The sequence below is a fragment of the Bombina bombina genome, chromosome 6 (genome assembly GCF_027579735.1).
Source record: "Bombina bombina isolate aBomBom1 chromosome 6, aBomBom1.pri, whole genome shotgun sequence".
Classification (NCBI taxonomy): Eukaryota; Metazoa; Chordata; class Amphibia; order Anura; family Bombinatoridae; genus Bombina; species Bombina bombina.
Window position 1 is genome coordinate 287,936,977 of NC_069504.1, and position 72,089 is coordinate 288,009,065.

General features: G+C 38.2%; 1 protein-coding gene across 1 annotated transcript; it reads left to right on the forward strand.

Annotated features, from left to right (window-relative positions):
* Positions 1-26,156: 26,156 nt before the first annotated feature.
* Positions 26,157-58,175, forward strand: MRPL42 (mitochondrial ribosomal protein L42). Its single transcript, XM_053716899.1, has 5 exons — positions 26,157-26,312; positions 39,359-39,422; positions 40,724-40,808; positions 42,370-42,527; positions 57,995-58,175. Exons 1-5 carry the CDS (start codon positions 26,201-26,203, stop codon positions 58,038-58,040), a joined length of 465 nt encoding a protein of 154 aa, XP_053572874.1. The 5' UTR covers positions 26,157-26,200; the 3' UTR covers positions 58,041-58,175.
* The last annotated feature ends 13,914 nt before the right edge of the window (positions 58,176-72,089 follow it).

The window sequence follows — 72,089 nt, forward strand, 5'->3', positions numbered from 1 at the left end:
ATATAAATATTCTCAGTAGCTGCTGATTGGTGGCTGCACATAGATGCCGCATGTGATTGGCTCACCCATGTGCATTGCTATTTCTTCAACAAAGGATATCTAAATAATGAAGCAAATAAGATAACAGAAGTAAATTGGAATGTTATTTAAAATTGTATTCTCTATCTGAATCATGAAAGAAAACATTTGGGTGCCATGACCCTTTGAGGGGCTCAACTGAAATTCTAAGCTTCTCAGTTCTGAGAATATCCTATCAGTCTTGTCAGTACTGCAACGTCTCTCAAATAATTTAAGAAACACAAATTTTAGTTTGAGAACTGCTTATCTTGCTATGAAGGTTTTTCTGTAAGAGCAAGACAAATACATTATAATGCTCAAACAAGTCCCTAAAGATTCTGCATGATTTCTCTCCATGACCCATGTCAGCAAGTTTTTGATTACTGGGTCTTGGGGCCAGATCATCATAATTTTGTATAAAAAAAGTGGAAAAAAAACAACCTTGCAAGAACGTTTAGTAAAGAAAATGGGCTGTCCCGAAGAGTGGTGATAAGTCTTCCACAGAAATAATGAGAGCTCTATAATATGTAAAAGTTTGCATTAGAGGACGAAGCACACAGGAAGAAACGGGCGTATGTTTAAAATGTAATATTGCAGAGGGTGTGGAGAAGAAGGCAATTATAAACATATGTGGTGGGACTGTTCCCACTCACACAGAGTCTGGACTCTGGAACCAACTTTCCCAATTTTTAAGCTCTATTCTAGACAGTCCAATACAACTATCTATGGAACAGGCACTACTCCATGTGAGATTTAAGGAGTTCAATAAACATATTAATCAGTTTATTAAGATAACATGCACAGCTACAAGGGTATGTATAGCACGTCATTGGAGGGAGGGGGCCCCTTCCTGGGAGGAAATTGTACTAAAGATCAAGCATTATTACAATATGTCGGCTCAGGCAGCTTTTATATTAAATGATCAAGAAACCTTCCAGAAGGTTTGGTATTACTGGTACATGACTCAATATAATATACAGTTTCTTGGGAGAGGGGTGCTGTCTACCACTTTGCTCCTCGCCTTTATACGCTTAAAGCCCCTCTGTGATAGGTTTGAAATTAAATAAAATACTACAGGTCCAACAGTGTGATCAGGATAGTCCCCCCCTCTCTAATCTTTTTTCCCTCTCCCAACTTCACTTATTCTTTCTTTTCTTTCTCTTCTTCTCTTTATCTCTCATTATCTCCTCCTATACTTGGTGAGGTATTGCTTTGTAATGTACATAGGTAATTGACTGAATTAAGAAATATTGCATTTATTGGACTATGTATGGTTTGCGCCTCAATAATTTCGCCTCTACTGAATTTAATGTATTCTTTATGAATAAGAGATCAGTAGTCATTGGTTTACATGGACTTTAAACAATGTAACCTTTTCTTTTTTATGCCTTTGCATTTCAATGTTCTTTTTTTTTACTTATTTATTTTTATTTAACATATATTTCTTATTGTTGTCAAAACTTACATGGTAACGGATGGTCTTTTTCTTTTTTTTTTCTGTTTATATGCTTTAAAACCAATCAAAATTACTTTATCATAAAATGAAATATTGCTCCCAATAAAAAAAAAAAAAATTATTGTGCTACACTTTTCATGACAAGTTATATAGCCATAGATATCTATTAAATGTTCTCATCATTTTGATTTAAAATTACCTTTATCTTCCAAAACATAGCCCATGCCCTCCAGATTTGAGCGTTATTCATCCAATCTATGCGGTCGTACGCACATATGCCGTATGCCTGTAACTTCTCATTCTCAAATTGCATTTTAAACCACACTGACATGTTGCTGATTTATTAAGGTACAAATAGATATGTGATTTAGGTCTGCTGTGTTCTATACCTTTAAATTTGCTGTTATTTTCCTTTCATAGTATTTGAGTATTTTGATTAGCTGTGAGAGAGAAAGCAGTGAGATTATAAAGCGGAAATGTTTATATAATAACACTGGGATTTTAACGATAATTTCATACACGCCCATGGAACGCCCATGTTCAGCCTGGTTTACGAAAAAACAACAATTACGCTTTTTATTTTTTTTACTTATAAGTTCGAATTTCTATGTGTTTTTTGCAAAACCAGTGTACTTACATTAAGATTTATGCTGTGCACATTTAATACAATTTATAACTTTGTAATTTAAATACAATTTTTATGTTTTAGATAAAATATACGAATTTTGGTGAACAATTTTGTTAAGGTAGCGTGCACATGTCTGGAGCACTATGTGGTAGGAAAAAGTGCTGCTGCCATAAAGTGCTGCTGATTCGTGCATGACCTTAAGCTTACCACCCTGTTTTTCAAATAAAGGATATCAAAAGAACAATGATAACATGATAATAGAAGTCAATTGCAAAGTTAAGAACAGGGTATTCTAATACTGAATACAAATAAAACATGTAAAATGTCAGTATTAATCATTAATCACCCACAATATTTATAGGCTTCTGTTATCTAATTTATTTTCTTCTCTTGGGATTCTTTCTTTGAAAAACATACCTAGGTAGGCACAGGAGTTGCTGATTGGTGGTTGCATATTTATCATGTTATTGGCTCAACCATGTGCATTGATAGTTTTTTAACTGTTTAACGCCGTTCTATTCTATCATAATTACACTGGGCTTTAGAGCCGTTATGACGGAATAGAACGTCAAAGCCAATGGCTGTCCTGAAGCCTTCTGTGCTTCCTGGATTTGATCGTGGTCTGGAGGGCGTTCCTAGGGTTATAGGGATGCCCCCCAGACCCGATCCAATAATTGAAATCTCGCAATCATGTGCACGATCGTGTGATTTCAATTTGTCTACATCGGAACAGTTGTTCCGATGTAGACACTTTAACCCCGGCAGGAATGGGTTAACAAATAATACAAAGAGAAAGATGCTAATTAAATAAAAAGTAAATTGGAAAGATGTTTAAAATTGTATTCTCTAATCATGAAAGATTGTTCCTGTAAAGAATATTATAACACATGTAAACCTCAATCCCAAAAATCAAGAACATCTCACATTTTTCTAACACCCTTTTATGTCATTTATTTAGGTTGCTTAAAAAGAGCATGTTAAAAATGTAGATTTTTAAGGTAACCGGAAAATTATTTGATTCTAAAGGCCTGAATGCTCACTGGTTTGTCAACAGGTTTAGTTGTGGGCAGTAACAAGCCTCACAAGAATTAAAAAATATTTTATATATATACACACACACAGTATATATATATATGTATATATATATATACACACATACACACAGTATAAATATATATATATATATATATATATATATGTTACAGGTAAAGTAAGATATTGGGTAATCCTAGGACTACCTGGGTAAAACGGACATTACCCAAGCAGCTGTGGACAAAGCCCGACATACTGTAATTTCCCCATCTACACTATTTATTTTGCCTCCACCTGGGGGGGTTCAAGGAAGGTGCCCGTCGATCCTCTAGCATCCACCCCAAGTGAACCTTAGGGAATGAGGTTTAACCACCCCAGACGGCATGCATTGGGATAGATTTAACATAGATTTAACAAGTGCCGGACGGACATGATTCGATGTAGCGAATCATTTCCCCTGACATCGCTAAATGCCGACAGCATACACTGTCGGTATTTAACATTGCATAATTATTTGTTGTGAAATGCTTGTGCAATGCCTCCCCCTGCACATTCATGGCCAATCGGCCGCTAGCAGGGGGTGTCATCATCCCAATCGGATCAGATCAGAATGATTGCAATCCAGAAGTTAAGGAGCATCATTCTTATGACAGTTTATATTGGCCCATCTCCTTTCCTCTCCTTACCTTAGCTCTCATGAACTACTTTCTATTTTAAAATCTATGTCACTAAACTGCACCACCTCACAGAAATGCCCCCACTGCTATAAATCTCATTCTCACCTACTCTTACTTTCCATCTTGCTGCTATTAGCAACAGGTGACATCTCTCCAAATCCTGTGCCCACACTCATTCCCACCATTACCCAATCACGCACTCCTTATAGTAACTTTAATAAAAGCAACACACATAACCTCATCTCCATCAAATGCATCCCATATGCACACACTCCTTTCACTTGCGCACTATGGAACTCTCGCTCTGATTGCAATAAACTTACAACCATTCATGACCTGTTTATTTCAAATTCTTTCACCCTATTAGCAATTACCGAAACCTTGCTATCTCCTTCCGACACAGTTTCCACTGCTGCTCTCACACATGGTGGTCTTCACTTTAGCCATACCCCTAGGCTGGGTGAGAAACATGGCGGTGGTGTTGGGATCCTGCTCTCCCCCTCTTGCACTTATTAGTACCTACATCCAATCCCATCTCTCTCCTTCTCTTCCTTTGAAGTCCACTGTATTCGCCTGTTCTCCCCCCTCTCCCTCAAAGTGGCAGTCATCTATCGCCCTCCCGGACCTACCTCCCATTTCCTTGACAACTTTGCCGCCTGGCTTCCTCACTTTCTCTCTACAAATATACCAACCCTAATTCTTGGGGACTTCAACATTCCCATTGGCAACCCATCTGCCCCTGCTGTCTCTAAACTTCTTTCACTTATATCCTCCTTCTGTCTCTCACAATCCACCCTATTCCCTACCCACCGTGATGGACACTCCATCGACCTGGTATTTTCCTACCTCTGTTCTATATCTGACCTCACCTGTCGCCCCTTTCCTATTTCAGACCATCACCTGGTCACCTACAATATTAATGCAACATTTAAACCAACTCCTCCATCCCACCCCCGCAGCTGTAGAAATCTGCATGCAGTGGATCCGCTCCAATTTTCAAAAACTATTCAAGATCTCCTCCCTCTCACTTACACTATAAACTGCCCTGACCTTGCAACATCCCACTATAACAAAACTCTCTCCTCTGCACTAGACACACTTGCCCCTCCCCAGCTGCGCAAAACATCACGCCATCTGTTGCAGCCCTGGCACTCTCAGCAAACACGCTATTTGCAAAAATGCTCCCGTACTGCTGAGCGTGTCTGGAGGAAAACTCACTCTGAACCTGACTTCAAACACTATAAGTTTATGCTTCATTCATACACTTGTGCCCTTCACTTAGTTTTCTCGCTATCTTCCTCACGCCTCACTACCTGCCCACTCGACCCTATACCTTCCCATCTAATACCCTCACTATCTTCTACCCTCACTCCTGCTCTTACACACATCTTCAACCTATCTCTTTCTACCGGCTCATTCCCATCTTCTTTCAAACATGCAATAGTCACTCCCATACTCAAAAAACCCTCCCTTGACCCTAATTCTCCTGAAAGCTACCGCCCGATATCACTGCTCCCACTAACATCAAAACTCCTTGAAAAACTAGTTTACAATCGCCTAACCCACTTCCTGTCTGCCAACTCCTTGCTTGACCCCCTGCAATCCGGATTTCGCCCCAAACACTCAACTGAAACTTCCCTTACCAAGGTTACTAACGATCTTCTTTCTGCTAAAAATATTGGCCACTACTCTATACTCATCTTATTTGACCTCTCAGCTGCCTTCGACACAGTTGAGCACCCCCTCCTCCTACAGACCCTAAGCTCTTTTTGCCTCTGTAGCACTGCTCTTTCCTGGTTTCACTCTTATCTTTCTAACAGGTCATTTTCTGTGTCATTTGCCAATGACTCCTCCTCTCTAATGCCTCTGTCTGTTGGAGTACCTCAAGGATCTGTTCTGGGTCCTCTACTCTTCTCCATTTATACTTATACTCTGGGTAAACTTATCAACAGTTATGGCTTCAAATATCACCTCTATGCTGATGACACCCAGATCTACCTCTCCACCCCTGCTCTTTCTCCCTCTGTCCTTTCTCATGTCAGCAACTGCTTATCTGGTATTTCTTCCTAGATGGCCTCTCACCACCTAAAGATTAACATGTCCAAGACTGAGCTCCTTCTTATCCCCCCTCAAGCTCTACGCCGACCTGTGACTTCTCTATCCCTGTTGACGGCATCACCATTTCCCCATCTCGCCAAGTCCGCTGCCTTGGAGTTACACTTGACTCAAATCTATCCTTCACCCCCCATATCCAATTGCTTTCTACATCCTGCCGCAACCATCTACGCAACATTTCCAAGATTCAACCTTTTCTGTGCGCTAACACTACAAAGCAAATAATCTACTCACTTGTTATTTCCCGACTTGACTACTGCAATAACCTACTTACTGGCCTTCCTCTTTCCCGCCTCTCCCTTCTTCAATCCATCCTAAATGCCTCTGCCAGGCTGATCCACCTTTCCCGCCGCACTGTATCTGCTGCACCTCTCTGTGAATCCCTTCATTGGATCCCCATACACAGCAGAATTAAATTCAAAATTCTCACCCTTGCATACAAAGCGCTCACCAACTCCGCTCCCCTCTACCTATCCTCTCTAATCAACAAGTATACTCCAGCCCGCCCACTAAGATCCAACAATGACCTGCTCCTTGCTTCTGCGACTATCACCTCCTCTCATGCTAGACTGCAGGACTTCTGTCGTGCAGCACCTACCCTCTGGAACACTCTCCCTCGTGCTGTCAGGCTTTGCCCAAATCTTTCTTCCTTTAAATGCTCTCTGAAGACTTTTCTGTTTAGAGAAGCCTACCACCCAACTCAATCATATTCCTTTTACCTAACAGCATTTCCCTCCTCTAACTCTGCATTAACATCTTTCTCAATCTTGCAGTCCTCACCTACTGTTTCTCAACCTCCTACCCTTCTAGATTGTAAGTTCCCACGGTAATAGGGTCCTCGATTCCTCCTGTATGTGTTTGTAAATTCTGTCCTGTCTCTTAGTCTTAGAAGTTTTATACTATTGTTTTATTTAAATGATCTGTATCCATGGAAAGCGTTGCGGAATATGATGGCGCTTCATAAATAAAGTATAATAATAATAATGACAGCTACTTCTTAACTTACGTTTCAGGTGAGCCTGAAACTTTGGGCATAGAAAGCAGTGAATATATGTTTGATGCGTTGACTCTGCACTCTGAGGGGATTTATGATCATACATCGGGCTTTACCCACAGCTGCTTGGGTAATGTCTGTTTTACCCTGGTAAACCTAGGGTTACCCAATATCTGACTTTACCCATAATATATATATATATATATATATATATATATATTCAATAAATGGTAACAAGAACAAAACCCTAGTGAGTGCATCCATTTTTAGCAAGAAAGGGTGAGTTTTTTTTTAATAATTGATGACTGAAACTACAGTTTATTTTTAGTGATGGTAAATCCTAGCATTTTTAAACGCTCGGATTTACCATCACTTTAATGTGTCTTTTTCACAAGGCAGAAAGCATTGTAAAGATAATTAATACTATAGTGACATCTTATGGACAGAATAGTAATCACATCCACAAACTAATTGTTAATGAAAAGAACAAAAAAAAAAACACTAAGAAAAAACAATAGCTTCCAGATACATCCACTAGGCTGTCCCTAGAATAATTTGAAACCTAGTGTTATAAGTGGAAAAAGGAATCAGGACAAGATAGATTATTAGGAGGGGACATCATAAAAAATCAGTTATTATGAGAGGGTCATCAAAAATTATCACAAAGGCTACTGCAGGGAGAAAATATAGAAAATATCACTTAAAAGGAGAGACTCCATCAGAGAGAGTCACCATCAGCAGACAGGGGGCACCACCCAGTTTGAAATCAGACACTAGGAGCAGAATGCAGCTAAGCTCAGGCTTTACCTACTGATTGCCTGCAGCATGACTCTTGACACATTCAGAGAAGTCTATCTTTAAAGGGGCAAATTAAACTTTCATGATTCAGATCATGTAATTTTAAACAAATTTCCAATTTACTTCTGTGATCTAATTTGCTTCATTCTTTTGTTATCCTTTGTTGCAGAGAATACCTATTTAAGCACAGGAGTAAACAAGTTTGGTACAGTACGACCGCGACATTAGAAGTAAAGCTGTTCAGTACAGTGTGAACTTACTTTAAAGTTGCATGCTTGCAGCCAGTGGCAGTTCTGTGGGGTGCTGGGAGGTGTTATGCATCGCCAAACACACATATAGAACCCTATTGAGCTGTGAAGGGCTCCATATGTTATGTGTGCTGTGTCTTTCAACTTTTTCACCGCTAGGCCACCAATTAGCCCCCAAATATTAAAGGGACAGTAAACTTCAAAAATAATGTTATATAATTCTGCACATAGTGCAGAATTAAATAACATTATATTAGCCTTATCTTTATAAAACCTAATATTCCCTTTGATTTTTTTTAAAAAATGACTGTTTTTCAGCCCCGCTCTCTGTGCTCTTCTGAGCGGGTCTGTTTTTATAACACCGCACATCGGCCAGCTGTCTAGTCACAGCCCGCCCCGACCGCGCCATTATACTCAGTGCAGCTCGCTCCTGCTGTCAGACAGAGCACAGAGAGTGGGTCTGAAAAACAGTCATTTTTAAAAAAAAATCAAAGGGAATATTGGGTTTTATAAAGATAAGGCTAATAAAATGTTATATAATTCTGCACTATGTGCAGAATTATATAACATTATTTTTGAGGTTTACTGACACTTTAAGTTATAGAACTGCCACTGATTGCAGATGCTGGATAAATATGATGTTAAAAAGGCTTTTAAAAACGTGATTTACATAGTGCAATGTTATAAAAATGGACCAAACCAAAAATGTTGTGGCTACTGTCTTCATTGGGATATAAAAGGGATATGAAATCCATTTTTTTTCTTTCATGATTCAGCATACAATTTTGAACAACTTTTGAATTGAATTATATTATCTAATTTGCTTCATCCTTCATTGCAGGAGCAGTGATGCACTACTGGGAGCTAGCTGAACACAGGTGAGCCAATAACATGAGGCGTATATGTGCAGCCACCAATCACCTGCTCCTGAGCCTACCTATGTATCCTTTTCAACAAATGATATATAGAGCACATAAAATATTAGATAATAAAGTAAATTGGGAAGTTGTTAAAAATCACTTGCTTTATCTCATTTATGAAAGACAAAATTTGAGTTTCATGTCCCTTTAATATTCCTTCCACAAAAATCTAAAAATAATGAACACAACACAAATTAAAAACATGTTTATTTAAATAGCAAACTTAGTTAAAATACTATTTTACAGTATAATACACAAACATATATTTTTATATATACTAAGTATATGTTGTATTATTTTGAGTATAAAACATTAATAATCAGTTTTGAAACATCACATATGAAATATGTGGGTCAATGAGTTCTTATCTTGTTATTTTAATTGCTTATGCTTCAAAGATTCTGCTGATGACTACTTAAAGGGACAGTTTACTCAAAACATTTCTTCCCTTTAATGTGTTCCTTATGATCCACTTTACCTGCTGGAGTGTATTAAATTGTTTACAAGTATTTCCATTACCCTTATATTGGCTTTTGGAATAGTTCATTTAGCCTGTGGTATCCCCACCTATTCTAAAACACAGCCAGTAAAAGAAATTACACTCCCAGTGGGGTATACTAGAGATAAGGTAATAAAATGTTAATTTTCCATTGTTCTCTCTAAGTATTGGTGATTGGTTTATGGACAGATATAAGATAAAGAAGCAGGTATATGTACACAATGTGCTAAAGTAATTAGATCTGATTATACCTACAAGCTCCACCCATTTTATTAGGTTGTGGCTTCAAAACACAAAATCGGCTAATTCATATAAACAAATAAACCATAGAAAAGCAAATCTCATACATTTTATACTCTGCATCTGATAAAAAAATAATTGGAAATACATTAAGGGAAAAACTATTTTATAGTATACTGTCCCTTTAAAGGGACATTCAACTTGAAACCTTTTTATTGTTTAAAAAGATAGATAATCACTTTATTACTCATTCCCTAGTTTTGCATAGCCAACACTAATACATTAAAGGGATAGGTGTTCAGCTTGCTGCTACTAGTGCATTGCTGCTCCTTCAGCAAAGGATAAAAAGATAATGAAGCAAATTTAAAAATAAAAGTAAATTGGAAAGTTGTTTAAAATTGTATGTTCTATCCAAATCGTGAAAGAAAATGTTTGTGTTTCCTGTCTTTTTAATACACTTTTTACCTCTGTGATTACCTTGCATCTAAGCCTATGCAGACTGCTCCCTTATCTCATTTTAGTCAATCAGTGCTGACTCATATATAACTCCACATGCGTGAGCATTATGTTATCTATAATATTTTCTGTATGGCACACTTGAACTAGAACTGTCTAACTGAAAAAACTGAGATAAGAGGCGGTCTTCAAGAACTTAAAAATTAGCATATGAGCCTACCTACGTTTAGCCTTCAACAAAGAATATCAAGAGAACAAAGCAAATTTGATGATAAAAGTAAATTGGAAAGTTGTTTAAAATGACATGCCCTATCTGAATCATTAACATTTAATTTTGACTTGACTGTCACTTTAAAGAGACATTATAGTGTATTTTGTTTCAATTTAATGAGTATCCATTAATTTAATTTACCTGCTAGAATGTATTATCTAGTTTAAAAATGACTAATTTACCTTAATTTTGATACTTGAAATAGATTTGTTTTGCCTATTGAAACCGCCACCTATACTGGAAATATAAATACTGTAGTATTCTTTATAGAACGCATATATAAACCAATTAACATATAATAGGTTATTAACTAAATAAGAGACGGCAGCATAAATTAAAATCTCAGTGAGAGTTTGTTCCCAGTGCTTGGTGTAGGATGAACTGGTATCAGCTACTTGTCTAAGCACATTGTCCCTTTAAAGTTTTCCCAATTACTTGTTACCAACTACATAGCAATAAAAGTATTGGAAATGACATATTTAGGTTTATTCTAGCAACTGAAAATGTAAGTTTTAGTACCAAAGTTTTGACCTTTGTGTATTACAAGGTAGAGGGATAAGAAGCTTTGTGTATATAGGGAGAAAGGGATCTGCTCTTCTTGCAGGCTTGGTCCATTAGAATAGGCATATAATACAAAAATAAACCTAAAGGTGCAATTTTACATACATTTACTATTCTGCAGCTGGTAGAACAAATAATTGGAATCACATTAATTAAGTCCTTTAATGATGACCCGCACTACAGGCTAGTGTTTATTGAAAGTCTAGTATGCAACACTTCTAAGACTTAAGGGGAGTGTCAGTGATCTTGCCAGAAATTGGTGCTGATGTCTCATAAAAGATATACAGAATGTTAGTCAGAAAAGAGCGCCAATAAAGGCGAGGTCCGATAAGGTTGAGTGTGGATAATGTAACTAACGTTATAGTACTGAGATTCAGCTACAATTATGGTAATTGTGCTGTATCAATATATATACATAGATTGAAACATATGTGTGGCACAAGATTCTAAGGGTACATAAAAATATTTAATATTGAACATTAAAACATGAGCATCATTAAAACAAATGTATTATTGACCTGAACGGCAGGAAATATTATATAAAACCATATAAAACAGAAACACACGTGTGTAGCTTATTCACTAAGGGTTGATAGTGGTATATCATAAAAATGGGTTGTCAAAGTGTGAACCTCATACTAAGATAAGCACTAGATGTTGGTGGTGCTAAGTGATATCGATGCTAAAACGCCGGCAGTATTATATATAGAGTTGTGGCACATATATATACTGTCTCATGAACAATTAAAATACATAGACAGAAAAATAATAATAACAATTAACATAAAGGTGGTGATAACCAAGTATCACTTGCAAAAAGTGAGAAATAAAAAATTGTGACTGAGAATTCACTTAATAAGTCCAAAAAAATGATAAAAATATATGTTAAACAATCCAATTTGTTGTGATCCAATGTGGTGATACAAACAAAACCAAAAGGTTCAAGAAATTCAAAAATTAATTAGTCCAAGTGTTCAAAAGTTCGAAAGTTCAAACCAAAGTGGTGATACACATAAGTCCAAAAAATAAAATCCACAAGTTAAATCCAAAAGTTAAATCAACTAGTGTGTACACAAACTAGTGAGAGTGATCACAGAAAAGTCATTGGTTAGTATCTGAAACGATTCTGGATGTGAAAAAAAGGGGTATACGCAGTTGTATATAAAAGTTGTAGTCCCAAGTGAAAAGATGAAAAATTGAAAAACATATATATATGAAAAATAAAATAGAAATAAAAAGAAAAAGAAAAATAGCCAAAAATAGAAATCAAAATAATTCTGGGAAATCTTCAATACCTGTAAATGAAAAATAACAACATAGTATAATACTGTATTGTAATTCAATAATCAAGGAAAATAGCTCACCATAACTTTGTCAACGCGTTTCGGCCCACAGTAGAGGCCTTTATCAAGACTATGGTATGGTGTGGGTGAGCTAAGATCTTTATACCCTTCTCTAACCAATCGTATTAGACTTTGATGGCGCCAAATTTTTTGCGCCAAAATCGTAATGCCGGAAATAGTAAACCGGAAGTGTTTGTCCGCAAATTTTGCGCCAAAATCGTTATACCGGAAATGGTAAAACGGAAGTGTTTGTCCGTGTGTTGAGAAATAGTACAGTTATATCTTAATATTACTCCTCTTTGTAAGTATGAAAAAAGAAACTCATGTAGGGACATTATTTTAGATGTTCTTTGTAAGTTACTTCTGGTGCCCTCTGTATTTGCGGTATCATTTTCTAAGTCTAACATATTGGTTCTGTTTCCGGTTGGCAATTACGCTTTACCGGATGTTGCTAAACCGGATGTTGCTAGACCGGAAGTTGTGAGATACGTAAACATCCGGTGAAGCTTTACCCAATGTTGCGCTTTACCGGATGTTATTAGACCGGAAGTAGTGAAAAAGGTAAAAAGGTAAACATCCGGTGATTTATAGAGCAAAGTCGATATCTATAGAATTTGATTCCATTTTTGAAATTTGGAAAATTAACAAATTGATTGGTTAGAGTTTCTGTCAGGTGTATAAAGTATATAAAGAATATAGAGAATATGCTTGCATCCATCTATATTAAGTGTGTAACATAAGTGAATGGGGTTGAATTATGTGAATCTAGTTTCAGTTTGTCAAATAGTTGCATCGTCCGCAATATAGTAAATTTATATGGGAATGGAATGTGAAATAGAGAGGAAACTTATCTTATACCTGAGTGTTTAGGTAATCGTTCTAAGAAAAATAGAGACTATTGGAGAGAGAGTATAGGGATCTGTTTTTTATTCGTGAGTTTTACGGTTTATGTCAGGGCATACTATTAGTTTCAATATCCACATATATAGGTATATAGTCTAAATGCTCTATATCTTAACTTATGTATGTGTGATAGATTGTCTATTAGCCTAGTTGACATATACTGAGAATCAGTTATAGGTTATACAGTCTGTCTGTTGCCTCCAGTGCTTCCTGGTTTTTCTTAACGTTGTAGGCTTCTGTAACTACTGTATTGGTGTGGGAATATGTTTATATAGCGCCACACTACAGGTGGTATCTAGATTTATATCTAAATTTATATCTTTTTATAGAGGGTCAGCCTTTGGTTATCTTTAACCTGCTAGGTTAGATTTCCTAAATAACCAGGCTCCTGAAATATATGTCAGACTAATCTGGCTGATTATCTCTCCTATATTCAATACATTCTTGGTGTATTAGGGAATTATGTATATCAATATTTTAGCATCTGAAAGGTCCCTTAGTTCAATTATAGGGTTATTTCTTCTATGCAGTGGGACTGGGTGAGACAAGGTTTGTCTGAAGTTACCTAATAGATCCTTATATAGATCTATATGGATCATTTCCATTGAGTATATTTTTTTTTAAAGGTATATACATCTTATTGTATCGTATGTTCATCACAGTGTATTTCCTTAAATAAATTCCCTCTGTATGGGGGCGGTGATGTTTCAGATACGAGTTTGAGGCTTAGGATTATGTTTGCTTCAGACTTAGTAAGTGTGAGAGGTCCTCTTTGTTGTTCAGACCCTTCGGGTAAAGGCAGTCCATTTCAAAAATCCATCTGGACTCCGCAATCAGAAGCTTCTTTTCATAATTGCCTCCCCTCCAGTTGGGCTTTATTATCTGGATTCCGTAGAAGCTCAGATCCTTGATGTTACCTTTGTGTTCAATGGAAAAATGTCTGTACAGAGCGGTGTCGGTGCTGCCATGTTCAATCTGTAAGAGATGTTCCCGTATTCTATCCTTCAGACATCTTGAGGTCTGTCCGATGTATTAAAGTCCACAACTGCATTGTACTATGTAGATTACCCCCTTGCTACTACATCTTATCAAGTTCTTAATTTCATGTTTGATATTGGAGTTATGTGGGGAGAAATTTCTTATCTTCAAGCCTCTCTTACACGCCTTGCAGCTCGGGCATGGAAAGAATCCTTTGATGGATTTCCCTGATATGTCTTTCACCTGTGTTGTTGTTGGGCGTGGAATACTGGGAGATATAATGCTCTTAAGGTTGTCTGACTTTCTATAGATGAATTTTGGTCTGTCGATGAGTGTTTCGCCAATTATATCATCATCCTTCAGTAAATACCAATGCTTTTCTATTATTCTTTCTATAGTACGCCTATTTTCGCTGTACTGCGTAATAAAAGCAACATCTATAGAGTTGGTGTTGTTGTCTCTCCGATCTTCTTGTCTTTGTACTTAAGAAGTTCTTTACGATCCCTTTTTCTGACCTCTTCTATGTCCTTATTGAGTTTCTCCTCTTCATATCCTCTCTCTAGGAAGCGTGTTTTCAGTTCTTCCGCCTGGGTTTCCCAGCAAATGGGAACACATATTTTGGGAGTCCTGCCCAGCCGGCGCGGACCTGGTCTCCTACCACAGATATATTGATGACATCCTTCTGATATGGAAAGGCTCCAGAGAAGATTTAGAATACACTATAAGTGTCATGAACAACAACACCAACAACCTAAGATTCACTTATGAGATTAGCCACAGTGAGATCACATTCCTTGATCTAAAAATAACTATTGAAAATGGGAAACTCAAGACCTCAACATATTTCAAACCTGTGGACTACAACAACTATGTCCACAGGGAAAGTTGCCATCACTCCAAATGGAAGGAGAACATACCTAAGGGACAGCTACTAAGATTGAAAAAGAACTGTTCGGACCATAATCTATGGGAAACCCAGGCGGAAGAACTGAAAACACGCTTCCTAGAGAGAGGATATGAAGAGGAAAAACTCAATAAGGACATAGAAGAGGTCAGAAAAAGGGATTGTAAAGAACTTCTTAAGTACAAAGACAAGAAGATCGGGAGAGACAACAACACCAACTCTATAGATGTTGCTTTTATTACGCAGTACAGCGAAAATAGGCGTACTATAGAAAGAATAATAGAAAAGCATTGGTATTTACTGAAGGATGATGATATAATTGGCGAAACACTCATCGACAGACCAAAATTCATCTATAGAAAGTCAGACAACCTTAAGAGCATTATATCTCCCAGTATTCCACGCCCAACAACAACACAGGTGAAAGACATATCAGGGAAATCCATCAAAGGATTCTTTCCATGCCCGAGCTGCAAGGCGTGTAAGAGAGGCTTGAAGATAAGAAATTTCTCCCCACATAACTCCAATATCAAACATGAAATTAAGAACTTGATAAGATGTAGTAGCAAGGGGGTAATCTACATAGTACAATGCAGTTATGGACTTCAATACATCGGACAGACCTCAAGATGTCTGAAGGATAGAATACGGGAACATCTCTTACAGATTGAACATGGCAGCACCGACACCACTCTGTACAGACATTTTTCCATTGAACACAAAGGTAACATCAAGGATCTGAGCTTCTACGGAATCCAGATAATAAAGCCCAACTGGAGGGGAGGCAATTATGAAAAGAAGCTTCTGATTGCGGAGTCCAGATGGATTTTTGAAATGGACTGCCTTTACCCGAAGGGTCTGAACAACAAAGAGGACCTCTCACACTTACTAAGTCTGAAGCAAACATAATCCTAAGCCTCAAACTCGTATCTGAAACATCACCGCCCCCATACAGAGGGAATTTATTTAAGGAAATACGCTGTGATGAACATACGATACAATAAGATGTATATACCTTTAAAAAAAAATATACTCAATGGAAATGATCTATATAGATCTATATAAGGATCTATTAGGTAACTTCAGACAAACCTTGTCTCACCCAGTCCCACTGCATAGAAGAAATGACCCTATAATTGAACTAAGGGACCTTTCAGATGCTAAATTATTGATAGACATAATTCCCTAATACACCAAGAATGTATTGAATATAGGAGAGATAATCAGCCAGATTAGTCTGACATATATTTCAGGAGCCTGGTTATTTAGGAAATCTAACCTAGCAGGTTAAAGATAACCAAAGGCTGACCCTCTATAAAAAGATATAAATTTAGATATAAATCTAGATACCACCTGTAGTGTGGCGCTATATAAACATATTCCCACACCAATACAGTAGTTACAGAAGCCTACAACGTTAAGAAAAACCAGGAAGCACTGGAGGCAACAGACAGACTGTATAACCTATAACTGATTCTCAGTATATGTCAACTAGGCTAATAGACAATCTATCACACATACATAAGTTAAGATATAGAGCATTTAGACTATATACCTATATATGTGGATATTGAAACTAATAGTATGCCCTGACATAAACCGTAAAACTCACGAATAAAAAACAGATCCATATACTCTCTCTCCAATAGTCTCTATTTTCCTTAGAACGATTACCTAAACACTCAGGTATAAGATAAGTTTCCTCTCTATTTCACATTCCATTCCCATATAAATTTACTATATTGCGGACAATGCAACTATTTGACAAACTGAAACTAGATTCACATAATTCAACCCCATTCACTTATGTTACACACTTAATATAGATGGATGCAAGCATATTCTCTATATTCTTTATATACTTTATACACCTGACAGAAACTCTAACCAATCAATTTGTTAATTTTCCAAATTTCAAAAATGGAATCAAATTCTATAGATATCGACTTTGCTCTATAAATCACCGGATGTTTACCTTTTTACCTTTTTCACTACTTCCGGTCTAATAACATCCGGTAAAGCGCAACATTGGGTAAAGCTTCACCGGATGTTTACGTATCTCACAACTTCCGGTCTAGCAACATCCGGTTTAGCAACATCCGGTAAAGCGTAATTGCCAACCGGAAACAGAACCAATATGTTAGACTTAGAAAATGATACCGCAAATACAGAGGGCACCAGAAGTAACTTACAAAGAACATCTAAAATAATGTCCCTACATGAGTTTCTTTTTTCATACTTACAAAGAGGAGTAATATTAAGATATAACTGTACTATTTCTCAACACACAGACAAACACTTCCGTTTTACCATTTCCGGTATAATGATTTTGGCGCAAAATTTGCGGACAAACACTTCCGGTTTACCATTTCCAGCATTACGATTTTGGCGCAAAAAATTTGGCGCTATCAAAGTCTAATACGATTGGTTAGAGAAGGGTATAAAGATCTTAGCTCACCCACACCATACCATAGTCTTGATAAAGGCCTCTACTGTGGGCCGAAACGCGTTGACAAAGTTATGGTGAGCTATTTTCCTTGATTATTGAATTACAATACAGTATTATACTATGTTGTTATTTTTCATTTACAGGTATTGAAGATTTCCCAGAATTATTTTGATTTCTATTTTTGGCTATTTTTCTTTTTCTTTTTATTTCTATTTTATTTTTCATATATATATGTTTTTCAATTTTTCATCTTTTCACTTGGGACTACAACTTTTATATACAACTGCGTATACCCCTTTTTTTCACATCCAGAATCGTTTCAGATACTAACCAATGACTTTTCTGTGATCACTCTCACTAGTTTGTGTACACACTAGTTGATTTAACTTTTGGATTTAACTTGTGGATTTTATTTTTTGGACTTATGTGTATCACCACTTTGGTTTGAACTTTCAAACTTTTGAACACTTGGACTAATTAATTTTTGAATTTCTTGAACCTTTTGGTTTTGTTTGTATCACCACATTGGATCACAACAAATTGGATTGTTTAACATATATTTTTATCATTTTTTTGGACTTATTAAAAGAAATCTCAGTCACAATTTTATATTTCTCACTTTTTGCAAGTGATACTTGGATATCACCACCTTTATGTTAATTGTTATTATTATTTTTCTGTCTATGTATTTTAATTGTTCATGAGACAGTATATATATGTGCCACAACTCTATATATAATACTGCCGGCGTTTTAGCATCGATATCACTTAGCACCACCAACATCTAGTGCTTATCTTAGTATGAGGTTCACACTTTGATAACCCATTTTTATGATATACCACTATCAACCCTTAGTGAATAAGCTACACACGTGTGTTTCTGTTTTATATGGTTTTATATAATATTTCCTGCCGTTCAGGTCAATAATACATTTGTTTTAATGATGCTCATGTTTTAATGTTCAATATTAAATATTTTTATGTACCCTTAGAATCTTGTGCCACACATATGTTTCAATCTATGTATATATATTGATACAGCACAATTACCATAATTGTAGCTGAATCTCAGTACTATAACGTTAGTTACATTATCCACACTCAACCTTATCGGACCTCGCCTTTATTGGCGCTCTTTTCTGACTAACATTCTGTATATCTTTCCAATTGTGGGTATTTGGGGACCCACTCCAGACAGGAGCTATAGGTCCACATTTTTAGCGCTGTAAGACCAACACTATACCTGATGTCTCATAAAAGGGCAGACTCACAGCTGCAAATGAGTTGGATGGAGAAGGTTATTCAAACCCCCCAATCTCAGCTCCCTTAGCAGCTACAGATGATCAAGAGCCCTCATTTGAAAGAGAATCACCTGTTATATCAAGTGCATCAACCCCTCCAATCATAAAAAATGTTTAAAGGATTATAAATCTGAACAAAAAATCATATATATATATATATATATATATATATATGTACACACACACATACATATATTCTGATAGATAATGATAATAATAATCAAAGTCATTTACTATTTTTATTTTGTTTTATGTTTCTTAACCCCTTCATGCTGGGGGGAAAAATGTTTAACTTCGGAACGAAGCTCAGATGTAAACTTTTGCTTGAAAAAGGAAATCTGCGATCGTTGATGCGATCACGTGATTTCAAAGCCGGGATCGGATCATGGGAGCTGCTTATGCTGCTAGGTACACCCCTAATCTGATTTATATTTTCATCAAAGGGGGAGGCTGCAGGACACTGTATTAGGTAGGATGTTCCATGCCTTCCTAACGGCGTTATAGCTCAGTGCTGTTGGGGCAGCATGGAACGTCCTACAGGGGTTAACACTGTTATTTTAACAATATTATTGTCCAAATTATGTCTCAAGCGACAGCCCACAAAAAAAGGCTGCATCACAAGCAAACAATGCGGCCATTCAGGGTTGTCCATTCTGCATATGAATTTTTCCATTGCGAGATCCAGAACACATGCTCTTCAAAGGCAGCTAATTATCGCATGCGCACTACTCCTCTTGATGAAGATCCAATCAAGACTTAGTCCTGGATTTGAGCATACAGATAAAGCTCTTGTTATGCTAGGAGGGTGCTGTAGCTGTGTAGCGGACAAAGTAACCACGTCAGCAGCTCTGACTGCGCATGCGCATCATCGGGAGCTCCTACCTGGCTCGACCACCATGACAGGACTCATATAATAAGTTCCACGGTGGGTTTGGAAAAGAAAGTGATTTAAAAATAAAAATACAAGTAAACGGTGCAAAAATTGTAATAGTAAGTTATTAGAGAAAATATCTTCTGATTGATAAAAACTTTTTTTTTCAAGTTTAATATCCCTTTAAAAAGACACAACAAGGGGTTTTACTGGGCAGAGGATCTTTATTGACACTTAAAAAAAATAATGACATATTGTATATAGTTCTACTCTGGCAGAAAGGGATCCACCTAGTTTTTATCACCCTCAAAAGCTTGTATGGGTCTCTCTTCCAAATGTGGATACCCTTAATAACAGTTTAAAAGAGTGATAACAGAACCAACAGTGGTTACCTGGCTATTTCCAATGTTTTGTTTTTTCAATAAATTCTTAACAAAATATATATAAAGTATAATTATATATTTTAAAACATTTTAGTTGCAGCCTTCCAACATGCAATGAAATACAAATATAATCATGGTATATTCTAAATCAGCTGGGCCTCTTGATAAAAGTGATTTATAATGTGTGTGGGTAACTCACTGAGATATGACTTTAAATGTAAGCTACAAAACCTAAAACCCAGCTGAGTATAGGGTCATGAAAAAGGGTTAAGGAGAACCAAATTTTACAGTACACACTGTCCCTTTAAAATTAGTATAGCATAGAATAAGCACGCTTAACAACGGTGGTGAGACACATTATTGTGTCGCGGCAGTGACACCTGAACTCAACTGGAATGTCAATATGATATTATAGTGAAACTATGAAAGTTATCGTTACACAACACCCTTAAAATTATCTTGTACACTTTACTTTACTGATACTGTGTCTGTATGCATTAATCTAAATACAGACAAGTGATGAACTTTACACCTCACTCCAGATATAGCCTCCTTTGCTAGTGTTGTCTTCTCACAAATGACTACACAATGTTTTTAAAAAATAGAAAAGGTAAGAAAGGGGCGCTAAAAAGCAATATGGATATTTGCTAAAAGTTGTTAAATAGGAGAAATTATTCCTTACTGGTGTGTATAAAATTTACTATGTGTAATAATCCTAGAATGATTTTCCCTTTAGATGATGAACAATTCGTAATTGAACAATCATAAATTGAACAAAAGTAAATAAATTAGTGAAAGGTGTTTGGATGTGAATAAAAAATAAGTGGATGTTATAAAAAAAATTATAGAAATAAAAATAAATAACAATGTGAAAAAGGTTCCTAACACAGGTTCTGAATCAATTTATAACTGGGTGCTAAAACATATATTATGTGCTAAAACTTATATTGTCTCCTAAGTGTTATAAATAAAAAATGGCAACAAAGTGTTAATCAGGAAAAAAAGTGAGGATGTAGTGACCAGCCTGTGAAGTAGTTAACTATGGCAATCCTACAAGTCTGTCGTTAATAAGGGATCCCTAAGGGCTGTGTATTATAACTGCATGTACTTCAAAATTAGCAAACCAACTGGGATGTATCAAGTAATAGCAATACAAAATAAATTAGGTATATATAGCTGATTTAATAAACATAGATAAATACAAGGTATGCACAAAATTCATTAGACTATAATTATGGAAAAATCTAATAATAATACAAATAAAACTAACACCGGTGTTAAGGTTGTACCTGCAAAACATTAAAAAATCTCTTTTACTTTAAACATTAAAAAATACTATGGAAATATTCTTAAAAACAACTAATAATTGCACAGAAAGTATAATCAAAAATACATAAACTATAAAAACTTGGTTGAGATAAGGATAACAGTTGATTGATGTTGGAGCGTTTAACAGTCCCAATCTTTCTGTATTCAGTAAGCGCTCAGAACAGATATAGGATCTGACAATCTAGACGCTTATACACAATGTATCCATAAGCTTAATGGTTGTAATAAAAGACAATGTTGCAAAGTTTTAACACTTCTTCCGTTTAACAGATCAAGCGTGATGTCAGATACAATAGTTTATTGTCTTGCTGTGGATACTTTTAAACAATCCAGAGCTATATTTGATCACGGTACCTTTAGGTGTAAATTTTAAAGCACCTCTCTCCTCTCTGTTGGCGTTCCAGCTGTTGATAGATCAGCTGTGAGGTCACATGGGTTTCATGGACCAATGGTACAGGGTCCTTTCTTTGAATTAAGTGCGCGCACTATGTTCCTTAATAATTCCTTCACACGGCTCCTCTCGCTGTCCTATTACTAACCTCAGTTTCTTTATTTCTAACAGTAGGGTTAGGTGCAGTGGTCCTGGGTGCCGGAAAAAGACAGTATTGTTGTAAGCTGTTAGGCTTTGTGGAAGCCTATACGCGTGGATCCAACCTAACAGCTCACAACAATACTGTCTTTTTCCGGCACCCAGGACCGCTGCACCTAACCCTACTGTTTGAAATAAAGAAACCGAGGTTAGTAATAGGACAGTGAGAGGAGCCGTGTGAAGTAATTGGGACTGTTAAACGCTCCAACATCAATCAACTTTTATCCTTATCTCAACCCAGTTTTTATAGTTTACGTATTTTGATTATACTTTCTGTGCAATTATTAGTTGTTTTTAAGAATATTTCCATAGTATTTTTTAATGTTTAAAGTAATAGAGATTTTTTAACGTTTTGCAGGCACAACCTTAACACCGGTGTTAGTTTTATTTTTATTATTATTAGATTTTTCCATAATTATAGTCTAATGAATTTTGTGTATACCTTGTATTTATCTATGTTTATTAAATCAGCTATATATGCCTAATTTATTTTGTATTGCTATTACTTGATACATCCCAGTTGGTTTGCTAATTTTGAAGTACATGCAGTTATAATACACAGCCCTTAGGGATCCCTTATTAACGACAGACTTGTAGGATTGCCATAGTTAACTACTTCACAGGCTGGTCACGACATCCTCACTTTTTTCCTGATTAACACTTTGTTGCCATTTTTTATTTATAACACTTAGGAGACAATATAAGTTTTAGCACATAATATATGTTTTAGCACCCAGTTATAAATTGATTCAGAACCTGTGTTAGGAACCTTTTTCACATCGTTATTTATTTTTATTTCTATTATTTTTTATAACATCCACTTATTTTTTTTATTCACATCCAAACACCTTTCACTAATTTATTTACTTTTGTTCAATTTATGATTGTTCAATTACGAATTGTTCATCATCTAAAGGGAAAATCATTCTAGGATTATTACACGTAGTAAATTTTATACACACCAGTAAGGAATAATTTCTCCTATTTAACAACTTTTAGCAAATATCCAGATTGCTTTTTAGCACCCCTTACTTACCTTTTCTATGCATTAATCTAAAACATTGTGCTCATAACATTGTCAAAATGAATTATTTCAGCAATACCTGACGAGAAGTACGCAAATATTAAATGGACATTTAACACTTTGAGATAGTAATATAAAATGACAAATAAATCGTATATAAATAAAAAAAAGTCTGCAATATACTTTCATTATTCATTTTGTCCCCATTTCTTGTAATTCCATTCTGAAATTGGAGCATTAGTTCCTGTTAGAATTGGAAGTGCAGAACATGGTTGTATTCCACACAGCCATTGGCTGCACACTTTAGTGACCTATTTATAACTGTCCCTAATTGGCCACAGCAAAGAAGGTAACCTAAGTTACAACAAATATATTTTTATATAAGACACACTATTCTTCTACACGGATGGGTAGTAATATTATTTATAGTACCATGACCATAGTCTATATATATATATTTTTTTTTTTTTTGAATTTAGGAGGGAACTCTATTCACTAGTAATTGGGGGTACAGAATTAGTATTATTCTTGAAATGTTCACTGTTTATATCACTATTTAAGTGTATAATTGTTACAATAAATTAATGTTTTATTTCAGTATAGGATTTAGATACATATTATATGTATATAATTAGAATGCAGACACTGAATCTAAATATCATATTAAGAGTTGTAAAAAATCCCTTTAATTGTAGAGTACATCGCAGTGTAGATACCATCATCATAGAGATGGTTGCACTTAGAAACAACATGTATAGGATTTACACCTCTAAAGAGATATAGAAAATAGGAACGGAATAGTTCGCCAAACTGATTCAGATAGTGCAATAGAGTTTATTTTAAAATATGCAGGATTTAGTCATTCCCTATTTATGATGTATTATTCTTTAGAATAAACCTTTTTAATATTATATTCAGTATATTCATTTTACACATATTTTTATCATTAGATATATAGTGTTAACAAAAGCAAAGAATTTCATTTAGGAGTAGTACAAATAAATTTATTCATAATAGCGTTGTTACGACAGGAGGTCCCTTTAATAAATCAAAATGAGAAAATCGTATACCATTTCGAGAATATATACATCATCTAGATAGATATTTAATGCATCATATCCAAGTATTTGATAGTGGAAATTTAATTTCATATGAAGCCCATTATCAATATATATAGGTACTATTTAGTTCTTAGCTTGGTTACACATTGGAAGCGAAATCGAGAGATTTTATTAATCGCTATTTTTTGGAGGCCCGTTTTGAGGAGGAAATGTGCAGGAAGCTCGCAATATTAAGTAGACAACTATATTGTTACGTTTTATGATTATACCATTGTTTTTTATGATTATACCATTGTTTGTAACTTGTTGGATACATGTATCTATTTCAAATTATGTTACTAAGTATCAGCTGGATGTGTTTCAACAGCCAATGGCTGACAGCTACACGCCTATTGGGTCTGATGGGGGGAGGGAGGAATTGGTAATGAGCGGCAATATATAGCCGATTCAAATGTTTATACAAATATGCCTGAAGAAACGGCCCATAAGCAGCCGAGAAACGCGTAGCAAAGAATATATACCTGATATCTATTTGTGGAATCTGTATGGTTGTTGTTTTTAACATTGATTAAAATCTATTTTTTATACCATCGCATATGATTCCATGATAAGTATATCCTCATTACCAATCCTTGGGAGCTAGTCTGTTACCAGTTCCTGCTGGTGCTGGTGCTGGAGATCAGCACTAAAGAGACACAGCGGCTCAGACTTTGACGATTACCACAGCGAGAGAGTGCACCGGAGAGAGCTAGCTGGCTTGCTCTGATAGCCAGTCTGCGCCTACCAGCACATTGGTGTGCTAAGTCAAAGTGTGAGTACCCTGGGCATAGTATACTTGGACAGGGGGGTTTATATCACACTGGATACACACATTTGTCGCTTCTGTTTCCCCTCCACCCCTATAGATCTGCCTCCGGCCACTTAGGAACTAAGAGGGCATTCACAGGAGGACAGTACAGCACCATCGGCAGCAACTGGTGTTGCTTACATCATTTGGACATTATATATATGGACATTACACATTCTTTTGGGACAGAATATCAATTGTTGCATCGTCTGTATGGTGAGAGTCCATGATCTGTTCATAACCATTCGTATACATTGCTTGTCATTGTCCACAATATTAATTATTTTTTGTTTTTTATTACTTAGTTGTCATAGCGCCCTCTTGTGTGTCTATCACACGTATAAGTTACAACATGGCAGCTCCCATTGTTTTATAGACACTAAAATGTTACACTTATTTTGTCAATATTTAAACAGCTAATGAAACTTTAAAATATACATCTACATGTTATTCTCAGACTAATCTTTTATTTGAATGTGTCATTTTTCTAGCATTTAGTGTTTAATGTCCCTTTAAGTTTTGAAGACAGCAAGTGTTAAGAATTAATCGATTTCTGCAGCTGACTGGAATAAATATCTAAGTGGAGTATGCACTTGTTCAATATTTCATGAACCTGCAGACATCTGGGCCTGGTCTCACTGTAGAATTAGGCAAAGGTTTAAAAGAGAACGATCAATACCAGTAGTGTGTTATACCTATTGATATTTACAAATAAACTATATTTTCCATGCAGCCATTCCTGGACCTAAAAGCAGTAACATATTGTCATAATTAAAAAGCATATGCGTTAGTGTCTACTATTCTAACAAAATGTGTTACCATTGCCAAGGAGAATAATTATATTTAATTAACGTTAACATAGATTTTAATTGTATAATTATATTTAAAATATATTTGAATAAAACGTGTCACATCGTGGGACTCATTTACGGTGATCTATCGCTATCAGACCGAGAGAAAGAGAATAACACGTAGAAATCTTAGCTAAGCAGAGGTATTTCCGCGTCTTCTGGTTGCTATAACAACATGACGGAATTTGTCCGTCTTCATTTGTCTTCCATACGCAAATTGATATATGCACTTTAGTTCCATCCTAACTTAGAACTTTTTTTTTCGAACGTGTTCTAATAAACATTATGTCCCACTGACTAAATAAGCAAAAATATAGTGTGTAATTCAATATAGGTGGTCAAAACCCTATGAATTGCTGTCACTCGGATATTTCCTAGACGTTGTGTGTCACGTGTTTCCGGTACCCGAAGCAGGATGGCGACCGTGGTATTGGCAACCTGGTCCAGAACTGGAATATGGTGTTGGCGGGGTCTCCGTTCTACGCTGCCTAGTTTGTTAAATGTAAGCAAGGAAACGGCGACAGGAGGTAAGAAGATCCAGAGTGTGGAATCTTTTGTTTGAGGGAATTCGCTTCTATAGGTTGTTAACAATGACCTCTGGTCGGTGTGATCAGTGGCATAAGGGAAGTACCATGCAAAAGCTCAGGACCTTGGTTGTCCTGAGCTGCTATAAACGGGTGGTATATTTCGTACAGCATGTTAACCTGCGGATAACAAACAGCAAAAAAAAAAAACGACGGTATCGAATAATCACTCAAAAAGCTGTATAATTGTTTTATACATCAAAGTAAATTTGCACCCTCGTAGAATGTTGTATTTTATTTGGTAAATGTACTTTTCTGATCCAAGTTCTTGTAGGCAGGCTCCCAAAATTCACTTAAAGGAACAGTCAAGTATAAATTAAACTTTCATTATTCAGATAGGACTTTTAATTGTAATTGACTTTCCAATTTACTTTTATCATCAAATTAGCTTTTTTCTCTTGGTATTCTTAGTTTAAACTAAACATAGGTAGGCTCATATGCTAATTTCTAAGCCTTTGAGGGCTGCCTCTTATCACATGCTTTTTAAATCTCTTTTCAACACAAAGAGACAGAAAGTACATGTGGGCCATATAGATAACACTGTTCAGGCACAGAAAGTTATTTAAGATCTAGCACAATAGTACAATGCTAAATTTAAGACAATAGATAATAAACAGTCACAGTCATGTGATCAGGGGGCTGGAAGAAGGTTCCTAGATACAAGGTAATCACAAAGGTAAAAAGTAAATTAATATAATTGTGTTGGTTATGCAAAACTGGGGAATGAGTATTAAAGGGATTATCTATCTTTTAAAAACAATAACAATTCTATGGTTGACTGTCCCTTTAATTTTATTGTGGTTTTAGCTAGGCTTAGCTTACCATCATTTGTATAGGTGATGTGAAACTGGGACCACCTGGTGCGGTGCCAGTTGGGGCGTGGTCAAGGGGCGTGGCGATTGTCGACCAAGCTCATTTTCCAGAGAGGGTTGCTATACAGACAGATATGGTAAATAGCCCTATAATTAGTAATTAACCTTTGTGATCACTGCTTACCACAAAGGGCAGCTTTTGCTAAGCTTCCCCAGAATGCGTTCTATCTGCACAAGCTCATTATTACACAGCTTTGTACCATATAATATGCCTGACGGGAAATGTACCCATTACAGAGCAGCACCCGATGCACATATTACAGAGGTAATGCGTAACTTACAACAGGCACTTACCTAGCACACACACTCCGCACACTTGTGAACACTTAACCCGGAAGGTATCTGCTAAGGCAAAGGTCATATAACAAGATGGAGGCGCTCTGTCACTGTTGCTATGGAAACAGCAATGTTCACTTAGCTTTATTGTAAACATAACACACCCTTGCACTGTACACACAGGATAAATTACGTTACATATATAGCTATTTACAGACATCCCAACTCTCCCTGAAGTTCAGGGAGTCTCCCTGATTGTAATAGTGGCTCCCTGATGCCAGCAAATGGAATGCAATCTCCCTGAAACTCCAAGTACCATGATCCAATGTGGCTAGGGTTGCCACCCAGTTGGTATTTTACCGACATGGCCGGTATTTTTAAGGTTCATGTCAAATGAGCATTTAAAATCAGGAAATCAGCCCTTTCTTTAAGGAATGCCTTTAGTTGCTGGGACGTTATAGAACCCTCAAAGCATGCATCAATAACCAAAAAGCCCCCACTGATTTTAATAAAATAAAACATAAATACTACCTTATTTACTGCACGTAATTAAACTTCGTATTCTAAAATATTTAAGCATTCAACAAGCGTACGATCACTGGAAAATAGGTTTGTTGTATGTGGTTGTGCAATAAAGCTACTTTTTTAATGTGACATTAGTGGGAAGCTATGTTAATGATAAGTCTCTATCTTATTTAGGGTTTCAAGGTGTCCAATATATAACTGGGGAGGAGGGGGGCGGCGCAGTAGTGGGTGAAGCCATTTTCCTGAAATGAGTTTTTGCAGGTTAGGATGTCTGTATTTACACAGTGTCTGCTACTGAGCTCATGTAGCAATAGCAGGAGAATAACCTGTCCTGGTCACTGGCACTGCTGGGGTTAAAGTGTCACCCAAAGTGGACTGTTAGCATCATTCTACCATGGCAACTGCATGTTCCATAGTGCTTTGTACCTCACATGCTGCCTACCCTCACACTGGCCGCATATCTGTGACTGACGCCACTCACTTTTTGCTATTCAGCGCTGCGCTACTTAGCTTTACAGTGCCACTGACTGTAAACAAAGTATTTCAGGCAGTCAGTAAGGCACATGGACCCAGAAATGTCTGGGTTTTTTTTAAAAAAAAAAACAGCAAACAGAAATACCGGACTGTCTGGTCAAATACCAGACATCTGTCAAACTGGAACAGAATGAACAATCGGATGGGACACTGGGACAGCGCCTCCAAACTGGGACAATCCCAGTCAAACTGGGACTTCTGATAAGCCTAGTTTTAGCTGATTTATATAACCCAGTAAAATGATTAATACAAGGTGGTAATGTTGACTAAATATCCATTACTGTAAATTTGGAGTTACCAGTAACAGAAATGGCAAATAAGTATATAACTTCTTTTGTGAGTTAAAGGAAAGCTAAACTGAAAATTTAAAGGGATATGAAACTCCAAATTTTTCTTCCACAAGTTCAGATAGAGCATGTGATTTTTAAACAGCTTTCTAATTTATTTATGTTTCCCATTCTCTTTGTTTCTTTTGTTGAAAAGCAAGTAATGTATGCTTACGAGCTGGCCCATTTCTGAAGCACTATATAGCAGTTTTGCAAATACTCCATGTACAGGGGTGGAACTACCATTGGTGCAGCAAATGCTAGGGGGGTATAGCAGCCAGCCTATACATAGGTAGGTGCATAAAGTACAATCATAATGCAGGGGAGCCTTTTATTAGTGTAGGTTGCAGGATCTATAGAGCATCAGATATATTACTATTGCTTACTACTGAGTTACCTTTTGGGGGGGACAAAAATACATTTGCACCAGGGCCCTTTGTTGAATAGGTCTACTACTGTTTCAGTATTCATTTTACCTGTAATAATTACACGTGTCAGAGAGACTAGAATGCATCCTGTAACCCTGACTTGGCTACATGTTACATAGTGACTACTTATCCGTATGGGAGCTCATTCATATCTTCTGAAAGTGGTAGTAAACGCCTTGAGATTTTTTTTACATAAAATATACTTTCATTTTTATTTCACCCCCTTTTCATGTAATTTAGCTCCAGAAAATTGTGTGTATTATTAATTTTAGGAACTTGAAATGCACCCTGCTTGCTTCTCAATGCTAACCTTGCTTAATATCTGTACCAAATTAGATTTATCATATAACAATTATAAAACAATGCACTTCGTACTAACTTTATGATTGTGACTAACCTTGTTGTCTGCAGATTATCCTTCAAATAAGGCAAATCGTGTGCGTAGTTTGGCTTTTGAAAAACTGCCGCAAACAAGTTGGTTGTTTTAGAAACGTGTAGTCTTGGCTAAAATATTCTTTAGCAACATTTTTCAATCCCATTCCCCAGGACCTTCAAACAGGTTTGATTTTTATGACGTCTAAAATAATCAGCTGATCATTAGGCATGTGTATGTATTTGGCATTCATTATGGAAAAGAATGTCAAATATGGCATTTGGCTCTTTACACCACCAGATTTATTAGGAAAGAAGTGTTTGTGTGTTGTATTTCACCTGTGTTCTAGTACAGATAAATATGACTTGTTAGGGATCCCGAGGACTGGAATTGAGAAGCACTGTTCTATGGCAACACAACTTAAATGTATTGTAATTACTGTCCCTTTAACTGACCACAACAAAGCAGATAGGATAAATATGCTAATGAGGCTTTGTAAGGGCTGTGTACCAGGACTGCTGAACAAATGCTTTTAAAACATTTATTTTGTATGCAGACTTTTTGCTGTCTAGTTCTTAAAGTGAAGGTCAATTTAGATGAATCGGTGCCCGGTTTTCAATAATCCTATTAAAAACGAGGGCACTTTAATTCATCAAAATTGACATTTCACTTGTTTTCTTTAAATACTTACCTTTTAATCTTCACAGCCGCTCCAGCAATTCCCCCGGCCGTCGGAAGCCTCTTCATACGTCAGAAATGACGAATCGGGCTTCCTCCAATCGCAGCTTCCCCCTCGGGGGAATCTTGGCCTGAGGCAACGCCGTGATTGGAGGAAGCCGGATTTGTCATTTTTGACCTGCGAAGAGGACTTGCGACGGGCGGAGGAAGCGCTGCAGCAGCTGTCAGGATTAAAAGGTAAGTATTTATTTGAAGAAAACAAGTGAAATGTCAATTTTGATGAATTAAAGTGCCCTTGGTTTTAATGGGATTATTAAAAACCGGGCACCGATTCATCAGAATTGACGTTCACTTTAAATGCCCATTAAATACAGTAGAATTGCACAATCAACACATAAATATCTATCACAAATACATATCAATCACAAAATGCATACAGGTATAAACTTATTTTGTGAACTCTTGCACATGCTCAGTAGGTACTGGTTCTTCGGAAAGTGTGCATATAAAAATGATTATATTTTGATCATGGAAGTGAATTGGAAAGTTGTTTGCAACTGCATGCTCCATCTGAATCACAAACTTTCAATTTTGACTTAAGTGGACCTTTTTAATTGCTGATATATACTAATGGAATACCCCTTTATTTGTCTGCACATCGTGAATGCCCTCACTCTCTAACTCCTTCCGTTCTTTACCACCCTAACTGCGCTGGGCTTTAGCACCATTAGGACGGCATGGAACGTCCTAACCGTTGGGCTGTCCTGAAACCTTAGCTGCTTCCTATATGGGATCGTGGGCTGGAATAGTCAAACGCATACACATAGCTAAATCTGGAAATGTTTCCAGTCTTCTGGAGTGCAGCTGATACACTCGTCATCTCAAGTTCCCATCTGAATTCAAAGAACTGTTTAAGTCCTGTGACAGTAGAATATATACTGAGACGGATTTAGACCAGAGAGTACGTATCGGCAATATTGAACAAAAAGCCGGTTAGTAAACATTTTTTATCCAGCTGTAGAAAAGTACCTCAATCAGTGACTCGGTTTATCTCAATCCTGTACACTGTAGTACCAACGATATCCATTAATAGAAGATGATAGATTTATCCGCTCTGCACATGTCCATTATGCTTTCATCTAGTTGGCTTCTGTAGGAGTGAGAACCGTTCCCCGCAGCACAGGATTGCGGCATTCTAGGCGTCTCTAAGCAGTCTTCTTGCTACACGCTGTATGAATCGCACGCTGGACGGGGAACGTCAGCAGGCGACTGTAGTTAGCTCCGCCTCTGTATGCACAATGCGCCCGATAGCCAGACCGGACCCAGAGGAAAACTAACTTGAAAAGTATCAAATATCCAGAACCAGTAAGTTGCCAAAAACATCCGGCAAACCACTAATATGTGCCCCCTCTTATGCCAACCTGTTCATGGGAGCTGTCCCATGTCTTTGGAGATGGAAATCAATTTCGAGAACAGATTGTCATGTACAAATGATACATTGACCACTTGTTATTTGTATGGTCAGGAGATAATGAGCAAGCTGAGCTATTTATTGAATATTTGAACCATAATGAGTGTAATCTCAAGTTTACATGTACCATAGAAAAGATAGAGATATATCTAGATATTGTACTAAAAGGTGATTCTGTAACAGGTACTGTCTCTTCTACCCTGTATAGAAAGCTTATATAATTTAACACCCTCTTGCATGCCAAAAGCTCTCATCCCAAGCATTGCCAATTTGGCATAGCTAAAGGACAATTTGTCCGGTTAAAATGTAATTGCTACAATACATTAGACTTCTTGAGAGAAAGTAATGATTTAAAAATCTGTCTACTTCAAAGGAGCTATCCTAGTCATGTGATTGAAAAGGCATATATACGGCAGTTAAGGAGATGGAGAGACAACCCTTACTTATAGGCCAAAAACGGGGACAGGAGGAAAAAAGATGATCTAGTTTTCGTAACCACCTATTCATCACAATATACTAAAGTTTGTAATATCATCAAAAAACATCTTCCTATTCTTTTAGATGATGATGATTTAGCCCCCAACATCAGAGAAGGCTGTCAGTTTGTAAGCCGCAGAAACAAGACCTTGGGCAATATCTGATCTCCCAGTATGACCTGGTCTAATGCCAAGCAAGCAAATAGCTCATCATGGCTCGTATGTAAAGGGCACTATAAGTGCAGCGGTAAAACATGTATGCATGCCATGATATGTAAGACATTTCAATCACATTCAACACAAATGGTGTTTAATCTGGATTCCTGCACTAATTGTAGGACTAAATATGCAGTGTAACTTGCTTGGTGCCAAACCTGCACACTACAATACTTGTGAACGTATACGAGAATATTTAAATGATATAGACAATGCTAAACACTGTTCAGCCTTAGCTTTCCACTTTATTAATGAACACCAGGGCCAAACGAATACCTTTAAATGATGTATCATTGAAAGGGTGAGAAAACCTCAGAGGTGGCAATATGCTTTCTCTTATAGGAAAAAGGGAAGCATTCTGGATATTTATCCTGCAAACAAGGGTTCCACAGGACTTTAATATTGAGGTTGATATTATAAATGATGTATTGGAAACTTCACTGACTAAGATTATGATATATAATGTACATTGCTTATTGTATCATTCCTTTTTCAAAATTATGTATATGCAAACCTAATTGAAACTAAAAAAAAGTGTGTGTGTATATGTATATGTGTATGTATGTGTGTATGTATGTATGTATATATACCGAAACCGAATCCGAAAATCCGGGATGCACTTGACCGAAAACCGAAACGGATACCGAAAATTTATTTTTTAAAATTATTTTTTTTTTAATATTTTTTTTTTGCATAATTAGAGCCAATAAAAAAATCCCACACTTTTATTGAAAGTAACACACTGAAATTGGATAAAAATATCTTAAAACATATATATAATGTGTGTGTATGGTTTTTCCTCCTTGATTTTGCACATGTGTTAGGGATTGCTCTAATAAACAATTTGGATTTATTTACCTCCGTGCCCATCTCTTTGTGTTTCTATGGATCGTTGGCTGTAAGCCGTTTCTAGCGTCATAGGCACTCCCTCATAACCTGATCCCATAATTGAAATCACGCAATCGCATGAACAACCATGTGACTTAAATTTTTACCATTTGTTTACATCAGATCTTTGTTCCAATGTAGACAAATGAGGCATGGAGACAATAGGCATGTAAATTGCTTGTCCATGACTGGATACCAAAAGCTGTCAATATCTCAGCTGGAAACCCTCCTCTGGACAGGGGCAATCGGGCTACTGGGCGAAAATGAAACAAGCAGCTTTTTTTTTTTTTTTTTTTTTTTTAAATTTAAAACAGGTTTTACAATAATTTATAATGTTTCTATTTGTGCTTCAGATACATTCCTTTGTATATTCTTTTATGTGGTGGTACCATTTTTAAAGTTTCCTTTTTAACATGTATTGAGTGGTCCTTAATCTTTGGCCCAATGCAACTAACTATGAGTTGTAACTTTTATCAGGTGACGTAATGCTAGTTTTAAAGTGAAGGTCAATTTTTAAAATTAGTGCCTGGTTTGTAATAATCCTATTAAAAGCAAGGGCACTTTAATTCATCAAAATTGACATCTCGCTTCTTTTCTTCAAAAACTTATCTTTTAATCCTGGGAGCCACTCCAGCAATTCCCCCGGCCGTCGGAAGCCTCTGCAGACGTCAGAAATGACAAATCCGGATTCGTCATTTTGGACCCGCGAAGACGGCTTGTGACGGGCGGAGGAAGTGCTGGAGCGGCTGCCAGGATTAAAAGGTAAGTTTTTGACGAAAACGTGTGAAATGTCAATTTTGATGAATTAAAGTGCCCTTGTTTTTAATAGGATTATTAAAAACCAGGCACTAATTCATCAAAATTGACCTTCACTTTAATACTAACTAAATTATGTGATTAGGAACATTTAAAACAGTTCTTGAGCTTCAAGTGCTCCCTAAAGCCTCTACTGTTCAGGGACGCATACAACCGACACTAACCTTTTCTAATACCAGTTCCTCTCCTCCATTGCTATCCCCTGAACCCCCTTAGCATGTAAACCTAAGAGCCCAGCTGTTTGCAGATCACCTTCTTAAGAGCTGACTACAACAGTGCAACTCTTGGCAGGGCCCTCTACCCACTTGTTCCCTATAATTGTTTTGTTGTACTCCCCCTTTGTTTATAGCGCTGCGGAATCTGTTGGCGCTCTACAAATAACCGATAATAATAAATAATTGAGTTTGTATAAAAATTGTGCTTTGTCTAATTATCCTAAAAAGCAAAATCTGTAACATAGGTTTTCAAAAGGCTTCACATTGCCTATATTAGCAGTTAATAGATTTAGATTTATGGCCTAGGGAATGTGGGGAAAAATTTTTTTTTTACACTAAAACAGAAGGTGTTTTCACGTTCTTTTAATCTAACAATCATAAAACTGGACATGCATAATACAAAATAATATATTGCTGTGTTGGTTCTAAATAAATAAATATTGTTTCCATTGTGCATGTTTGTGCCTTTGCATCCATGTGCTCACAGGGGTAAAGGGGTTATATTGGTTTCACATGATAAAAAGACTTGAGACATGGTTTCAATTTATGACAATCATTATTTGGCTAGATGGCACCTTTAGGCCAGCTTTTATATTGCAGATCACCAGTTTAAAGTGAATGTAAATTTGAATGAATAAGTGCCCGGTTTTTAAAAATATTATTCAAAACAGGGGCACTTTCATTCATTAAAATTTACATTGAAGCGGGGGGGCGGAGCCAACTGCCAGAGCGACAAGACGCACCATAGCAGAGCTCCTGACACTTTTGTATTGAAATATTAAATTATGGCGTACTAAGAAGCTATATCTATCTAGGATTTACTCTTAATATGTGCTGAAGCAGGGTCTCTATAGCTTGAACCTGTAATTTAATTCACTAGCCTTTGAGACGGTGCAGAGGCCTGATAAACGGCTCAGACCGAGACGGGGAATGCAACGTGGTAACTGAGCCACTAATTATCCATTAGAAGGAAGGTCCTGGCTTATCAACTAGCCGGTTGCTGTTAACCCTGCAGCATTTTGAGGATGGAAGAGTCGCCCATTAACCTGGTTTTACTTCTAGAGGGGCTATGCAACAAAGCCGACAGACATTTTCATGGCCTGCGGTCTCTCATTACTGATTTGCGCAACAAAGATGGCGCTGTTCACCTAGCTGACAGAGATGCAGATGTGGCAGACCTGACAGAAAATCTATCATCACCAATTCTACTCTCATACAAACGACCACAGGGGCAAGAGACCGGACAGGTCCCCGCAAACACCATACTTGGGGCGGTGAGCTCCGACCCAGACTACCCGTATACAGCTGCTGCGATGCCCTTTCCTGAGGTCTTGATGGAGGTAACAGGAACAGCTCCGACCATCGCCGGGAATCACACTCAGCCCTTTCTCACCACTTACCTGCGGCACCAGATTACTCACCCACAGGGGCCTTCTTGGGACGCTGCAGAAACATTCTCGAGGCCTGTATGTCCTGATGCTTTATTCTGCGCTCCTCCAGCTGCTGACATCCTACCCGGCAGAGTCGGGCTGACACAGCCGGTGGATAAGAAATCCCATCTAAACAACGCTATAAACACTTTGTCTGCTCGCTACGGGGATTCACAATCTCTGAGCCTTACTTGTACATCACAGCTACATAGCGGGCAACAACTAAGAATCCTTGTGATGTCCCTCCACATCTTAGAGAAGCAACTCCGGCTCTTAAATCACCAGGCCAGGTGGGAATTTTATTGCTGGATACTTAGGAACCCAGTTGGAGTGGGCTGAAGCTACAGTGGGACTTAACTAAAGTGTCAGCAAGCCCTCGGTAATTTGACTACACAGCTTGTAAAGACTAATTTTTTTTCCTCCATAGTTTTTATTAGTATAGTTGCACCCTTTTGTTGCTGGTTTAGTTGGGACATTTGCATACCAATATGTGTGTTTACTATATAGAAGTTTTAACATATGGCTAGAAATCAGGAGCCCTATTACCTGTAATGTTTTTTATTTAACATAGTTAGTGCACAAATAGAAAGTATCTCAATTGACGCTACCGGACTGTATTTTCAGCCTCTATCTGTGCTTATACTCCACTTACAGCGTGAGCTGCAGCAACTGCTACCCCCCGTGCTTATATTGTGCATCTCTCTCTGCCTAGCCTCACATTTAGAACATAGTTTAAATAGAGATATCCTGAACCAAACTTTTCTTGTATAAATTTTTATGACCTATGGACATGGTCTAAGATTAGTGCCATTCAACTGATATTGCCATTATACTTGCACTGTTAATTATACAGCCTGTCTACCAGTTAAGGACAAGCAGAGTGTTCACTAATATTTTTAGACATACCTTGCACCTGAGCTAGCATTGAGACAGTACATAAACTATGCCTGAGATGATATATACAGCTTTCTTCACACCAAATCTTCATAATTTAAACTTACACAAAAGAGCAACCGTTACTTATTCAGCCTGCTAAGCGGGTCTCAGTAGCTCATTTATTTTGTTACTTACAGACAACTTCAGTGTACAAGGCACATGTTACTAAAGTGTATAGCTATAGTGCAGTTAGGCCTAATACTTACACTGTCAGAGTATATATAACCCAAGTCTCCCTATAATTTACCTAGTCTGACCTAAAACTCTCTTGGCTTCAGTATAAGGGTAGGGAACAATTGTTTCTTAATCTTAGTACCACACGAGGCTAAGATCCGTATGGCACATGATATGTTACTCCATGGCTGCTCCATGTTCCTGTGTTTAAACGGGTATAGAATTAAGCTTGGTTTCTTCACTCCAATAGTACATTTTGTTTACTATACACTCCTACAGCAGAAATAATATATTTCTCCCCAGGTTTTTTCTGAAACTACAACATGTTTATTGCAATGTTTGTTAATATGTCTTTTACACACTCGCTAGTGCTTATAAATGCTCAGATACCTTTGTGTCACACTCTTATAATATAGACCCAGAAGATAACCTATGTAGTTCTATTATATATTGATGCTAAAGGGATTCTATAAAGTTCCTTACCTCCTTGCAGGTTATGATGTGTACTATTAATGTAATGTGTTTATTATACGATCAAATGTATCTCAGCGTTCCTAAACAGTTTACTATCTTCTCAAATGTTATATGGAAATGTATATTTTCTATCACGCTCCACTTTAATTAGTAGGCAAGTTTGCTACGCAATGTTTAGATAAGCTCCCATTTTGCCTGTTTCATTACTCTCTAGACCAGTCCTGAGCACCTAAGTAAATTGCTAATATAGTGACATGTATACATTCCCTTGTAGTTTATATTTGTGATGTTTGGGTCTCCCTGAATGAATCAACAGAGTGGCCTATAGCCCCTACCTAGTTACTCCATTTTGTGTTGGAATGTTACTTTACTCCACTATATACTCCTAAGTTGATTAATGGACACTTATGAGTCCACACCAAGTACCATATACTATTTACATTTATATATGGCTCCGTCCCCCCCACCTCCTTTCCCTATGCGTATAGCGGTGCTTACCCGCTGAACATCCCCCTCCCCCCTATATATCTCGGCCCAAGAGTGGCTGATTTCTATGCAAACCCTCCACAGGCTGCTATTTTGGACTTAGATTAAATATTTTTAGAATGTGGAGTTCATACGCTGACATTATAATATAAAATGAAGTTATGTGTCATCTCGCCTAAGATACTGTCTATCTTCATAATCAGATTTGAAATGTATTTACTATTGCTTTATGCACATATTGCTTTCTCAATAATGCTTTCCTATAGACAATGTATTACTTTCTCTGTTGTAACTTTGGCCTTAGGGCGAGTCCTTGTTGCAATGATATATGCTTTAACTTCAATAAAAAAATTATTTAAAAAAAAAAAAAATTTACATTGAAGCATTTTATTTGTTTGTGTGTGTGTTTTTTTTTTTTTTTTAATCAGGCACTCATTCAACTTTACATTCACTTTAAGGGGATATTCACAAACGTCTTAATTATCAAGGTTAGCTGGTTGTGATAGGCAAAATTATTTAGTCAACTTTTTGTTTAAGATCGGGTACATAAATTTAATTTATTTTTTAAGAGTATTTAAAAAAGAAACTTAGGGCCTGATAATCAAAAACTTTCCAGAAATGTCACAAAATCTTTGGTAATATTTTGGGCATTATATTGCAATGCTTGTCTCTCATTCACACATAGTAATTTGTATAGCTAAACAGCTCTGAAGCTAAAATGTGCCTTTCTAAAATTGTTTGAGCAACCTCACAGTAATGATGAAACTTGCCAAAGTAGAGAGCTTTAGATCATTGAACCCTTAGTTTTTGGCAAGCTCTTTCACTGCATAGTTACAGAATTATTTTATCTGCTCTACATGGTATTGAATAGGTTCTGCAATGGATCACTTGTCTAATTTGTAAAAGCACCCACTAGTTAAAGTTATGGTAAACCCAAACGTATAACAAATGCTATGATTTACCATCACTAAAAATTAAATGAGTTTCTCTTATCATTTTGTAAAATATAGCCTTACACTCACACTAGCTGTTAAGAAAGCATATCGCAAACGCAGCCTCTTCCAGCCGCCCACGGTGGAGGTGACGTTTCTACCTCTAGACCAATAGCCGTGCATGTCAGCTGACATCCTAGCATGGCTAGAGGTCTAAACGTCACCTCATTGGAGAAGAGCACTGTGCTGTGGGCGGCCGGAGGCGCTGTGTTTGCGATATGCTTTCTTAACAACTAGGGTGAGTGTAAGGATGTATTTTACAAACCGATGAGAGAAACTCATATTTATTTATAGTGATGGTAAATCCTAGCGTTTGTAATATGCTTGGATGTACCATCACTTTAATATATCAATACAAATGTTGCTAACACATAGTTTAACATATATACTACTTTTTGTTCAGGTGGTGTCAAACATTCTTTTCGTCAACAATCAAGCTATTCAGCACTTCCAGAAGATTATAATTGGTATGTAATGTTGTATCTCTCATGCTTTATTTTTGCAAGATATCTTAAATCATAATTTCTGAATTCCTGTGGAAAAAACTTTTTTTTTTTTCCACAGGAATTCAGAAATTAATGAATTAAGAGATATCTTGGATAATTCCGGTTCTTTTTATTCACTATTTAAAGTTTTTGCATCATTTATTTGAAGTTTTTTATCACTGAGGATTCAACTAAGATACTTTCCTTATACCCAGGATCTTGACTTACACTTTGCAGCATACATTTGGATTACAGTCTCGTCAAAACTTTTTTTTTTTCCACACTTTTTTTTTTTTTTATTTTATTTATTTTTATTTTATTTATTTTTATTTATTATGTATTTTTTATACAAAAATATATAATACATTTGTCACACATTATTCCATCTTTCACCCTCAAGGTGCCACAAAGGACAAATTGCTACCACCCTTTGATGAACTATTTCTCTTGACTTTTTTTCTGACTCTTATTCACATCTGAGATTCTTTAAGATCTGATTGTTTTTAGAACATTGAATGCAATATTTCTGATATCTTTTACAATTGTGTATTTTAATGTGCAATTTTTAAATAATAATACTCTTTTTATTTTGTGTATAGCATGGATCCATGCCTTCTATGTATATGAATTTACTTGTTACAATTGACTTGTTATTAATATTATAATAAATGTTTTAATAGGTTACTAGTTCGCTTCCTTTGCCTTACCACCCATTAGGCGCTCCTTTAGCTTAAACACTCATTCTAACGCTACTGTTTATGAAACTTGGTTTTATTTAATTTTAACTTTAATAAAGACGTGTGTGTTTTTATATATATATATATATATATATATATAAATATATATCTCACAACAGCTAAATCTGTGTCTGTATTGCATGTTTAAACCTTAATACTATAAAACCATAAATAATAACAGGTGTCATGTTTACTCCTGGAGTATATAATCAGTTTGCAAATTATAGAGAAATGCTTAAATAATGCATTACACTTGAACTAAACCCCTTAGATTTTAGTCAACTAAAACCTACTGGAGATTTAGTAGACTAAAATCTACTGGAGATTTAGTTGACTAAAACTAAACTAAAACAATTCAGACGACTAAAATGGCATTTTAGTCAAAAGACTAAAACTAAATCGAAATTTGACGTCAAAATTAACACTGTTGTCCACAGACAAAATTTCAATATTTTTTGTGAGGGGCAATTACGGGTTATTGATATATAAATTACTTAACTATGTCATGTTTCTATTTACCAAGTATTTTTGTTTTCTTCTGTTTAGCAAGGTGGAACTTGCCATGACATCAGATGGCAAAACTATTGTCTGTTATCACCCTTCTGTTGATATACCTTATGAACACACAAAGGTATGTGGATCAACTGTTCTTTAAAGATGTAAAAAAAAATAATAATCACTGACAGCATTTTTAATGTCATGGTCAACCAAAACAGCATTTTGAGGACAACTGTTTTGTAATGTCTTGAATGTGTGTTTTTTTTTAAAACATACTATGCAATGAACAAAAATGAGTTTCTGATACAAATATGAACAACATATTATATTATAAGATACTGTATATTCTGTTCATAATGACAATGGACCTGCTGAAAAATATTTCACATCCCTTGGTAAATCTGTGAGAACACCACAATGGGGGCCCTCTGTTTAGGACACTGGAATGAAGATATTCCCTTGTACAGGCACATCTCGTTTTATTGCGCTTCAGATATGGCTCTTTTTACAAATTAAAGGTTTGTGGCAACCCTGTGTCAAGCAAGTCTATTCCTTCATTTTTTTAACATACATACACATATAAACACATAAATACACATGTATATACATATATTCACACCACCATTAAAAAGATTGACTCACTAAAGGCTCAGATGATGGTTAGCATTTTTGAGCAATTAAGTATTTTTTAATCAAGGTATGTACATGTGTTTTTTAGACATAATACCATTGCACACTTAGTAGACTACAGTATAGTGTAAAATTAATTTTTATATGCACTGGCAAACCAAAAAATAAGTGCGACTCCCTTTATTTGCTATATTCACTTTATTGCGCTGGTCTGGAACTAAACCCGCAATATCTCCAAGGTATGCCTGCATTTCTATAGTTTACTGAAGTTCAACACTAAGGCAGTTGGCTGCACTTAGGGAGAAGTTATAAATAAAACAGTAAATATTATATTACTGTTATTGAACCAAAGGCTTTAGTGTATTTTGAATAAACCTGTCAGAAGTGTGCTTGCTGGGGGTGAAGCTACAGATGTTGCTCCTTAGTTGTGTGTTACCTACATAGAGCAGAGTTAAACGTCAGGAATACCTGTGTCCCTTGTTTAGAGGAGCGGTCTCTTTATTATGGGATGGAGTGAATCTTTCAATGGGATCATACTGATAGTTTACTAAACAAAAAAACTGTGTCCAGGACATCTAAAAGAGTCTACTCAATGTGGTTTACATCACCCTGAGTACCTATTTCATATTTATAAAAAATGTACATATTACTACAAACAGGACATAAATAAAAGGAGAAATTCAGCATACACATGTATGTATGATCATAGATTTATTTTCAGCTTCAAAATATTAATTATTTGATAGAAGTTTGAGAATCCCTAAATCAAGTGATTACCACCCATGGATTTTTTTACATAGAAAAAAAATTAATGCAGTGTCTGTTTAATTATTTTAATTTGTCATTCGACATCTCATGATGCAAACAAATGTGCATAACACTCACAGAATTTTATTTTTATATATCGTTATTTTTTTTTCTAGAAAGTGTGGAAAGTACTTACAGAGCTGGTTAAGGTTGTCATGTCCTCTTCCTTTTTTTTTTTTTTTTTTTTTTTTTTGTAACCTAAACCAAAACACTAAGAGATTAGACTATATAAATCTCTAATGCTGATGTTTCCTTAGCCTATGCCTCGGCAAGACCCTGTACATAATCAAGAAGAAACACAAGACCATATGCTCAAGGCCAGACTGAGTGACACCGAAAATAAGCCAGGGCCAACCATGGAAGAGCTCAGCAAAATGTTTTACACAACAAAGCACCGGTGGTATCCGATTGGACAGTAAGTAGATCTAAAATGTCCCTACTTTTTAATTTCAGCAAACAAATGAGTGAATACATACTAGATATGTGAGATTTGCATTCAGCAATTTCGTTCACTGAGGAATGAGGAGTCTTTTCAATATTCTTGCACAAGAGGATATTCGGCTCCCAAAAGAGCCGAATACTGAAAACAGACTCCTACTTGTACATGCAATAGTGAATTAAATTGCTTTTCTGCTACTTATTTATGCAAAATATAATGTTGTAAGCCATAAAGCATGGATGGAAAAAAATAGCAATCAATTAGCATAAAAATATAATATCACGTTTATTCATACAGTTGTGCTCATAAGTTTACATACCCTGGCAGAATTTTTGATTTCTTGGCCATTTTTCAGAGAATATGAATAACACAAAAACTTTTCTTTCACTCATGGTTAGTGTTTGGCTGAAGCCATTTATTATCAACTGTGTTTACTCTTTTTAAATCATAATAACAGAAACTACCCAAATGACCCTGATCAAAAGTTTACATACCCTGGTGATTTTGGCCTGATAACATGCACACAAGTTGACACAAAGGGGTTTGAATGGCTATTAAAGGTAACCATCCTCACCTGTGATCTGTTTTCTTGTAATTAGTGTGTGTGTGTGTATAAAAGATCAATGAGTTTCTGGACTCCTGACAGACCCTTGCATCTTTCATCCAGTGCAGCTGCACTGACGATTCTGAGTCATGGGGAAAGCAAAAGAATTGTCAAAGGATCTGCGGGAAAAGGTAGTTGAACTGTATTAAACAGGAAAGGGATATAAAAAGATATCCAAGGAATTGAGAATGCAAATCAGCAATGTTCAAACTCTAATAAAGAAGTGGAAAATTAGGGGTTCTGTTAAAAACAAACCACAGTCAGGTAGATCAACTAAAATTTCAGCCACAACTGCCAGGAAAATTGTTCGGGATGCAAAGACAAAGCCACAAATAACTTCAGGCGAAATACAGGACATGTGGTGTGGCTGTTTCAAGATGCACAATAAGGAGGTACTTAAAGAAAGATGGGCTGCATGGTTGAGTCGCCAGAAGAAAGCCATTACTACACAAATGTCACAAAGTATCCCGCTTACAATATGCCAAACAGCACAGAGACAAGCCTCAAACCTTCTGGCAAAAAGTCATTTGGAGTGATGAGAGAAAAATTTAGCTTTTTGGCCACAACCATAAATGCTACATTTGGAGAGGAGTCAAGGCCTATGATGAAAGGTACACCATTCCTACTGTGAAACACAGAGGTGGATCACTGATGTTTTGGGGATGTGTGAGCTACAAAGGCACAGTCAATTTGGTCAGAATTGATGGCAAGATGAATGTAGTATGTTATCAAACAGAACGCCTCATTTTCCACTTTTTGAGAGTTTGAACACTGCTGATTTGCATTCTCAATTCCTTGGATACTTTTTTTTTTTTTTTTTTTAATCCCTTTCCTGTTTTATACAGTTCAACTACCTTTTTTCCACAGATCCTTTGACAATTCTTTTTCTTTCCCCATGACTCACACACACACTCACACACACTACAAGCAAACAGATCACAGGTGAGGATGGTTACCTTTTAATAGCCATTCAAACCCCTTTGTGTCAACTTGTGTGCATGTGTTATCAGGCTAAAATCACCAGGGTATGTAAACTTTTGATCAGGGTCATTTTGGATAGTTTCTGTTGTCATTATGATTTAAAAAGACTAAACACAGTTGATTGATAATAAATGGCTTAATCCAAAACGCTAACCATGAGTGAAAGAAAAGTTTGTGTTATCAATCATATTCTCTGAAAAAACATAATTTATGCTTACCTGATAAATTTATTTCTCTTGTAGTGTGTTCAGTCCACGGGTCATCCATTACTTATGGGATATATTCTCCTCCCCAACAGGAAGTTGCAAGAGGATCACCCAAGCAGAGCTGCTATATAGCTCCTCCCCTCACATGTCATATCCAGTCATTCGACCGAAACAAGACGAGAAAGGAGAAACTATAGGGTGCAGTGGTGACTGGAGTTATAATTTAAAATAGAACCTGCCTCAAATAGACAGGGCGGGCCGTGGACTGAACACACTACAAGAGAAATAAATTTATCAGGTAAGCATAAATTATGTTTTCTCTTGTTAAGTGTGTTCAGTCCACGGGTCATCCATTACTTATGGGATACCAATACCAAAGCTAAAGTACACGGATGATGGGAGGGACAAGGCAGGAACATTAAACAGAATGAACCACTGCCTGTACAACCTTTCTCCCAAAAACAGCCTCCGAAGAAGCAAAAGTGTCAAATTTGTAAAATTTGGAAAAGGTATGAAGTGAAGACCAAGTTGCAGCCTTGCAAATCTGTTCAACAGAGGCCTCATTCTTAAAGGCCCAGGTGGAAGCCACAGCTCTAGTGGAATGAGCTGTAATTCTTTCAGGAGGCTGCTGTCCAGCAGTCTCATAGGCTAAGCGTATTATGCTACGAAGCCAAAAAGAGCGAGAGAGGTAGCCGAAGCCTTTTGACCTCTCCTCTGTCCAGAGTAAACGACAAACAGAGAAGAAGTTTGTCGAAAATCTTTAGTTGCCTGTAAGTAGAACTTCAGAGCACGGACCACATCTAGATTATGCAAAAGACGTTCCTTCTTTGAAGAAGGATTAGGACATAAGGATGGAACAACAATCTCTTGATTGATATTCTTGTTAGAAACAACCTTAGGTAAAAACCCAGGTTTAGTACGCAGGACTACCTTGTCTGAATGAAAGATCAGATAAGGAGAATCACAATGTAAGGCAGATAACTCAGAGACTCTACGAGCCGAGGAAATAGCCATCAAAAACAGAACTTTCCAAGATAAAAGCTTAATATCAATGGAAGGAAGGGGTTCAAACGGAACACCCTGGAGAACTTTAAGAACCAAGTTTAAGCTCCACGGAGGAGCAACAGCTTTAAACACAGGCTTAATCCTAGCCAAAGCCTGACAAAAAGCCTGGACGTCTGGATTCTCTGCCAGACGCTTGTGTAAAAGAATAGACAGAGCAGAAATCTGTCCCTTTAGTGAACTAGCGGATAAGCCCTTTTCTAAACCCTCTTGTAGAAAAGACAATATCCTAGGAATCCTAACCTTACTCCATGAGTAACTCTTGGATTCACACCAATATAAATATTTACGCCATATCTTGTGGTAAATTTTTCTGGTAACAGGTTTCCGAGCCTGTATTAATGTATCAATAACCGAATCCGAAAACCCACGCTTTGATAGAATCAAGCGTTCAATTTCCAAGCAGTCAGCTTCAGAGAAATTAGGTTTGGATGGTTGAAAGGACCCTGAATTAGAAGGTCCTGCCTCAGGGGTAGAGACCATGGTGGACAGGACGACATGTCCACTAGGTCTGCATACCAGGTCCTGCGTGGCCACGCAGGCGCTATCAGAATCACCGATGCTCTCTCCTGTTTGATCCTGGCAATCAGACGAGGAAGCAACGGAAAAGGTGGAAACACATAAGCTATGTTGAAAACCCAAGGGGCTGCTAGTGCATCTACCAGCACCGCTCCCGGGTCCCTGGACCTGGATCCGTAACAAGGAAGCTTTGCGTTCTGGCGAGATGCCATGAGATCCAGATCCGGTTTGCCCCAACGAAGAATCAGTTGGGCAAATACCTCCGGGTGAAGTTCCCACTCCCCCGGATGAAAAGTCTGGCGACTTAAAAAATCCGCCTCCCAGTTCTCCACGCCTGGGATGTAGATCGCTGACAGGTGGCAAGAGTGAGACTCTGCCCAGCGAATTATCTTCGAGACTTCCAATATCGCTAGGGAACTCCTGGTTCCCCCTTGATGATTGATGTAAGCCACAGTCGTGATGTTGTCCGACTGAAATCTGATGAACCTTAGTGTTGCCAACTGAGGCCAAGCTAGAAGAGCATTGAATATTGCCCTTAATTCTAGAATGTTTATTGGGAGGAGTTTCTCCTCCTGAGTCCACGATCCCTGAGCCTTCAGGGAGTTCCAGACTGCTCCCCAGCCTAGTAGGCTGGCATCTGTTGTTACAATCGTCCAATCTGGTCTGCGAAAGGACATTCCTTTGGACAGATGAACCCGTGATAACCACCAGAGAAGAGAATCTCTGGTCTCCTGGTCCAGATTTAGCAAAGGGGACAGATCTGAGTAATCCCCGTTCCATTGACTTAGCATGCATAGTTGCAGCGGTCTGAGATGTAGGCGCGCAAATGGCACTATGTCCATCGCCGCGACCATTAAGCCGATCACTTCCATGCACTGAGCTACTGATGGGCTTGGAATGGACTGAAGGACACGGCAAGCATTGAGAAGTTTTGATAGCCTGGACTCCGTCAGGTAAATCTTCATCTCTACAGAATCTATAAGAGTCCCTAGAAAAGGGACCCTTGTGAGTGGTAACAGAGAACTCTTTTCCACGTTCACTTTCCACCAATGCGACCTCAGAAATGCTAGAACTATCTCTGTATGAGACTTTGCATTTTGAAAACTTGACGCTTGTATCAGAATGTCGTCTAGGTACGGAGCCACCGCTATACCTCGTGGTCTTAGTACCGCCAGAAGAGAGCCCAGAACCTTTGTAAAAATTCTCGGGGCCGTAGCCAACACGAAGGGAAGCGCTACAAACTGGTAATGCCTGTCTAGAAAGGCAAACCTTAGGTACCGATAATGATCTTTGTGAATCGGAATGTGAAGGTAGGCATCCTTTAAATCCACTGTGGTCATATATTGACCCTCTTGGATCATGGGTAGGATGGTTCGAATGGTTTCCATCTTGAACGATGGAACCCTTAGGAATTTGTTTAAGATTTTTAAATCTAAGATTGGTCTGAAGGTTCCCTCTTTCTTGGGAACCACAAACAGATTTGAATAAAACCCTTGCCCCTGTTCCGTCCGCGGAACTGGGTGGATCACTCCCATCACTAAGAGGTCTTGTACACATTGTAGAAATGCCTCTTTCTTTACTAGGTTTGTTGATAACCTTGACAGATGAAACCTCCCTTGTGGAGGAGAAGTCTTAAAATCCAGAAGGTATCCCTGAGATATAATCTCCAGCGTCCAGGGATCCTGTACATCTCTTGCCCAAGCCTGGGCGAAGAGAGAGAGTCTGCCCCCCACTAGATCCGTCTCCGGAAAGGGGGCCCTGACTTCATGCTGTCTTAGGGGCGGAAGTAGGCTTTCTGGCCTGCTTGCCCTTGTTCCATGACTGGTTGCTTTTCCAACCCTGTCTGTAACGAGCAGTAGTTCCTTCCTGTTTTGGAGCAGAGGAAGTTGATGCTGCTCCTGCCTTGAAATTACGAAAGGCACGAAAATTAGACTGTTTGGCCTTTGATTTGGCCCTGTCCTGAGGAAGGGTGTGGCCGCTGCAGCAGTGACAGGCGCAATGCATGCAAGAGGCTGTAATATAAAACCTTGTTGAATAAACATTTTCTTAAGATAACCCTCTAATTTTTTATCCATTGGATCTGAGAAAGCACAGATATCCTCCACCGGGATAGTGGTACGCTTGGCTAAAGTAGAAACTGCTCCCTCCACCTTAGGGACCGTCTGCCATAAGTCTCTTGTGGTGGCGTCTATAGGGAACATTTTTCTAAATATCTGAGGAGGGGAAAAAGGCACACCGGGTCTATCCCACTCCTTACTAATAATTTCTGTAAGCCTCTTTGGTATAGGAAAAACGTCAGTACACACCGGCACCGCGTAGTATTTATCCAGCCTACATAATTTCTCTGGGATTGCCACCGTGTCACAATCATTCAGAGCCGCTAACACCTCCCCTAGCAACACGCGGAGGTTCTCAAGCTTAAATTTAAAATTTGAAATTTCTGAATCCGGTCTCCCCGAATCAGAACCGTCACCCACAGAATGAAGTTCTCCGTCCTCATGTTCTGCAAATTGTGACGCAGTATCAGACATGGCTCTCGTGTCATTGGCACGCTCTGTCCTTAACCCAGAACTGTCGCGCTTGCCTCTTAACTCTGGCATATTGTATAACACTTATTTCATAACATTAGCCATATCATGTAAAGTGATTTGTAAGGGCCTTGATGTACTTAGCGCCTCAATCTCACGCACCTCCCGAGCGGGAGACGAAGGTACTGACACGTGAGGAGAGTTAGACGGCATAACTGCCCCCTCGTTGTCTGGTGATAATTTTTTAAGCGGTACAGATTGATTTTTCAAAGTAACATCAATACAATTGGTACACATATTTCTATTGGGCTCCACAACGGCTTTTAAACATAATGAACAAGCAGATTCCTCTGTATCAGACATGTTTAAACAGACTAGCATTGAAGCTAGCAAGCTTGGAAAATACTTTCAATAAGTTTGCAAGCAATATAAAAAACGCTGCAGCGCTTTTAAAAAACACAGTTGAGCAACTAAAGAATAATTCAGTTCTAGTCAACAATTCTTTAAATGTATTAATTAGCAGAGGATTGCACCCATTAGCAACCGGATGATTAACCCCTCAGTACCCAAAAAAACGGATATCAAATTAATATAAACGTTTTTATCACAGTCTAACACACTGTCACAGGTCTGCTGTGACTGATTACCTCCCTCAAAAAACGAATTTTGAAGACCCCTGAGCTCTCTAGAGACGTCCTGGATCAAGGAGGAAGAAGCAGGAAGACTGTGCTAGAATTTTAACTTCGCAACAAGGCGCTAAAAAGAGGCCCCTCCCGCTCATTTACAACAGTGGGAGACCTGATATAACGGTTTCTATGCAGAAAATATACGTTAGCCATGTGGAAAAAAATTCATGCCCAAAGGATTTATCACCAAAGTACCTCACAAAAACGAATAACATGCCAGTAAATGTTTTGAAAATAAACTTCTTTAAATGTCATGCAAAGTTATTACTAAGCCTGCAACCAGTCGCTACCACTGCAGATAAGGCTTAAGCATTATTTCAGTATTAACAGTATTTTCACAGTCAAATTCTAGTCCCTAGAAAATAACTCTACTGTGCATACATTTATCAGCCTGATACCAGTCACTACTACTGCATTTAAGGCTGTACTTACATCAAACGGGTAACGGCAGTATTTTCTTAGTCAATTCCATTCCCAGAAAATATTGTACTGCACATACCTCATTTGCGGTGGACCCCGCATGCTATTTTCATGTTCTGAAGTTACCCCACTCCTCAATGTCGAGAACAGCCAGTGGATCTTAGTTACGCCTGCTAAGATCATAGAAAACGCAGGCAGTTTCTTCTTCCAAATACTGCCTGAGATAGAAAAAACAGCACACTCCGGTGCCATTTAAAATAACGAACTTTTGATTGAAGAATAATTAAGTAAAAACTCCAACTCCTCCCGCGACCTCCTTCTTTGTTGAGGGTTGCAAGAGAATGACTGGGTATGACATGTGAGGGGAGGAGCTATATAGCAGCTCTGCTTGGGTGATCCTCTTGCAACTTCCTGTTGGGGAGGAGAATATATCCCATAAGTAATGGATGACCCGTGGACTGAACACACTTAACAAGAGAAATGGCCAATACATCATAAATTCTGCCAGGGTATGTAAACTTATGAGCAAAACTGTATATCCCATACACAAATGTTAAATTGGGCTTAAATCAAAGAACAGAAGTGACATCTGGAGGATTTCTATATGTAAAAGTGTGCACTGTTTACACTTTCTTTTGTAGTAAGTACCCCTACAGGAATACATGTTTTTCCTAAGTACCCCAACTGCAAGGTGTAGATTATATTTAGGTTTGAATAGAATAGATCAAGTGTGCATATTCCAAAATGTTACAAATTGGTATCAAAGTTTTCAGGAATTTATTTTAAAATCTAGTTATACTTAATCTGACATAGAGCAACAGATAATAAAGCAACTTCTAGATGAAAGACACATATAGTTCTTTAATATGTCACTTACATTAGGAAAAAACATGATGAAGGAAGTAATATTCATGTTGCCACATTTCTGCATTTCTCTATCACATATGCAGCAAATCAAGCTCCTATCATTGTGGCATACTTGGGTATAGAAAACTATAACTGGCACATTTCATTATGGCATCATTTCTCTAAGATAGTTAACGTTAGACCTGTATCAGGCACATGGTTGCATGAATCATTATCCCAGTGATACACACTTTACCTGGAACTTTACTTGTTACAAACTTTATATCATCATTTCTCAGGATCAGTCCTCAAAGGTCACTAACCAGCCTGATTCTAAGGCTTTTCCTATCTGAGTACAGGGGAGTCAGTCCCAGTGAGTGAGCAGCTGACCAGCCCTGGCAAGGTATTAGAATCTGGCGTGTTAGGGGTGCTTCAGGGTAGAACTGAAAATGAAATATGACACAAAACCATTTTAAACTACTTTCCATTTTACTTCTGTTGTTGTTGTTTTGTTTTTTAGATGTAGACTTATCTGAATCGTGAAAGAAAAATGTGGGGTTTCATGTCTGTTTAAAAAAGTCCTATAAGGTTATACCTTTTATTTTAGTTTGTGGTTTGTCATTTTGCTAGGGGTTTAGTGCAAATATTTTTAAATGCTGAAACATAAAATGGTTTAAATTCTCACATGCAAACAGTTGCATCCTTTGCCCAGATAGTACTATTTTATTCCCACCCTGTCATGCCTAGCAATTAGACTACCTATTGCTATAATGGGGGAGCACATAATGTGAATAGTGCTTATGCAAAGTAATTAAATCATTACCTTTTTATTAATATGAACATACACAACACAAATGGCCAGATTACAAGTGGAGTGCTAAATATTGCTTTCATGAAAGCGATATTTGCGCTCCACTGTGTAATACCAGCGCACTAATGTGCGCTGGTATTACAAGTTGTCAGCAATGCAAACGCATTCTTGCGTTCGCATTGCTGGGAAGCATTGCACTCACGACAGTGCGCTTCCATAGGCTCCAATGGGAGCCTCGTTCTTATGCCATCGGAGACGGTAGCGCAGCGATGGCAACAAATTTTAAATATATAGGGGTGTGTGAATATGTGTGTGTGTCCTGCTAATTTTACCCCAAAATACTGCCTAGTGCAGTTACTTTATTAAAAAAAATAAAGATGCTAGTATCTTTATTTTTTTTATTGAATTTGTATAGAAAACATTAGACATTTCAATCAGATCTCAGTCGACCTATACCTAGTCGTTATAAAAATAGTATATAAGGAACATGCAGTTACAAAATGCAGGTCTCATAAACCGTTAAATTAAATCTTGAAACATAAATTTATCTGATATCAGATAGAACTTTCATGCCTTCCATCGCTTAGCTACATAGAACAGTTGTTAGTCTGGGGGCCCAAGCCTGAAGGTGAAATGATCATGAAGGGGTAGGCCTAATGGGCTAATGGCGGAGGGCACTCTAACCTACGGGTGATTAGGAAATATAAATAGAACTTGACATTCGCTCTTGAAAAGAGCGGGTATAGTACGTGAATAAGGCTGTGTGTGTATCTAGAAATGAGCATACTATCTGTCCAGTTAAATACAATAGACTCATCAGATTAGCATTCCACCCGAGTAGGGCTAGTGGGGAAAAGGTTTCAGTTAGAGGGGGAGGATATGAAAATTGGGGAGGGGAGAAGGGGGTTAGGGAAGAAGAAAAAAAAACAAAACAAAAAAAAACTTCTATCCGATAGATGTTTCTCTCTCAGCAAGTCTACGTGGAGAGGTCAAAGGTCATCCCCACTGGTCAATCCAACCCACCCCGTCCTAGGCTGACGAAAGAATACCTTTATCACCTACTGATACATGATCCAGTCTGACCATGTCTCCCAGTAAGCCTCCATTCCATTGGTTTCTCCAGCCACATATTTTTCAAATTGTCGCAAAATGGTTCACCAGGTCACACACTCCATTTAGAGTCGGATATTCTGATTGACTCCAAGCTCGAGCAATACACAGTTTAGTAGCTGCCAAAATGTAGATAAGTAGTCTCCTGGTGGACGCGGGAAGAGACCTTGGAAAAATGTGAAATAGCGCCATTTGTGGAGTCAGTCTTAATTCTATATTGAGTGATTTGAGAAGCAACTAGACATCAGACCACAGCTTAGAAATCTTCATACAGGACCACCAAATATGTATGTCCGTACCTAACTGATCGCAATTCCTCCAGCATTGTGGACTGTTATTTTTATACATCTTAGCCAGTCTCACTGGGGTCCTATGCCATTTCAGTATCACCTTTACATATGTTTCCAGGACCGTCACACAATGGAGAGTCCTTTTTGTAAATGAGATCGCTGAGGAAGAACTTGCTGACCGGGATTATAGTATCCAGTTCTCTGCACCAGGCCTTTATCTGCCATGGGAGGTCTATCGCATGGTCCTTCAAAAGAGCTGCGTAATGAAAGGACAGAGGTCTAGATGTGGCCTAGTATCTTTATTTTTTTATTAAAGTATATTACAGTGTATTTTGGGGGCATTTGATGGACATTTATAACATTAACCAGAGATCTGATCTCTGGTTAATTTTATAAGCGCTAACTAATACAGTGAGCTTGCGGTAGCAATAACCAGCCACTTGTAATGGCTGATTAATTTAGCGCTCCACTTGTAATCTTGCCCAAAATGTTTAACCAAAAAGAAGCCAAGTAGGAGTAATATGGCGGAATTAAATATTAACAAGCTAAATATATTTTAGTGACCTCAGGATATTGCTGTTTGTCTTGTTAAAGGGAGATGAACCTCCAAAAATTAACTTTCGTGACACAGAGCATACAATTTGAATATTTCCAGTTTACTTCTATCATGTAATACAGTGTTTCTCAACCACAGTCCGCAAGTATCCTAACAGGCCAGATTTTCATGATCTCTGAACTAAAGCATAGCTGAAATAATTAGATGGTGAATGAGAACAGGTTAGTAACCATGGTTATTGATTAGCTGATAGTTTCACCTATATCTAGTTCAGATATCATGCAAATCTAAACCATGCAAAGTCTGTTAGGTGTACTTGAGGACTGTGCTTGAGAAACACTAATGTATTTTTTCTTTGTTCTCTGGGTATTTTTTATCTAAAAATAAAGTGCGGGGTCGTGGACTCGCCATATCCGGAAATAAATAAATTTATCAGGTAAGCATACATTTTGTTTTATTTCCTAAGATATGGTGAGTCCACAACATCATCATTTACTGTTGGGAACCAATACCCAAGCTAGAGGATCAGAAAGCAGTCATCTCTCTCCACATATGTTAAAGAGGAGAGCAGACACTTCGAGCCCATAAAACCTGCGCCTCAAACAAGTCCCAGACTGCTTCCCAGCCCAGCAGGCTGACGTCCGTGGTCACATCACCCAGGAATGTCTCCGAAAGCATGTACCTTGAGACGGATACAACTGAAAAACCACCACAGGAGAGAGTCTCTTGTCGACTGATCTAGATCTATCCTCTGAGACGGATCTGAATGTTCTCCATTTTATGGAAAATAGCAAAGGGAATGATGTCCATGGAAAACATCAGACCAATTTCCTCCATATTGAGTCACTGAAAAGTGAAGGGAAAATCAACTGCAGCCAGATTCAAACTCCCAACCCTCTGGTTGCAAGATTGCTAAGTTATCTACCGGACCACTAGAGCTTGCTGTTGGCCGGACAGTAGACTGCAGAGAGAGGAAAAGGAAAAAATCCTTGATTATCTGACCTCTGTTAGAAATCTTCTCCTAGATAATCTATTAAGGTCCCCAAAAAAATCAACCTTTTAGATGGAACAAGGCAACTCTTCTCCAGATTCATTTCCCACCCATGGGAAAGTAGATTGGACAAGATCTCTTGAAAGAGAGTTTGCTCGAAAAGATGACACCTGAGCTATATATTGTCCAGTAAGGCGCCCTTGCAATACCCCAAGACCTAAGTCTTTCTAGGATGACAAAACTCAGAAACTTGAGAAGCTCCTGAATCATGGGAACAAAAAAAATAGATATCCTTCAGGTCTATGTTCGTTATGAACAGACCCTCTTGAACCAAAGGAGAATGGATACTACTGTGAAGGTCAGAACCTGAGAAACTCGAGGAAATTTCCTAGATCCCGTTCCCAGACAGAGACTGGAACTATCACTCCCAGAGAAGAAGGTCCTGAACTCAGTTCAAGGAATGCCTCTCATCATACCTGGATTGCAGATACTCTAGAAGGAGAAATCTGCCCCTGGGAGGAAATCTTAGATTGGGCTAAGTTTGGTTGGATTCCAAAAGACATGACTGACTCTGCAGAAAGAGGAAAACTTTCCTTTTAGTCTTACTCTCGAATTGTGGTAGAAAAAAAAACTTTTTTTCACCTGTAAAGTCAGAGGATAATTCTGCCAGACCAAGTCCAAACAGGGTCTCATCCTTGAAAGGAAAAGCCAGAAGCGTGGATTTGGAGGAAACATAAAATATTGAACCTGCAACTGCATAACTATAAAGCCTAGGCTGTACCACTAAGCCACAGGTAGGCTTCTCAGCTGATCAAGATTTCAGCCACAATGCCCAGCAAGTCTAATAAGACAAGGCATTGCTCTAAATGAACAATTAAACCTCCAGCTTCAATGGATCCGTAAAGGAGCATTTATCCTCTATAGGGATAAAAGTTCTCTGAGCCATAGTAGAAGAGCTCCCTTCTATTCAAGTCATCGTGCACCTAGATTCTCCTATTCCTGTAAAAAAAAATATCCAAGGCACGTCTAGAAAGCACTTCCTCATAGGAAGGAACATAATAGAAATGATAAAGTTTACAAAACTTCCAAGGGTTGACAACGACAGGGGTATTGATGTCGTCCAATTAGCTAAAACCTCCTTTAACAGTACACAAGGTGTGCAAGCATACATCTGAAGGAGACCACTTAAGCATCAGATGAAGGAATTATACTGTCCAAATCTGAGATTTTACCCTCCGAAAATACCGGTGAATCCTCCTCACTAGCCTTAGGAGAGAGAGCAACCTGTGTAACAGAAAGTGGAACAGACATCTTTTAACTGTCCTCATGCGTTTTCTCATGAAAAAGCAGATACCGCAGAGGATACCTGAGCTGCAAAATCTGCAGGCAAATACACTCCTCCAGGAGATTGAGAGGAACCGCAGGGCACTGTATGTGATGCCATTGAAGCCTGGGACGTATAGGAGAAAGCTGTGGCAATGCCTGAACAGCATCATCCTGGGAGACATGAGGCTCAGAAGGCAACAATCTGTACATTCAATAGCATTGTGCAGCACAGAATTGTCTAGACAAATTAAACTGTCTAAAACATTGTCCTGGGGGACATAAGGAATTATTTAATTCATAAGGGACAGAAATGTTAAACAAAAACAATTTGATCCCCAGAGCCTAATAATCGTTCATTCCTAGGAACAGACTTCTAAGAACCTTTCTATAAAAAAAAGGATTTGACACGAGTGTATGTGCACAAAAATGTTAATCCTGTATGTCATTTGAGGAGTCATAAAATTATGTGCCCTGATATCAAGATATAAAAAAAACTGAATGGTACATATTCATAAAAGATCTAAACAAATGTGTCTACCAGAATAGTCTGCACCATACTGTAAGCAATCTTCTCTTTATGTGAAAACAAGCACTTCTCACCCTTAATAAACGACAGCGCCTGTCACTGACACAGAGCTGAGTGAAAAAAGACAAACGCACTGTTGGGACGCACACTGGGATTCATTACAAGCAGCATCCTTAAAGTAAAACTGCTTCACTGACTCCAAAGGGTTAGAACAAGAACGCTGATTCGTTCTCACGCCGGAGGACGAGGTGGAGTTCATACACTGACTAAACACAATTCCAAAATGGCGCCGTTCAGCTTCTCTAAGAGAAAGAGGCGGGGACATGGAATCGGCATGGGAATGAAGTGCTCATTATATTGCGCTTCATCCTGCCTAGAAAACAATCAGTTAAAACACTTAACTTAAACTCGATTAAGACTTCCCCAGAGACCTTCTTGCAGCAGACAAGAAAAAGTTATAATAGCACTGCTCCGCTATTCGTTAGAAAACTGCACACCATAATAGCCCCATAGGAATGACGCCTCTAGTGAAAGAGCACTCTCTCCTAAGATCTCCGCTATAGAAATTCATTTTGTGTTTCACAAGAATAAGCGTAGGGCTAATGAAACAAATAAACAAAGTTCATGTTTAAATTAAATTAATTCTGAGCACACAATAGAGGATTAACTCCTTCCTTGCTTTGAAGGAGATTAACACCTAAGTATCCATAATCACATACCATATATAGTGCCTGCCCACTGCCATAAAAAATCCGTCCATCAAGGATTTGTGTCCCATATTAATTGCAGGTAGTTTTTAACCCTTCACTGCCAGCCTCCTAGCCCCAGAAGACAAAAGGCACTTACCTGCATCTAGCCGTCCGGCAGGAGGACAGCCTACCTGGTATGAGAGGACGCCGCTCCTCACAGAGACCTGTAGAAAAAAGAAAGAACAGAGTAAACCTACTCTGGCCTTCTATACAAGGGCAGCAAGATGTTAGGAACTTGTGAGATGGGCCTCACTGTATTTTCTTAACTGCTTTAAAATCACCACTACTCTAATGAAGAGATTAACGTGGACTACAACTATACCCAATCCTACTCTGGCTTTCTATACTAGAAAAAATCTTGCTTGAAGCAAAGTAAATCTAATTCTTCTTCAGACACTAAAACTTCAACTCCTCCATGCACCAAGGCAAAGAGAATAACTGGGGTTTGTGGGAAGGGGAGTGATACTTGACAGCTTGGCTGTGGTGCTCTTTGCCTCCTCCTGCTGGCCAGGAGTGATATTCCCAACAGTAAATGACAATGTGGACTCACCATATCTTAGGAAAGAAATGTGTTTGGGTTTTTTATCCCTTTTACTAGAACTTACCCCAAAAAAATAAACATTAGTTTTTCTACATAGTTAAAACAATAGTCCTTATTTCAGAATAATTTATCCTTGGGCTATAATTTATCTTTTTTTTGTTTTGTATTTTTTTGGGGGGGGGGGGGGGTCTTCAGAAAGCACTTTTTTATCATTATTTATTTAAATAGTATTTTTAAAAAAAAAAAGATTTTTTTTTTATCCACTTTGCAATAACCTCTAGCAGTGACAGAATTTTTAAAAATGTATATTTGATAGAATTGTTTACATTTAAAGGGATATAAAACACAATTGTTTTTCTTTCATAATTCTAAAGCACTAGTGGGAGGTAGCAGAACACAACAGGTGAGTCAATGACGAGGCATATATGTGCAGCCCCACCAATCAGCAGCTACCTCCCAGTAGTATATTGCTGCATCTGAGCCTACCTAGGGATACTTTTCCACGAAGGATACCAAGAGAATGAAGCAAATTAGATCACCAGAATAAAATGAAAAGTTGCTTAAAACTGTATGCTCCATCTGAATCAAATATTTTTTTTTTGTTTCATGTGACCTGATAAACTGCTTGTTAATTAAGGCGGAAGAAGCTTTTCAGTTTTTAATATATGTTGCATATTTGTGTAATTTACAGATATCATAGAAGACGCATCAACAAGAACCCTCCTAAGGACAGATGATTTGACGGATGTTTTCTCTGAAATTACAGACTATTATATTTCATCATGTACGCTCTTTGCGATGAGCTGTTGTGTTGATGGTACAGAACAAACTGTATAGGCAGTAATAACTAATAAATTGTATCTTTCACAGTTTTACTTCTCCTAACCTGTTTGACTTAAGTTAAATCTTAAGTGTACAACCTATAGTCCTATTTGTTTTTAAGCATGCCTTCCATTCATGAAGAATAACATTTGAAGTCTGTTAGAAAGTAACACTACCTTACATAGAAACATACATCTGGACAGCAGATGTAAACCAGAGGCCCACATTTCATATGAAGTGTAAGTTTAATTAGTTTAAAGAATGCCTGGGATAAGCATAAGACTATCCTGCAAAGGTATATGAAAGGCAAATATTTATATTTAATCATTCTGCAGGTCAATATAAACAGATAAGATGCTCAAATACCTTCCATTTTCGTATATTAACAGTTTTACCGCAATCTTCTTTAAAAATATGGCCCTTTCCAAACCCACAGTGGGACTAATTTGCATTGTCCAATCACGGTTGGCAGCCTGGGTTCTCTCTTCCACAGGAATTCGGGGAGGGGGCACATACCGAAACATTAGCTATTGAATGATTCTTCTGTGCATGTGCAATGTGTTTCAGACCAAAGCTTCTCTGCTCCTGTTATGTGACATTACGGGTTTGTTATCGTGTGACACAGAACATGTATTTAGGTAGGATACTCCATTGCGGTTATGCGCAAGTGTTAAAACATGGTGCTGAAATGGAAAAAATATGAGGTAAAGCGCATGCTATTGGGTTTAACCACGAAGCGCATTTGATCAGGAGCGCACAGGGAACTTATTAATATGTAAATGCAAAGCACTGCGATTGGCTTGTATGCTTACATAAAGACACAACCATTTTTGGGCCAGGCATAGATGTCATCGGCTAAAATAAAAATTTAATTTTTACCATCATAGAAGCTTTGATTTAAAGCCCAAGTAAGTGCTATTTAATGAGAATAGCATAAACTTTCTGATGGTATGTTTTTCAAGTGCTCGATTTTCGCAAACTTTTGTAATCGTTGTTTGCCTTTACCACCTCCTAATATAAATTTTATTTAATGAATCAACCACCCTTTCTGTGAAGAAGTGTTTTTGTGAAAAAGTGCTTACAGTCTCAGAGTTTAATATATTTAACAGTTTTATCATATTCCCTCTTACCTTTCCCTCCAATTTTTCTTTTTTTAATAAAACATCAAGAATCAAAGTAACATTTATGTTTACCTGATAAATTTAATTTCTTTCATGCTGTTGACAGTCCACAAGCCATTATTTCTGGGAATTCAACTCCTGACCACTAGGAGTAGGCAAAGATACCCAACATTCCAAGAGTTTTTAGTCCCTCACACCTCTATGGTATGCAAGTCTAACGTATAGCCAAGAAAGGATAAAAGGACAAAGCAGAGTAAATGAGGTGCATACTATAAACGCCGCCAATTGAAAAGAAAAAAATATGGGTGGGGTCTTGTGTACGCTCACCACCATGAAAGAAATTAATTTATCAGTTAAGCATCAATTTTGTTTTCTTTCATAAGGTGGTGAGCATCTAAAAGCCATTACTCCTGGAATCTAATACCCAACCTGTGGAATCCTCAAGTAAACGAATAAGACAAAAATTTAAAGAGGGAATTTAAGAACCAATTTATTTTAATTTTATGATTTAAATAGAACATACAATTTTATATAACTTTCTAATTAACTTCTATTATCAAATGTTCTTTGTTTTCTTGTTATCCTTTGTTGAAAAGTAGAAAGGTATGTTCATGACTGCACAAGCCTGCAGCACTATATGGTATCTGTTTTATAACATTGTTAAACATTAGCAAAAGCACTAGATGGCAGCACTATTTCCTTTTTATGTAGTGCACCAGACGTGCACACTACCTATCTAGATAACTCTTCAACAAAGAATAACGAGAAGAAAGCAAATTTAATAACAGAAGTAAATTGGAAACTTTGTTGGGGTTTCATGTCCCTTTAGAGCAGGTGTTCTGGTAAGAGGCCACACTTTGTAAAAGAGCGAACCATGTCACTTCCTGTGATGTTTCATCAGCTGTTTCAGACATTTTTGACCTAATGCGCATGCGTGCCAGCGTCATCACATACCTGGCCGCATACGTCACTGCTAAAATATTTATTGCTGTGAAATTCAGGAACCCTTTATAGAGCGCATGCGTGTGATTCTGTATCACAAATGGTGCGCTCATGAAAATCTGTTTATTACGCTCCTCTGCAATATTCGGAACTCCACCCCCACTGCAAGTACGTCTCCCATTACTACTACTACTGTAAAGCTGAGTCTCCGTGCATGAGAAACAGCCCCCCCCCCGCCACTCGGCTATAGTCACTGCTTCTGATGATCCAATGCAGCTTTTCACAGGCTCTGTTCAATGTCATTATCTTTCATAGTCTTTCATAAGATAATGACATTGAACGGAGCCTGTGAAAAGCTGCATTGGATCATCAGAAGCAGTGGCTATAGCTGAGTGGCGGGGAGGGGGGGTTGTTTCTCATGCACGGAGACTCATCTTTACAGTAGTAGTAATGGGAGGCGTACTTGCAGTGGGGGGCGAAGTTCACAATATTGCTGAGGAACCTAATAAACAGCTTTCCATGAGTCACACGCATGTGCTCTATAAAGGGTTCCTGAATTTCACAGCACTAAATATTTTAGCAGTGACGTATGCGGCCAGGTATGTGATGACGCTGGCACGCATGCGCATTAGCTCCAAAATGTGTGAAACAGCTGATGAAACGTCACAGGAAGTGACATAGTTTGATCTTTTAAAAAGTTCGCCCTCTTACCAGAACACCGGCACTAATTTACCATACACTATAGTCTGAAGGGCTTTCCTGCCAAAAGCTGCCTCAAGGCAAAAATATCGAAAGATTGAACTTAGTGAGTGTGTGTAAAGAATACCAGGTTGCTGTTTTGCAATCTGTTCAAGAGAATCTTAACTGTTAAACCAAATAAATGAAAACTGATCTACTAGAATGGGCTAAATTATTTTGGGGAAAACTTTTTGCCTTCAAGTAAACCTTATGTATCCACTGTTTTAAACCAGAAAGCTAAAATAAAAGCTGAAAGTGATTGTAAAGTTTAATGAATTAAAGCATAAAGAAAATTACTTCAGCCTTAATTGGGGGGATTTAAAAGCAGACCTTTATTGTTCCATGGTCCAAAGTACAGCAACAATGTCATGTGTATTTACAAAGGCTACCTTTATAACTGCAAACAGCTGTGAGTCCAACCCAATTCACTACACAACATCTAGTGGTCATGCCATAATCTTACATTTTGTTATTTTTCTTTTCTTAAAGAAACCGTACCATCTAGTAAGCTCTGTATAGGTTGTTCCATAAAATAAAAACACATATAGGCTTAAGTATATACATAAGTTAAAAACAAAGGTTTAAGCATGGATAAATATAATTAGAATGAAGATGCCTTTTTGTTTCTTTATTTTGTACCTCTACCTTATTATTTATGTGCTGTAAATTTGTGGGCTGTTATTGTCTGGCATTCATACCGAAAACATTATCTCGAGACCAATCAAAATCTTTGTTGAGACCCTTTGGTTTAAGTGTTTGTAATTTGTAAATCCAGAACATTTCTTTAACTGTTAAGCGATGCTGTCTGTCGCCCCCTCTTCTAGGGCTGTCAATGATTTGAAAGCACAATTGGCTGTGTCCTGCTTCTAGAAAATGTGAAGAGACGGGTGCATCCCGGTTTTTGCATCTTATATTGGAGTTATGTTCTGTGATACGTTCCCTTGCTTCCCTACAAGACTTTCCTAAATAGTTTAAACCACACGGACATTTGATAAGATATATACATTCACTTTATGGCCAAACAAAAATGATGTCCAAATTCCTATTCCTTATGTTACTTGCTCTTGCAAATGATGTAGAGTCTAACCCTGGTCCACCAACAAATGCCATTCCTAGCCTTCCAGCTAAAAAAGGCCTCTCCTTTGTGCACTGTGATATCCACAGCTTATTACTAAAAATCGATGCACTGCAAGCATGGTGTTCACATTACATGCCCAAAATCACTGTGATCTCTGAATCGTGGCTAACCGCAAAAATACCTGACTCTGCCATTGCAATACATGGGTATTCTTGCCATAGAAATGACAGAGCAAAAAGAGGAGGCGGCATTGTAATTTATGTTGACAATTCCATAAAGTACACCCCCTTACAAAAAATGTAGCTCTCCTGCCACCTTTTGATTTCCTTTCTGGCACAATTGAGATCCTGTGCAGTAAATCAATCATTGTTGCAGGAATCTACCACCCACCTAGCTCCCCTGTGCATTCCCTTTCTGACATAGCCCATCTCCTTAGTGAAACCATAACTCAAAAAGTGGAATTTTGGTCTGAATCCTAAAAACAATAGTTCTTGCTCACCATTTAAGACTTTGCAGCTAACGCAATTAATCTCCTCCCCAACTTGCATAAGCATTAAAAGCCATAACCACATCCTACCCGATTGGATTCTCTCCACTTCTCCTGATCGAATCCAGGAAGCAGGTGTTTTTCCTAACAGTTTCAGTGACCACTGCTTAGTGTACTGCGTGCGTAAAAATAAAGGCTTCTAAACCTCTCCCAAGGTTAAAATCACCAGGTCCTTCAAAAAAAAATCTTCATTCATTTCTAAATGACATCAAGAACCTCCCCTGGCACAGACTAAACCTAATTCCAGATTTAGACTCTGCAGTTGAATTCTTTCAGTTCGAACTTCTACAAGTTTGGAATTTCCCTGCCCCGCTGCGTAAGGTGAGAGTAAAAGGAGCGCGTATGAATTGGATCATAGCTGACCTCATTCAAATGTACCAGTTTCGGGATTCTTTGTGGTCAAAGTACAAGCATACTGGCTCTATGAACGATCACTATGTATACAGACAATGGCTAAATATATGCACTAAAAAAAACAAAATTGTCCAAGGCCCAATATTTCTGTGAAAATCTGAACAATAATATATTAAACCCTAGAAAGTTTTGGAAAGTCATAAATAATTTACACACTCCCACCCAATCCACTCCCAACCCTCCACTGTCAAAGTGGGCAACCAAACCCTGCAACTTCCCTTAGAAGTAGCAAATGCCTTTAACAATTATTTCTTCTGTTAAGTGTGATCAGTCCACGGGTCATCATTACTTCTGGGATATTACTCCTCCCCAACAGGAAGTGCAAGAGGATTCACCCAGCAGAGCTGCATATAGCTCCTCCCCTCTACGTCACTCCCAGTCATTCTCTTGCACCCAACGACTAGATAGGATGTGTGAGAGGACTATGGTGATTATACTTAGTTTTATATCTTCAATCAAAAGTTTGTTATTTTAAAATAGCACCGGAGTGTGTTATTACCTCTCTGGCAGAGTTTGAAGAAGAATCTACCAGAGTTTTGCTATGATTTTAGCCGGAGTAGTTAAGATCATATTGCTGTTCTCGGCCATCTGAGGAGTGAGGTAAACTTCAGATCAGGGGACAGCGGGCAGATGAATCTGCATAGAGGTATGTAGCAGTTTTTATTTTCTGACAATGGAATTGATGAGAAAATCCTGCCATACCGATATAATGTCATGTATGTATACTTTACACTTCAGTATTCTGGGGAATGGTACTTCACTAGAATTACACTGTAAGAAATACATAAAGCTGTTTAATAACTAGAGATTATGTTTAACGTTTTTGCTGGAATGTAAAATCGTTTTCATTTGCTGAGGTACTGTGTGAATAAATGTTTGGGCACTATTTTTCCACTTGGCAGTTGCTTAATCTGTTTTTCTGACAGTTTCTGTTCTCCCTCACTGCTGTGTGTGAGGGGGAGGGGCCGTTTTTTGGCGCTTTTTCTATGCATCAAATATTTCAGTCAGCAACTCATTGTATTCCCTGCATGATCCGGTTCATCTCTACAGAGCTCAGGGGTCTTCAAAACTTATTTTGAGGGAGGTAATTTCTCTCAGCAGAGCTGTGAGAATTATAGTTTGACTGAGATAAAAAACGTTTATTCTGTAATTTGTTTCCTGCTTTCAGAATTTGTTATCTTTGCTAATGGGATTAAACCTTTGCTAAAGTTGTGTTGTTTACAAGGATTGAGGCTATAACTGTTTCAATTTATTAATTTTCAACTGTCATAGATCTTCTGTGCTTCTTAAAGGCACAGTACATTTTAATATTATTCTAATTGAATTGTATTTCCAAGTTGCAAGTTTATTTGCTAGTGTGTTAAACATGTCTGATTCAGAGGATGATACCTGTGTCATTTGTTGCAATGCCAAAGTGGAGCCCAATAGAAATTTATGTACTAACTGTATTGATGCTACTTTAAATAAAAGTCAATCTGTACAAATTGAACAAATTTCACCAAAGAACGAGGGGAGAGTTATGCCGACTAACTCGCCTCACGTGTCAGTACCTACATCTCCCGCTCAGAGGGAGGTGCGTGATATTGTAGCGCCGAGTACATCTGGGCGGCCATTACAAATCACATTACAGGATATGGCTACTGTTATGACTGAGGTTTTGGCTAAATTACCAGAACTAAGAGGTAAGCGTGATCACTCTGGGGTGAGAACAGAGTGCGCTGATAATATTAGGGCCATGTCAGACACTGCGTCACAGGTGGCAGAACATGAGGACGGAGAACTTCATTCTGTGGGTGACGGTTATGATCCAAACAGACTGGATTCAGATATTTCAAATTTTAAATTTAAACTGGAAAACCTCCGTGTATTACTAGGGGAGGTGTTAGCGGCTCTGAATGATTGTAACACAGTTGCAATACCAGAGAAAATGTGTAGGTTGGATAAATATTTTGCGGGTACCGACGAGTACTGAGGTTTTTCCTATACCTAAGAGACTTACTGAAATTGTTACTAAGGAGTGGGATAGACCCGGTGTGCCGTTCTCACCCCCTCCGATATTTAGAAAAATGTTTCCAATAGACGCCACCACAAGGGACTTATGGCAAACGGTCCCTAAGGTGGAGGGAGCAGTTTCTACCTTAGCTAAGCGTACCACTATCCCGGTGGAGGATAGCTGTGCTTTTTCAGATCCAATGGATAAAAAGTTAGAGGGTTACCTTAAGAAAATGTTTGTTCAACAAGGTTTTATATTGCAACCCCTTGCATGCATTGCGCCGATCACGGCTGCAGCGGCATTCTGGATTGAGTCTCTGGAAGAGAACATTGGTTCAGCTACTCTGGACGACATTACGGACAGGCTTAGAGTCCTTAAACTAGCTAATTCATTCATTTCGGAGGCCGTAGTACATCTTACTAAACTTACGGCGAAGAATTCAGGATTCGCCATTCAGGCACGCAGGGCGCTGTGGCTAAAATCCTGGTCAGCTGATGTTACTTCTAAGTCTAAATTGCTTAATATACCTTTCAAAGGGCAGACCTTATTCGGGCCCGGGTTGAAAGAGATTATCGCTGACATTACAGGAGGTAAAGGCCATGCCCTGCCTCAGGACAAAGCCAAAGCCAAGACTAGACAGTCTAATTTTCGTTCCTTTCGTAATTTCAAAGCAGGACCAGCATCAACTTCCTCTGCACCAAAACAGGAAGGAGCTGTTGCTCGCTACAGACAAGGCTGGAAACCTAACCAGTCCTGGAACAAGGGCAAGCAGACTAGGAAACCTGCTGCTGCCCCTAAAACAGCATGAATTGAGGGCCCCCGATCCGGGATCGGATCTAGTGGGGGGCAGACTTTCTCTCTTCGCCCAGGCTTGGGCAAGAGATGTTCAGGATCCCTGGGCGCTAGAGATAATATCTCAGGGATACCTTCTGGATTTCAAATACTCTCCTCCAAGAGAGAGATTTCATCTGTCAAGATTGTCAACAATCCAGACAAAGAAAGAGGCGTTTCTACGCTGCGTACAAGAGCTCTTGTTAATGGGAGTAATCCATCCAGTTCCACGATCGGAACAGGGACAGGGGTTTTACTCAAATCTGTTTGTGGTTCCCAAAAAAGAGGGAACTTTCAGACCAATCCTGGACTTAAAGATCCTAAACAAATTCCTAAGAGTTCCATCGTTCAAGATGGAGACTATTCGGACAATTTTACCTATGATCCAAGAGGGTCAATACATGACCACTGTAGATTTAAAAGATGCTTACCTTCACATACCGATTCACAAAGATCATTATCGGTACCTAAGGTTTGCCTTCCTAGACAGGCATTACCAGTTTGTGGCTCTTCCATTCGGATTGGCTACAGCTCCAAGAATCTTCACAAAGGTTCTGGGTGCTCTTCTGGCGGTACTAAGACCGCGGGGAATCTCGGTGGCTCCATACCTAGACGACATTCTGATACAAGCTTCAAGCTTTCAAACTGCCAAGTCTCATACAGAGTTAGTGCTGGCATTTCTAAGGTCACATGGATGGAAGGTGAACGAAAAGAAAAGTTCACTCGTTCCACTCACAAGAGTTCCCTTCCTGGGGACTCTTATAGATTCTGTAGAAATGAAGATTTACCTGACAGAGGACAGGCTAACAAGACTTCAAAGTGCTTGCCGCACCCTTCATTCCATTCAACACCCGTCAGTGGCTCAATGCATGGAGGTAATCGGCTTAATGGTAGCGGCAATGGACATAGTACCCTTTGCACGCTTACACCTCAGACCACTGCAACTGTGCATGCTAAGTCAGTGGAATGGGGATTACTCAGACTTATCCCCTTCTCTGAATCTGGATCAAGAGACCAGAGATTCTCTTCTATGGTGGCTTTCTCGGCCACATCTGTCCAGGGGGATGCCATTCAGCAGACCAGACTGGACAATTGTAACAACAGACGCCAGCCTTCTAGGTTGGGGTGCCGTCTGGAATTCTCTGAAGGCTCAGGGACAATGGAGTCAGGAGGAGAGTCTCCTGCCAATAAACATTCTGGAATTGAGAGCAGTTCTCAATGCCCTCCTGGCTTGGCCCCAGTTGACAACTCGGGGGTTAATCAGGTTTCAGTCGGACAACATCACGACTGTAGCTTACATCAACCATCAGGGAGGGACAAGAAGCTCCCTAGCTATGATGGAAGTATCAAAGATAATTTGCTGGGCAGAGTCTCACTCTTGCCACCTGTCAGCAATCCACATCCCGGGAGTGGAGAACTGGGAAGCGGATTTCTTAAGTCGTCAGACTTTTCATCCGGGGGAGTGGGAACTTCATCCGGAGGTCTTTGCCCAAATACTTCGACGTTGGGGCAAACCAGAGATAGATCTCATGGCGTCTCGACAGAACGCCAAGCTTCCTCGTTACGGGTCCAGATCCAGGGATCCAGGAGCAGTCCTGATAGATGCTCTGACAGCACCTTGGGACTTCAGGATGGCTTACGTGTTTCCACCCTTCCCGTTGCTTCCTCGATTGATTGCCAGAATCAAACAAGAGAGAGCATCAGTGATTCTAATAGCACCTGCGTGGCCACGCAGGACTTGGTATGCAGACCTGGTGGACATGTCATCCTGTCCACCTTGGTCTCTACCTCTGAAACAGGACCTTCTGATACAGGGTCCCTTCAAACATCAAAATCTAACTTCTCTGAAGCTGACTGCTTGGAAATTGAACGCTTGATTTTATCAAGACGTGGATTTTCTGAGTCAGTTATTGATACCTTAATACAGGCTAGGAAACCTGTTACCAGAAAGATTTACCATAAGATATGGCGTAAATACCTATATTGGTGTGAATCCAAAGGTTACTCTTGGAGTAAGGTTAGGATTCCTAGGATATTGTCTTTTCTACAAGAAGGTTTAGAAAAGGGTTTATCTGCTAGTTCATTAAAGGGACAGATCTCAGCTCTGTCCATTCTGTTACACAAACGTCTGTCAGAAGTTCCTGACGTCCAGGCTTTTTGTCAGGCTTTGGCCAGAATTAAGCCTGTGTTTAAAACTGTTGCTCCACCATGGAGTTTAAACCTTGTTCTTAATGTTTTACAGGGCGTTCCGTTTGAACCCCTTCATTCCATTGATATAAAGTTGTTATCTTGGAAAGTTCTATTTTTAATGGCTATTTCCTCGGCTCGAAGAGTCTCTGAATTATCAGCCTTACATTGTGATTCTCCTTATTTGATTTTTCATTCGGATAAGGTAGTCCTGCGTACTAAACCTGGGTTCTTACCTAAGGTAGTTACTAACAGGAATATCAATCAAGAGATTGTTGTTCCTTCTTTATGCCCAAATCCTTCTTCAAAGAAGGAACGTCTACTGCACAACCTGGATGTAGTCCGTGCTCTAAAATTTTACTTACAGGCAACTAAGGAATTTCGACAAACGTCTTCTCTGTTTGTCATTTACTCTGGGCAGAGGAGAGGTCAAAAAGCTTCCGCTACCTCTCTTTCTTTTTGGCTTCGTAGCATAATTCGTTTAGCTTATGAGACTGCTGGACAGCAGCCTCCTGAAAGAATTACAGCTCATTCTACTAGAGCTGTGGCTTCCACTTGGGCCTTCAAGAATGAGGCCTCTGTTGAACAGATTTGCAAGGCTGCAACTTGGTCTTCGCTTCATACTTTTTCCAAATTTTACAAATTTGACACTTTTGCTTCATCGGAGGCTATTTTTGGGAGAAAGGTTCTTCAGGCAGTGGTTCCTTCTGTATAAAGAGCCTGCCTATCCCTCCCGTCATCCGTGTACTTTTGCTTTGGTATTGGTATCCCAGAAGTAATGATGACCCGTGGACTGATCACACTTAACAGAAGAAAACATAATTTATGCTTACCTGATAAATTCCTTTCTTCTGTAGTGTGATCAGTCCACGGCCCGCCCTGTTTTTAAGGCAGGTAAATATTTTTTAATTTATACTCCAGTCACCACTTCACCCTTGGCTTTTCCTTTCTCGTTGGTCCTTGGTCGAATGACTGGGAGTGACGTAGAGGGGAGGAGCTATATGCAGCTCTGCTGGGTGAATCCTCTTGCACTTCCTGTTGGGGAGGAGTAATATCCCAGAAGTAATGATGACCCGTGGACTGATCACACTACAGAAGAAAGGAATTTATCAGGTAAGCATAAATTATGTTTTTGTCGGATGCTCCACCACCCTGATTGACAAACTAATAAATTACATGCATCCTGAAACTACAAATGCGGATCTGGCCCCGCTAAATCTGCAAAGACCCAATAAAGAGAAGTTCAATTTTAGACCTGTACCATCAATGTCGTTAAGAAACACCTTAATAATCTAAAAATGAAAAACCAGTCTGGACCTGATCAAATCCCAGTAATGCTGTTGAAGCTCAGTGTGCCGGCAACTGCTAAACTTGTCATAACCCTCTGATTACATACCCAAACTTTGGAAGACTGCAAGAATAGTGCCTATCCATAAATGTGGTGAGTTAAACTTGGTTACTAACTATCGCCCAATATCATTGCTCCCAGTATTGTCAAAAATCTTAGAAAAATGGGTCCATACGCAACTATGTAAATATTACCAACAATCTAACCCCTGTTCAATCAGGTTTTTGCCCAAATCACTCCACTACAATTGCCCTCCTAAAAGTTTGCAACGACATCCAAACTGGCATGGAACAAGGAGACCTAACTGGGGCAATTTTCCTTGATTTTGCAAAGGCCTTTGACACAGTAGACCACGACATACTACTGCACAAACTAAAAAACTCAGGTATTGGTGATCGTCCGCTAACCTGGTTTCGATCATATGTATCGGATCGATCACAGTATGTCTCCATTTCTGACAGCGACTCCCTCCCTCTCCCAGTCACGTGTGGTGTTCCCCAAGGTTCCATTCTCGGCCCCCTACTATTCACATTATTCATAAATGATCTGCCAAATGTCTGACAATCCTCAACTGTACACATGTACGCAGACGACACAGTAATCTGCAAACAAATCAAATCTGCCGCAGCTTGAGGCAGTACTCCAAGACCAGTTCACAAAGGTAGAAAAGTGGATCTCAAAAAACAAACTCTTCCTAAACACTGACAAAACTGTAACAATGATCTTTGGAACGGGACCTAAATTACACAAACTACAAAATTCCCATCTACGCATCAAAACAAAATCAAATTGCACACTGACCGCAGTCTACTCTATCAAATACTTGGGTATGTTGTTAGACCCCAATCTATCTTTTGGCCTCCACATAGAAATAATTGCATCTAAACTCTATCCAAAACTAGGTGCCCTGTACAGAAACAAATCCTGCCTCAGCCCTACAGTAAAGGAAAAGATTGTACAGCAAATGCTGCTGCCAATCATGGATTATGGGGATGTAGTATATGCACCGAAAACTCACCTTAATAAACTTAATACACTGTATAACTCGTTCTGTCACTTTGTGCTACAATGTAACTACAGGACCCACCATTGTGACATGCTAAAAGAACTAAACTGTCTGTCGCTGGAATCCAGACGCACCCTCCATCTTTCCAGCCTTGTGTTTAAGAGCTTTTCTGAGAAGCTCCCACCCTACCTGAGCAGAATGCTCTCCCCGGCTGTTCCCACCTCCGATCTAGTACCAGCACATTATTTAGTCTGCATCCATACAAAAAGAAAGCAGCTCGATCCTCCTTTTCCTACAGAGCACCACAATTATGGAACGACCTCTCGCACACTTTAAAACCTTCCCCAAGCCTAAAATCCTTTAAGAGATCCCTCTCTGCATATCTCAAAACAGAATGCACCTGTCATGGTTGATTATATATTTCCTACCTGTTCTATGTTAAATTTTGCATATATTATGTATTAATATTGGGTTTTGTATTTTATTGTACCCTATTGTATCAATGCAATGTTTTGTGGACCCAGGACATACTTGAAAACAAGATAAATCTCAATGTATCCTTCCTGGTAAAATATTTTATAAATAAATAAATAAATAATATAGCTTGATCTCCAAGTTATTGTTTATTTTGTGCCTTTTAGTGGGGTGATAAAAAAAAATTCTCCCTTTATCATTGAGTTAGTTACTGCAGTTCAGGTAAGGGAAACAACCAGTTTTATCAGTCAATTGTTTTCTGAATGTTTACTTTTTTGCTCCATACATTTACACGTACTATATGGTCTTTTACATTCTTATTCCTCCTATAAACTGGCATAGGTAAATTTGTAAATTACAAACACTTAAACCAAAGAGTCTCAACAAAGATTTTGATTGGTCTCTATTTGGTATGAATGCCGGACAATAATAACAGCCCACAAATTTACAGCTCATAAACTATAAGGTAGAGGTACAAAAACTTAAAGAAACAAAAGACATCGTTATACTATTTTATTTATCCAACATTTTTCATATCCAATTTTCAGATGACTATGATTGAGTAATGCTTAAACCTTTTGTTTTTAACCTATGTATATACTTTAAACTATATGTGTTTTGTTTATCGAACGATCTATACAGAGCTTACTAGATGGTACTGTTTCTTTAAGAAAAAAAAAATAACAATGTGAGTAAGATTATGGAATGACCACTAGATGCCTATATTGTGTAATGAATGGGGATGGACACACCTGTTTGCAGGTATAAAGGTAGCCTTTGTATATACACACATTGACATGACCAAGGACCAGATACATCTGAAACATTGTTGCTGTACTTTGGGCCATGGAACAATAAAGGTCTGCTTTTAATCAACCCAATTAAGGCTGGAGTAATTTTCTTTATGCTTGTCTAAACATGAAGAGTTGGCTGACCCTGTACTCCGTGCCTGAACTGCTAACAGTTTGCTGTTCCCTACACTGTTTTGTATTATAATGAATTAAAACCCAGTATTTAAAAATAATCTTAAAAAACATCATTTATGCTTACCTGATAAATTTATTTCTCTTGTAGTGTAGTCAGTCCACGGGTCATCCATTACTTATGGAATATATCTCTTCCTAACAGGAAGCTGCAAGAGGATCACCCAAGCAGAGCTGCTATATAGCTCCTCCCCTCACAAAGCAGACGAGAAAGGAGAAACCATAGGGTGCAGTGGTGACTGGAGTTTAATTAAAATTTAGATCTGCCTTAAAGACAGGGCGGGCCGTGGACTGACTACACT

Bases quoted from the DNA above. Each gene is read 5' to 3' on its own strand.
- MRPL42 (XM_053716899.1), top strand. From the start codon at position 26,201: ATGGCGACCGTGGTATTGGCAACCTGGTCCAGAACTGGAATATGGTGT. The intron at 40,809-42,369 runs GTATGTGGATCA...ATGTTTCCTTAG, and splicing joins TACCTTATGAACACACAAAG to CCTATGCCTCGGCAAGACCC. The intron at 42,528-57,994 runs GTAAGTAGATCT...TGTAATTTACAG, and splicing joins CGGTGGTATCCGATTGGACA to ATATCATAGAAGACGCATCA.